This window comes from Nicotiana sylvestris, chromosome 2 (genome assembly GCF_000393655.2).
Source record: "Nicotiana sylvestris chromosome 2, ASM39365v2, whole genome shotgun sequence".
Lineage (NCBI taxonomy): Eukaryota > Viridiplantae > Streptophyta > Magnoliopsida > Solanales > Solanaceae > Nicotiana > Nicotiana sylvestris.
Window position 1 is genome coordinate 10661222 of NC_091058.1, and position 72089 is coordinate 10733310.

Genomic DNA, 72089 nt, shown 5'->3' on the forward strand with positions numbered 1-72089 from the left:
AGTGTCTGGGAGACTCGCAGCATAGATAGTGGATTAGCTGGCACAGGCACTGGCCTCAAAGTCGAGGTGGAGGGAACTGATGCTAAAGTCCCGGAAAAAGGAGGTGGAGGGATGGCAATTGCATTGGTGGAAGGCCCTGCTAGAGTGGAAGGCATGTTTGCTGACTCTGCATCTACCACCAAGGGCTCATCAGATTGGCCTACGGTAGTAGTCAGCTGACCCTTATTCTTCGGGTTCCTCGGGTGCTTCAGAGAATACCAAGTGAAGAGCTTCTTTGCACGAACCATTGTGTCAAAACTCTTCGACTCCACCCTCACATCCTTAAAGTACTCTATGATAGTGTTGGGATACGGGTAGGAGCTGTCACATTTCCTTCCAACCAAAGACTGTCACACCAAATTTTACCTACCCCGAGAGGGTATAAGGGAGTTTTTACCAATTTAAGTTAATAGTTTATGGTGTCCCAAGTCACCGGTTTAAAATCCCGAATCGAGGAAGTTTGACTCTATTTATAGTCTGCGAACACAGAAATCTGGGTAAGGAATTCTGTTAATCCGGGAGAAGGTGTCAGGCATTCCCGAGTTCCGTGGTTCTAGCACGGTCTCTTTGATCATACTTGGCTTATTAAATTGTCTAGTTACTTATTTTAAAACCTATATGCATTTGCCTCTTTTGATTAAAAATTATATTAAAACAGGTCACGCGTACGTGTACCCATTTGTTTGGCACGTCAAAAATCATGTCACGCAAACGTGTCCACAATTAATAATGTTTTAATATTATTAAGAAAGTTTGGCCAAAGTTGTGCGAATGCATACTCCAATTTTGTTTTTATAAACCGGGCTATGTCACGCAAACATGTACATAATCACGATAATAAATTTAATATGCGCCTAAAGCACTCTCTCAATTTACAGTAACACAACTCGTTACTGGCTTTTCCAATATCTCATAAAATAATGGTTTCCCCAGTTTTGAAGAAACGTGACCTACTTACAATTCCTTCCTCAACTTAATTGCTAAAATGCTTACAAGGACAGAGGAGATCAGATGCAACAGTTTAGGCCAAAGGGGAAAACGTGTGTTTTGAAAGATTTTAATTGCTAAAAAAAATTTGCACCAACTATATTGTAACAAATGACTAGGCCATTAGTCATTACTTTTGGCCCAGATAATTCCAACCTCCCATAACCCATACAAGATCAGATATAGTAGCTCAAACACCTACATCCATTTTAAGGCAATACAAATGCTAAAACAAAATATTCACCGCAAATGACTAAGCACAATATGGATTCACACGCAATCAACATAGAACATAAACTTGAATCGAGAGAAAAATTAAACAAAACAACTATTCTAAAGCTCAAATCACCCAAACAAGTTCAAATAAAGAAGAGTGATACGGAAATAAACCTGCTAAGCCAAAATTCTCATAAAAAGTCAATGAAGTAGCAACGAATACACATGCCTCGATGTGGAGCCGAAATTGCAAAATAAAAACCAACAACCGGGTTTGATCCGGAAACTAAAATCGACAAACTCAAAATTGACCACGACGAACCTTGAACCGGCAACCTCGAGCACCAAACTATTTCCCAGATCTGAGCTTGACCGGACAACCTCAAAAGGATGGGGATATGAACAGGACAACGAACAGAACTCAGGACCTCTCCTTTGAGTAGAAGAAACAAAAACGACTCTGTGTATGTGTGTGTCCTTGCGTTTCTGTCCGTGTGAGTTCCGACGAGTGGGTGGTGAAGGCTGTATGTATGTGTGTGTTTTGTGTGTCGTGACTGAAGTAAGGTCACTCGGTTCGAGCGTGCTGCTTTAGGGCGGAGGAAACGAGTGTGGTGTTATCTTATAAAAGGTGAAGAAGATGAAGGTCATGGGTTTTTTTGTGTTCTCGATAGTTGGGTTTTGAAGAAGACGAGCTCGAGGTTCTTTTGTAGCTGAAGCTTTTCTCAAATCAGAAACGGCTGTGTGCCTTAGGTCTTAGGATCTGTCATTTTTTGTTAAAGAAGAAGAAGGGTCTCAGGTTTGAATTTTGTGAAAAACGACTGATGTATCTAGGGTGTATTTGTTTTTATTCTCCCTCAGCTGATTGTAGAGTGAAGGGATATAGGTTTTTGTAGGGTTTTTTAGGTTAAGGGGTATGAGCCTAGGAATTAAAGGCTTGGGAATTATGGGCTAGATCCGAAATTTAGGCCTAAAATGGGTCGTTTAAGCCCAAATTTTATTCTTTCCCCGCGAACGAGACTAAAAATACGATCTCATTTATTAATTAATCCTACTTAAGTAAAAAATAACTATTAAAATAAGACTGAACGTTAAAACAAAACTATTTTTGATATTTTTCAGGATTAAAACTGACTGAAAAACATTAATGAAACTATTTTTTTGTAATTTTCATTTTATTGTAATAAAATAAAGTAAAAGAGTCAAAATTAGTTGAAATAGGAATATTAGGTCTAAAATAAATATTTACATGCTAAAATATAAAAAATCATGGGGAGGGTAAAAAATCACATGTTTATAGCTGCCCATCTTTGACTGGAAACGCGAAGAGTTTTCAGACAAAGAACGACTAGACAGGTTTTTTGACCGACCCTTATTTAAAGAGACCAAAAGCTAAAAGAAAGGAGAATGTAATTGAGCCCTGGTATCTGAGCTGCCTACATATCCTTGGCTATAAAGGAATCAGGACATGCGCAGTTCAGGAGTGAGTGAGATGATGAAGTATACCGAGGTGAAGAGCCGATCGAGGTGCCGTTCTGTCGAAGTTCCAGTCTGCGGTCCTGTTATTACATCAAAAATCATAAAATTAAAAAGACTAGCTAAGCCTGTCAACTATGAGTTACAAGATTCCTATCTATAAGTCTTCTGAATTATTTCATTGCTACTGTATTTTGGATTCACTTCTTCTTTTTTCAACCATGTATGAGCAGTTCACATCTTTTTCTGCTACTGTATTTTGGATTCACTTCTTCTTTTTTTCCCCTCTTTTTTATTCTGGATTGAGACTACTTCTGTTGGTCATCTCGGACTGTTGACCCGCGTTCTTGTTGTGAGCCTCTTTTGTTGCTGACTTGAATTTCATTCTGAAGTGAAATCCCGTATTTTCCAGGTGGGTGCCTGATTGCCAAAATTTGAACTGTCTACCATCGAAACTTGAACTGCCTTCCCTTGTTCTCCAGGTGGGCGCCCGATTGCTGAACTTGAACTGTCTTCCTTTGAAACTTGAACTTTATTCCCTTGCTCTCCAGGTGGGCGCCTGATTTCCAAAACTTGAATTGTATTCCCTTGCTCTCCAGGTGGGCACCTGATTGCCAAAACTTTAATTGTATTCCCTTGCTCTCCAGGTGGGCGCCTGATTGCCAAAACTTTAACTGTATTCCCTTGCTCTCCAGGTGGGCGCTTGACTGCCGAAACTTGAACTGCATTTCCTCGAAACTTGAACTATATTCCCTTGCTCTCCAGGTGGGAGCCTGATTGCCAAAACCTTAACTGTATTCCCTTACTCTCCAGGTGGGCGCCTGATTTCAAAAACTTTAACTGTATTCCCTTGCTCTCCAGGTGGGCATCTGATTGCCAATACTTTAACTATTTTTCCTTGAGACCTGAACTGCTTCTCTTTATTCTCCAGGTGGGTGCCTGATTTCCAACACTTGCACTATTTTTCCTTGTGACTTGAACTACTTCTCCAGGTGGGTGCCTGATTTCCAACACTTGCACTGTTTTTCCCTCGAAACTTGACTTATTTTTCCTTGTTCTCCAGGTGGGCTCCTGATTGCTGAACTTGAACCGCTTTTCCCTGAAACTTGAGCTGCTTCCCCTTGTTCTCCAGGTGGGCTCCTGACTGCTGAAACTCGAACTGCTTTTCCCTGAAACTTGAGTTGTTTTCCCTTATTCTCTAGGTGGATGCCTGATTACCAACATTGACTTGTATTCTTTTCCTCTAAAACTTGAATTGTTTTTCCTTATTTTCCAGGTGGGCGCCTAATTGTAGACACTTGAACCATCTTCTCTTGCTACTTTGCACTGTTTCCCTCGAAACTTGCACCATTTTCCCTTGCTCTCCAGGTGGGCGCCTGATTGCTGAACTCGCTCCGTTCTCCTTTGAAACTTGAGTTGTTGTCCCTTGTTCTCTAGGTGGGTGCCTGATTGTTGAGCTTGACCCGCTTTCCTTTGAACTTGTGTCATCTCCCCTTGTTCTCTAGGTGGGCGCCTGATTGCTGAACCTGAACTGCTTTCTCTTGAGACTGCTTCTCCTTGGAACTGTCTTCCTTTGAACTTGTGTCGTCTTCCCTTGTTCTACAGGTGAGCACCTGATTGCAACAAAACAGACAAAACAAAAGAAATATTTTCTGCCCCATTTTGATATTGGGAATATCTGTGAGTGTTAACCAATTCTTGTTATCAAAATAAGTTCTAAGCTAAATCCCTTATCCTGAAAAATCTCAAAACAAGTCTCATCTCAAAAGTGAAAACCCTAAGTACTAAATTATACTTCCCAAAAGTAAAATGCCTGTCAGACCTTGTCACTTGCAAGGGTCTCTAAACTTAATAAATCCTGTTATCCCGGAGGGTACTAGAAACTCACTATCGAGCCTGTCTGGCATCTGCTTTCCTCACGGAGGGTTTCTCCAGAACAAACAAAGTTTCCTGCCCCTGTTTCAATCAAAGAAAACTTATGAGTTTAAACATGGTGGTTGGTTTGCGACCTTGACTTTGAGGGCGATTGCTCCTTCACTTCCCATGATAATTTCAATTTCAACTCGAAAGACCTTGCCTATTTATTGACTGACCACTTCCTCTGTCACCCTTATCACGGAAAATACCTCTGATCCGTTCAAACCCAATACCATTCATCTATTGCATTGTGCTCATGCATTGATATATACTGAACCTTTGTGTTTCACATGAATCCCAAAGCACGTCAATTGCCACCCACTTAATGCGCATGTTGTTCTTTCCTGACTTAAACCACTGGCCTTGGCCTTGAGGTCTATTGCTCCTTCACTTGCCATGATAACTTTGATTTCCGCTTGGAAGACCTTGCTTGTCATTGGTAAACCACTTTCTCTGTCAACCTTATCATAGAAAATACATTTGATCCGTTTACCCAACATCCTCAAATCTATTACATTGTTCATGAATTGACATATACCAAACCTTTGTATTTCACATGAATCCCAAAGCACGTTGATTGTTGCCAACTTAGTGCGCATGCTGTTCTTTCCTGACTTATGCCACATTAATGTGCTAGCCAGACCCCGTTTTGTGATTGGAAAGCTGGTGGCAAATTTTGAAGTCATTTCTCACTGGTTCTGACCAAACAGACTTAGGAAGCAGAAGTAAACAAGACAAAAGGAACCGAGTAAAGGACAATGGAAAGAGATGATTCCTAACAAGAAAACTACAAAGTAGAAACTTATCAAATGTGGATACCAACTCTAATGACCATGACATGCACATGTAGATTAAGTGGCCTAATCTGTCAAGTAAGTCTGATGTTCAACTCTTGTTATACCCCTAAACCGTGAAACTGGGCTTCAATGCTCCGATTATGCAATCTGATTCACGATCCTTATTCGACATGTAGTCCCGAATGGTTTTCACCATCAAGTCTCTCTCATTTTGCACTTTCTATCAACTCACCATTGCCTTATGGTGCTTGTGAAGGTTTTCATCAATAAGACTCTCTCATTTTGTTCTTTTCTTCTTATTTCCTCTGATTCTGTAGATGACAAGGCATTAACCATGGTAAAAACATCATATACTCTTGGAATGTCTAAACTCAGCACTCTCAAAGATTATCTGGGAGGTCTTTTTTTTTTACTATAATGTGGCTTTTGGACAGGGGTAGAAAAAAAAGATATCATAAAAGCTCAAAATAACTAAGACAATGGGGTTAATTTATTTACAACTTTTGGAATCCATTCTAAAACTTTCCCCCAATTTCTAAAACAAGGGAATTTGATTCTCTTTTTTCTTTTTTTTTGAAATGGAATTTCTAAGAAAGACTGTTCCGCTCTCGACTTCATGGGATTATGAAATATTTTATTTGGTATGACCGAACCATAAGGCTGTCATGTATCTTGTGGTGACAAGAATCAAGTCAAACGTAGTTCACAAGACTACTTTTTGTTACTATTTTCTTTTTTTTTCTTTTTTTTTTCTTTATCCCTTTTTTTTTTTTTTGAATTTTCCTTTTGGAATGAACTTTCTAAAATAAAACTATGGGGGACATGAACTTTTTTTTCCGTATGACTCTAACTTGATTTCAAAAGAGGGGAGGTCAAAGAAATCAGTATAGGCTCAAAAGGGTATCGAATGGTATAAGTGTTTGGGTAGTTGAAAAAAGGGTCTCCCAATCCCTAAAAATGCCAAGTACAACACATGCAACTTGAGGATGAAAAAGGAACATCACACAACATTTCTTTTACAACTTCAACATTGATATCGCTGATATGCTTTCCACTTTTTAGTGCCTTATCAAGTACAGAACTCTCATTGGGTGATTTCTTCTTCACGATGGATACCCTCCGTCAATTCGGAGAAACTTTCTTGACTTTATCTTATAACTTGAGATGCACTTGAACTCAAAGTTACTTGCTTCAAATTGTCCAGGATGCACTCTCCTTTAACGAATTCTTGTCACCTCATTAACTTACCAAATTATCTGCCCCAGTTTCACACAATTCGGGCTTTAAGCGATCTTAGAATCTCTTTACTTACTTCCCTCAAATGTCCCTATCATCTTCAAAATTATTTCATTGCTTCATGATTAGACTAACTTTTAAGACCAGGCCTAGAATTATGTGTGCATGTCATGTCACTAGAGTCAGCAGGAAAAGAACTATAAAAGGAAAGGAGAACTAAACAAATACTGACTAAAAATAACAGAAAATAGGAAATTGCATTAGACAGATGTTGAAAGGGTTTGGACAACAAAATAAGTAAAATAAACTGGGGTTACAATCCTGAAACAAACCTAGACAACACTAAACGAGTTACTATGACTAAATGAACTAGGCAAATTAAAATGATAGAAGGGTTTGAGTCACAAGACAATATTCAAATTACAACCCTGAAATAACCCGGACAACAGAAATGACAACAAAATAAACCACCAGAATTCCTCCCCGGCTAGCCAAGAGATGGAGCATCTTTCCTATTACCAAGCACGACATCTTAGCCACTGAGTTCCGCATCAACATTACTAGGACCTTCACAAGCCTCCATCATATTGACTTTAGCAAATTGTGTTTGGGTCCCTTTTGCCGGCTCGTTCTTAAGATCAACCTCTGATAGCACTGAAAGCTTTGCAGCACGTGGACCTCCGAGGATCTCAGAAGAATTCTCACATTCATTTTCAAAACAAATCATACCCACCATATGCGTCTCATTATGAACATGCGATGGACTTTGGCTAGTGTCTATAGCATCTGGATTTTGCACGGCAGTGTAACCTGCATCAATAAGATTCTGAATTGCTTTTTTCAGATGCCAACACTTTTCTATGTTGTGACCCGGAGCATCAGAGCAATATGCGCACCTTTGAGAATAATCAAAATTCTTTGGAAGAGGGTTCAACATTTTTATCTGAATCGGCTTCAACATGTCTAATTGCCTCAAACTTTGTAACAAACTAGCATATGATTCTCCAATGGGAGTGAAAGTCTTTTCCTTTTGCTTTTGCCTTTTCATCTTGTACTCTGACCTCGGTTGGAACCTTTTGCGGGTAGGTGGTTGATATGCTTGAAGGGGCAGGTAAGACATTTGTGGAAGTGGTGCAGGCCATCGCGGGCCTCGTGGGTGTGGAGCATATGGTGGTGCACTGTGGACGGAGTAATGGGAAGGTGATGTACGACTTTTGGGGTTTTGTGGAGAGAAGTAGCATTGGGGAGGATTATCTGGAGCACATGGATATCCAAGGGGTCGATGTTGAGGCTAAAAGCGTTGAGCAGGAATGTCTGCTAGATCCTGTCGTTGGCACGACTCAACAACATTTTTTTCTATTTCTTTTTCTTCCATCCAAACTTACTGAGATATTCTGAGCGTCTTTTGTAGTGTATTTCAATGCAGAATAACTCATGATTTTGCCTGACTAGATTCTCTCTTCTACATCTCCCCCATTTTTACCACATCATTGAAAGGTTTACCCAATGCCGAGATCAAATGACTGAAGTAGGTGGGCCCCTGGGCTTGTAGGAAAAGCTCAATTATTTCTTCTTCACCAATCAGGGGACTGACCCGAGCAGCTTGTTCCCTCCATCTGAGCTCAAATTCCCTAAAGCTTTCCTCCAGTTTCTTTTCCATATTAGATAGGGAGGAGTGGTCTGGGGTAACGTCTATATTGTATTGAAAGTGTCGAACAAAATCTTGAGCCATGTCATCCCATGCCTGCCACTTATTGGTACATTGATGAGTATACCATTGCAAAGTTGCCCCAATCAAGCTCTCACTGAAATATGCCATCAACAAATCATCTTCTCCGCCAACACTTCTCATTTCACTACAATTACCCCTCAGATGGGCTACTGGATCTCCACGCCCATCATACAAGTTAAACTTTGGCATTTTAAACCCCGCGGGCAGACGAATATCAGGGAACACGTTAATCTGATTTCCCATCCCTTGCATGCTCCTTAAGGACTGTTCTATACTTTTCAGCTTCCTGAATATCTCATCTCGCCCTTATTTTCCTGTGAACTTTTTATTTTTAACATGAGGCTCATTCTGAGGGCTCTGATTGTATGAGTTAGGAACCTTGTGGGCAAACTCTGAGGGGTAATATTGGACATCATGAGCTTTGAGTGGATGTTCATCGTCGGATCTATGAAGGGAAGATTGTTGAGAAGTTGTGATCACGGGGATAGTGGATATGACAGGAGGGCAATTTTGGGGAGATATAGCTGGAGGATGAGTGATGGAGCTACTAGGGTGGTTGGGAAAGCTGTGATAAGTGGGTGGATCTGGAGAGTATGGTGAATCATCTGGCACTATGGCCGGAGTTTGGGTAAGGGTAGCATCTAAGAAGCTAGGTGGTGGCGGGGGTGGTGCCTTCCCAGTTATCCAAGCCTGAAACAGTCCGCAATGTGTTGTCTTAACATTCTTACTTCTTCAACCAACCCATTGCCCTGTTCAACCAATTGCTTTTGGGAACCAGTACCAACCAACTCAATTTCGTTGTCGTCTGCCATTGCCTTTCGACTTTATGTTGTAGAGAAGAGTTACCACTTTAAGAACTACAAACCAACCACCCTTCTGCTATAATGAAGATAACAAAAGGAACAAAATGAAGTCATCACGTTAGAGTTAGGGCACTTAACATAAGATAATCTCACATTATGTGCAATGCACTTAGTCATAGTTATCGACTCTAACATGACTTCGAGGGTATGAAGGTCATATGGCATCATCCCAATTTATTCATTTTAATCCTCTCTTTCTTTTCTAACACTTCTTGGCTTGCTCATTTTGCTTCCTCTTTTTATTCTAATTATCACTCTTTTCTTTCCTCTCATTTCTCACATCCCGTAGTTTCACCTTTTTTTCTTCTCTCTTTTTTTATGCTTTTTTATTTAATGATGATTCGGTCGAACTCTATGTAGGTTGCCTACGTATTATGACGTCACATGAATCAGATCTTTGCGTAGTTCGGGAAGATTCGGAATAAAGTAAACAAACTAACGTTCTCTTTTCTTTCTTTTTTTTACCTTAATGACTACTCTGATGAGAAAGGAGAAATAAAAGAAGCAAATCCTTTTTTTATTTTTCTAGACTTAATGTTCTATAACCTATTCTAAACTCAAGCTTATCGAGCGTATATTATTTCTTTTTTTCTTTTTAAAACAAATACTCTATGGAAAATTATTAAGGAAAAAAACCTACAAGAGAAATATATTTTTTGATTCTTTTTTTAGGAAAGAAATCTAAACAATAAACCAAAGAAAAATATTTTGAATTTTCATTTGATATCCCTGAAGAAAAATTTCGAAACGAGAAATGAACAAGATAAAAAATATTTTTAGATTTTAATTTTTTATTACGTAAGGAAGAAACTTTAAAGAAAAATAAAGTATGTTTTTTCCTTCTATGTACAATATCCTAAAGTTCTAGTGAAAATAAAAGATTATTTTTTATTTTTTCGTTAATTTTCCAAAGAAGAACCTCAAAAGAAAATCTTTTTGGATTTTTGGAGTTAATATCTTAAAAGAAAACTTTTAAAGAGGTACTAAAAGAAAATTTTCTTCTCTTTTTTTTTGAATTTTTAGTCTTAATATACTAAAGGAAATATAAAAGCAATTTTTATTATTTTCCTAAGAAAAACCACAATTTTTTTTAACTTCTAGAGTTAGTATTCTAAAGAAAACATCTAACAGAAATATAAAAACGTAAAATCTCTTCTTCTTTTTTTTTGGATTTTTGACTTATTACACATTTTTTTCAAATACAAAATAGGAAATACCATAACAAAAGACTCAACAAACTTAACTAGCTTATGACAGACTCTAATATCACCTAAAAGACTTGGCATTATTATATAAAACTAGAAGGTAAAATACGACATAAAAATAAAACAGACTCAAAACATAACATAAAAAAAAGTCCTTAAGCAAGCTCCTAAATGAGCGATCTTGACTGGATGGTCCTAAGGCGTCTGTCATGCCCAAACTCCGGTAAGTAGATCCACACCTGTATGAGAAAATTAAGACAAAATAAAGTTAAAGACCTAGAATGCTATGTGAGACAATAACCCTTCTTGTTGGACACATACAAGACATGATTGTGACTATTTTTCTAAAACTAACCTATGTGGCTAAAGGTGGCTAAAAATGCAAGATTGGCTAAGACCCCGCAAAGCCAAGAACCTAAAATTCACTAGGAAGACCGGACCATATGTGGGTTGCCTATGTATCACGCCCCGAAAGACGAGAAATCAAGTATGCGTAGTTCGGGCAGATTGGATACCGGCGAGAATTAAAAAAAATAGCAACTAATTTAGAGAAAAATATATATTTTTTGCCTTTTCTTTTTTTTGAAAAATAATGAAACATATAAACTTTTTTTGGATTTTCTTTTCCCTTTTTTTATTTTTTTATTTTCGAAAAGTGATGAAAAAGTGCAAAATCTTTTTTTAAATTTCATGTTTTTTTTTCTTAACAAAAATGTGACAGAAAATATAATTGGGCCCTACTTGCTTTATTTTCACACTTCACCCTCTCTCTTTTTTTTTTTCTTTTTTCATTTGCCCTCAACTATCATTGGTCTACCAAATGACCCTTTTACCCTTTGAAGAAATGCAACATGTAGCACATAGGATGCATCAAGATGGTCTGTTATTTTGGATACCCCTTTCCTAGACGGACCCAACCCCTGAGTTGAGTCCCCTAAGTCAAATGCACATGATGCAAACACACGTTCCTACTAGGGATCCGGCATGAGGCTGTGTTTTTCTAGGTTTAAATCCTGGGGTTGTGTTCTAGACCTGGCTTACCCGAGCGGACAACTCGAGCCGAAGAGGGGCAAACGTACCGGGAGCACTGAAATCTACCCGGCCTTGTTACTAGCCCAGCCCCGTTCTTATTTGGTATAACTTCTACAGAAAAAGCGGGCCACGCGAAAGTGTGCACTATTTAAGAAGACTCAGAGGGGTGGCGTAAGAAGACAGTTATATTCAATTCAAGTATTATTAAAGCGGTAAATAGATAGCATTTAGCACAAAAGGTTTACAGAATACAGAAATATTAACAATAAATGAAGCCACGTAAAAATCATATTAACAAGCTCGAATTCTTGAACCCTGAACCAGAGATTCTGGGTTCTTTCTCCAACAGAGTCGTCAGAGCTGTCACACCTCCTTTTACCTACCCCCGAGAGGGTATAAGGTAGTTTTTTCCAATTTAAATGATAATCGAAACGGGATTAATTATTAGATTCAGAGTTGCCACTTGGGATAGTTTATGGTGTCCCAAGTAACCGGTTTAAAATCCCTAATCAAGGAAGTTTGACTCTATTTACGGTCTGTGAACACAGAAATCCGGGTAAGAAATTCTGTTAACCCGGGAGAAGGTGTTAGGCATTCCCGAGTTCCGTGGTTCTAGCACGGTCGCTTTGATCTTACTTGGCTTATTAAATTGTCTAATTACTTATTTTAGAGCCTATGTGTATTTGCCTCTTTTGATTAAAAAGTATCTTAAAACAGGTCACGCGTACGAGTACCCATTTGTTTGGCGCGTCAAAAATCATGTCACGTGAACATGACCACAATTAATAACGCTTTATTATTATTAAGAAAGTTTGGCCGAAGTTGCGCGAACGCATACTCCAGTTTTGTTTTTAGAAACCGTGTCTATATCACGCGAATGTGTAAGTAATCACGATAATAAATTCAAAACGTGCCTAAAGCACTCTCTCAGTGAACAGTAACACAACTCGTTGCTGGCTTTTCCAATATCTCATAAAATAATGGTTTCCCCATTTTTTGAAGAAATGTGACCTACTCACAATTCCTTCCTCAACTTAATTGCTAAAATGCTTACAAGGACAGAGGAGATCAGATGCAACAGTTTAGGCCAAAGGGGAAAGCGTGTGTTTTAAAAGATTTTAATTGCTAAAAAAATTTGCACCAGTTATATTGTAATAAATGACTAGGCCATTGGTCATTACTTTTGGCCCAGATAATTCCAACCTCCCATAACCCATATAAGATCAAATACAGTAGCTCAAACACCGCCATCCATTTTAAGGCAATGAAAACACTAAAAGAAAATATTCACCACAAATGACTAAGCACGGTATGGATTCACACGCAATCAACATAGAACACTAATCGAGAGAAAATTAAACAAAACACTATTCTAAAGCTCAAATCACCCAAACAAGTTCAAATAGAGAAGAGTGATACGGAAATAAACCTGCTAAGCCAAAATTCTCTTCAAAAATCAATAAAGTAGCAATGAATACACATGCCTCGATGTGGAGCCGAAATCACAAAACAAAAACCAACAACCGAGTTTGATCCGGAAACTAAAATTGACAAACTCAAAATTGACCACGACGAACCTCGAACCGGCAACCTCGAGCACCATATTGTTTCTCGGATCTGAGCTTGACCGGACAACCTCAAAAGGATTGGGATATGAACAGGACAACAAACAGAACTCAGGACCTCTCCTTCGAGTAGAAGAAACAAAAACGACTTTGTGTATGTGTGTGTCTTTGTGTTTCTGTCCGTGTGAGTTCCGGCGAGTGGGTGGTGAAGAATGTGTGTATGTGTGTGTTTTGTGTGTCGCAACTGAAGTAAGGTCACTGGGTTCGAGCGTGCTGCTTTAGGGTGGAGGAAACGAGTGTGGTGTTAGGTCTTATAAAAGGTGAAAAGATGAAGGTCATGGGGTTTTTGTGTTCTCGATAGTTGGGTTTTGAAGAAGACGAGCTCGAGGTTCTTTTGTAGCTGAATCTTTTCTCAAATCAGAAACGGCTGTGTGCCTTAGGTCTTAGGATCTGTCATTTTTTGTTAAAGAAGTAAAAGGGTCTCAGGTTTCAATTTTGTGAAAAACGGCTGATGTATCTAGGGTGTATTTTTTTTATTCTCCCTCGGATGATTGTAGAGTATAGGGATATAGGTTTTTGTAGGGTTTTTTTAGGTTAAGGGGTATGAGCCTAGGAATTATGGGCTTGGGAATTATGGGCTAGATCTGAAATTAAGGCCTAAAAATGGGTCGTTTAAGCCCAAATTTTATTCTTTCCCCGCGAACAAGACTAAAAATACGATCTCATTTATTAATTAATCCTACTTAAGTAAAATAACTATTAAAATAAGACTGACCGTTAAAACAAAACTATTTTTGGTATTTTTCAGGATTAAAACTGACGGCAAAACATTAATGAAACTATTTTTTTGTAATTTTTATTTTCTTGTAATAAAATAAAGTAAAAGAGTCAAAATTAGTTGAAATAGCAATATTAAGCCTAAATTAAATATTTACATGCTAAAATATAAAAAATCTTGAGGAGGGTCAAAAATTATATGTCTACAAAGACATGTTGGCCGACATTACGACACCCACACTGATTGGGTACCCGTCCATAATAGAAGCGACTAGAACTGCCCAAGAGATTGGGAGATTTGTTTCATTTTGGCATGGGTCTAGTGTGCTACACACAAATGCATGTCATCCTTTTGCCTCAAAATTGAGGGTGTTTCGCTGAATATGAACCCCTGCTCTCAGCAAGCCATGGGCGAGCTGCATCACCCAATGTGAACTTCTTCGGGTATTGCACAGGCTCCACATCCTCAAACCTTAAATATGCGTTTAGGATGCTCTGATCGAACCTCACTTTCAGATTCCTCACTTTCGTCACGTTGGTCTCCTTCTTTATATGCGCCACATTGGCGTAACATTCCTGGACTAGGTGCTCTTTGGCATCCACCTCTCAAGGCCGGAAACTCTGGTATCAACCCCTCAGCCATCATTCGGGATATCATCCTCATCCATTGTAGCAGCTAGTGCGTGGCGGCATGTATAAATTAGGTTCTTGAATCCTGGATGTCACCTTCCAAACCCTCGGGAGTTCTCTCTAAGGTGGAAGGTTCATCTAGGAGTCGAAATCTCCCCTGAAGCTGTTATGGCTATGATTGAACATCAGGTTGCTCTTGCACAAAGTCGCCCTCCGATGCTTCCCTAGATGGGACATATAAACTTGATTCAGCGAGCTCTGCAACTCTACCTCTCCCTACTGTTGCCTTTTTGGATATAGCTCTTTGTAAGGCGAGTGGTAAGGTACTCTTGCCTCGGCCTTGGGAAGGTTCACCCCTCCCCTTTGATGTATCACCACGACCACGTGACCTAACTATTTTCTGCAATAAAGAGCAACAGGAGTCAGTTCTAGTTTAAGTGCAGAATAGCAGACAGTTGCAGAACAGAATATGTTGTAGGGTGAGGAAGTGCGATTTGCATAATTGCAAGTGCGGCTGCAGGTTGGGTTGTGCGAACCGCACAATTTGAAAGTGCGGCCGCAGTGATGAAACTACGGTCTGTACAATTTTGAGTGCGATCCCACATCTGAAGTGCGGTTCGCACATTTTTTAGTGCAGTCGCACAGTGGATACCTTAAAAATGGTAACTCTCTGAAGACAGAGAATGACCTGATCTACGGCCGCACATACTTTTCTACAGCCGTGATTGAATTTTTGTGGACCACATAATTTTAAGTGCGGTCCGCACATTCTTGCCTAACCAAATGCCCTAACCTATAGTTCTGCGGACCGCACAATTCCTTGTGTAGCCGCACATTTCAAAATTTATCGGGCAGAGTTCTTAGGGTTTCAATTTTATACGCAATTTGAAAATGGTAGCAGCAATTAAACATTATAAACAAGATAATTATTCCCCAAATAACAAGTAGGAGATTACCCAACACAGTATACACCCCACATAGATATGAAATTAACAAATGGTCAAAAAATAACTAACAAATTATAAATTAACTTAAGAAAAATGAAGAATTCTAGAAATGATTTGAACATACCAGTGATGAAGTGGTGTTAAGGAATGATCAAAGATGCTAAATTAGTTGGCAGATGAGTGAATCAGTTGTTTTCAAGATTTTTGCCTTTGTATTAATTTCTCATAAATTAGAAAAGTTTCAACAGTAGAATGAGGTTTACTATTTATACTTAGCAGGTTAATGGTTTAAGAGACGAGTGCGGCCGCAGAATCCCTTCTGCGGTTCGCACTCTGTTACCCATTGCTCAAATTCCCTTCGTTGAACTGCGATCAGCAAAATTACCCGTGCGACCACAGATTTTGGTGCAGACCGCAGATTTTGGTGTGGACCGCAGATTTCCTGGTGCAATCGCACTTTGGCCATTTCTCTGACAAGCAAACTTCAGAGTGTGTGCAGTTTTTCATCTCAATTTGTGTAGTCCGCACAAGAATTGTGCGGCCGCAGTTCCCTTCTACTATGGCATTCAAAATTGTATGGTCCGCACTTTTTCCATACTTAGCCAATTTTTGCTGAGCACAGTTCCTGTAAAGCGCACCCATTCCTGCAACACACTTCAAAACCTGTTAGCACAAAATAAGACCTATCTAAAAAAGAAGAAAAAGAAAAAAGAAACATGGGTTGCCTCCTAAAAAGTGACTGATTTAATGTCGTGGCACAACACAGATTACCATCATTTGATATGAATTACTGCCACGATGTGGCCATCACCAATGTTTCCCAGATAATGCTTCACCTAGTGACCATTGACTCTAAATGCCTCATCATTTTTATTCTTCAAGTCCAATGCACCAAAGGGTATCACACCCACAACCTCAAACGGGCCACTCCATTTAGACTTTATCTTTCAGGGAAACGTCTATAACTGAGAATTGAACAACAACACAAGATCACATTCTTTAAACTCTTTGTTCTGAATTTACTTGTCATGGAGGTATTTTATCTTCTCTTTGTATAAGGACGAACTTGTGTATGCATGGTACCAAAACTCACCCAACTCATTCAAATGTGTCACCCTTAAGTTGGCGACGACATCCCACTAAAAATTCAACTTCTTTAAAGCTCACATGGCTTTGTGCTCAAGTTTCACCAAAATATGACAAGCTTTTCCAAACACCAACTAATATGGAGACATTCCGATAGGTGTTTTGTAAGATATCCTATAATCCCATAAAGATTCATCAAGTTTCTTTGACCAATCCGTCCGGTTAGCATTCACTGTTTTGGACAAAATAGTTTTTATCTCCCGATTGGAGACTTACACTTGACTACTTACTTATGGATGATAGGGAGTCGTGACTTTATGAGTGATACTTGGTGAGTAAGGTGTCGAAAGTTTGTTGCAAAAATGCCCCATCACTTATGATAGCCCTTGGAGTGCCAAATCTTGTGAAAATATTCTACTTCAAAAACGCCATCACACTTCTCGCTTCATTGTTGGGTAAAGCAATGGCCTCGACCCATTTGGACACATAATAAACCGCGACCAAGATGTAGGTGTTTCCATAAGAACTCACAAAAGGACCCATAAAGTCAATACCTCACACATCGAAAATATCAATCTCCAAAATGGGGGTGAGGGGAATTTCATTTTTCTTTGAGATTCCACTAGCCCTTTGACATTCATCACAATGCTTGACGAGATCACTTGCATCCTTGTAAAGAGTGGGCCAATAGAAGATGCAACTTAGCACTTTGGTCGCCATTCTTGCTCTACCATGGTGACCACCACATGGCGAAGAATGACAAGCCAATGACTTTCAACTTGTTCCTCCTCCGGTACACATCTTCTAATCACTCCATTCGTACAAATCCGGAAAAGGTATGGTTCATCCCAATAATAGTCTTGGCAATCCCGTTTGAGATTCTTCCTTTGGTTAGAAGAGAACTCATCCAGGATGATACCACTTACAAGAAAATTATCTAGATCCACGAACCATGGCACCTCTTTCATTGAAATAGCCAAGAGTTTCTCATCAGGGAAGGAGTCATTGATTTCAAGGCTATCATGCGACCTCCCCTCCTCCTCCAAACAATACAAGTGGTCCGCCACTTGGTTTTCACTTCCATTTAGATCTTGGATGTCTATATCAAACTCTTGTACTCATCTCATCAACCGGTCTTTGGAATCTTTCTTGCTCATAAGATAACAAAGTGCCGCATGATTCGTATGGACAATTACTTTTGCACCCATCAAGTACTGGCAGAACTTCTCAATAGCAAACACAATGTCAAGGAGCTCTTTATCTGTAACAGTGTAGTTGACTTGGGCTCTATTCGTGGTTATACTTGCATAATAGACCGGATGAAAAAACTTGTCGATGTGTTGCCCCAAAACAGCCCATACCGCTACATCAGTTGCATCGCACATGAGCTCAAAAGGAACACTCCAATTTGGAGCGGTGATGATGGGAGTAGTAGTCAACTTGAGCTTTAGCAATTCAAAGGCTCTTATGCAATCATCATTGAAATGGAACTTAGCAACTTTCTCCAAAAGCTTGCACAACGGGTTCACCACCTTGAAGAAACTTCGCAAGCCTTTCACTGAAATTGGAGGTGAAAGTTTAGAAATCACCTCTATCTTTGCCTTGTCGACTTCAATACCATTCTTTGAGATCTTGTGGCTAAGGATCATGCCTTCCTCAACCATGAAATGACATTTCTACCAATTGAGTACCAAGTTTGTTTCTTCACATCTTGCCAACACTTTGTCCAAGTTTTCGAGACAATCATCAAAAGAATTCTCGACCACCGAGAAGTCATCCATGAAGACTTCAAAGTAATCCCCAATTATGTCCGTGAAGATCGCCATCATACACCTTTGAAAAGTCTCTGATGCACTGCATAACCCAAATTGCATTCGTGAGAAGGCGAAAGTACCACAAGGACATGTAAAAGTAGTTTTCTCTTGATCCTCCGGAGCAATAAGAATTTGATTGTAGCCGGAATACCCATCAAGGAAACAATAGAAAGCATGACCGGCCAATCTATCGAGCATTTGATCTAGGAAGGGAAGTGGAAAATGGTCCTTCCTTATGATTTTGTTAAGCTTACGGTAGTCCATACACGCTCTCCACCAAGTCACTGTTCTTGTAGGAATCAAATCATTCTTATCATTGGTGACCACCGTCATGCTCCCTTTCTTTGGAACACATTGAACCGGAGAAGTCCACGAACTATTGAAAATGGGGTAGATAACCCCGGCATCCAACCAGTTGATGATCTTCTTTTTGACAACTTCTTGCATGGATTCGTTGAGTCTCCTTTGATGTTTAATAGATAGTTTGGCACCCTCTTCCAAGTTAATCTTGTGCATGCAAAATGCGGGGCTTATTCCCCGAATATCCGTCAATGTCCATCCAATAGCCTTCTTCCTCTTTTGTAGCACAGCCAATGTAGAATCTACCTGCACGTTAGTCAAGCAAGAGGAAAGAATTACTGGTAAAGTAGAAGAAAGGCCAAGAAATTCATACCGAAGATGTAGAGGCAACGACTTCAACTCCAAGATAGGAGGCTACTTGATTGAGGGCTTTGTTGGAGGAGTTTTCCTTTTTTTAAGATTCAAGGACAATTTGTGGGGCTCATAAATGTACGACCCCATTCCTTGCAATGAGTTCACACATTCCATGAAGCCATCAATCTCGACATCATCAAAGTTGATCATGATGTCCTCCAATGTATCATCAACATTCATCGCATCACTTGTTTCATTACAATCACACTGGTCACCAAGTCCATGAAAGAACACACCTCTTTGCTATTGGGTTGCCGCATGGACTTACACACATGGAAAACTACTTTTTCATCACCAAGCTGGAAGGTACGTTCTCCGACTTCAACGTCAACTAGAGCCTTTCTCGTAGCAAGGAAAGGTCTACCAAGAATAATCGGCACCTCATAATCAACTTCACAATCAAGAATGACAAAATCCACCGAAAGAATGAATTTATCAACTCGAACCAATACATCCTCAATCACTCCCAATGGTCTCTTCATAGTACGATCGGTCATTTGTAATCTCATAGATAGTCTTGGTTGCCCAATTCCCAAAGTTTTGAAAACCAAATAGGACATCAAGTTGATACTTGCCCCAAGATCACAAAGTGCTTTAGCAACTCGGCACTTCCAATGGTAAAAGGGATTGGGAAAGCACCGGGATCTTCCAATTTGGGAGCCATGGAATGTATAATTTCACTCATTTGATGAGTCATTTTGATAGTTTCACAATTCATCGACCGTTTTTTTGTCACCAAATCTTTCATAAACTTTGCATAATCGGGCATTTGCTCCGAGGATTCAACTAATGGCAAGATGGATAGACTCCTCATCATGTCAATGAACTTTTTGAATTGATTCTCACCATTTTTCTTGGCAAGCCTTTGAGGATATGGAGGAGGAGGCCTATGCATTGGTGCCTTAGCCTTTTGCACTATCGGTTCTGGTATGTCAATAATATGATCCCTAGACGGGTTCACTTCCTCATGAGCTTCCTCCACATTGTCATCAATATTAATTTGCACTTCATCATTTGCTTGAACCACATTGTCCGGTCTCTGATCTTCTTGCAATACTTGCTCATCATCCACAAATTTCCTTTGATTTGAGGTGGGTGCATCCCCACATTTTCCACTCCTTGTAGTAACGGCCATGGCATGTCCCTTGTTGTTCCCACCCCTTGGGTTCACAACCGTGTCACTTAGCAATGCTCCCTTTGGACGAGTGTTTAGAGCTTGTGAGATTTGCCTCATTTGAACTTTCAAGTTGCGAATTGATGTGTTGTGTGAGGCTAGTTAGGCATCAGAGTTGGCATTTTTCTCCATCATTTGTTTGAACATATTCTTAATTCGTCCCAAGTATAAGGACGCGAGTTACTCGGTTGTTGATACATCGGGGGTCTTTGAAAACCCGACCCCCGATTGCCTTGATTATTGTTCCATCTCCCTTGATTGTTATCTCCCCATTATCCTTGATTTTTTCCACTCCAATTGCCTTGATTATTTCCACTACTCCAATTTTCTTGATTGTTGTTATTATTCCAATTACTTTGGTTGTTAGAATTCTAATTACCTTGAGGCCATCATTGTTGTTGATTCGGGCCTTGAGAGTTGTTTCTTTTCCCTTGAAAGTTGTTCACGTATTGCACTTCCTCATCGTAGTCATTTTAAGATTCATCTTGATCAAACCCATTATCTTCTTGCACATAGAACCACACGGTTTTGCACCTGTGGACCCTTGGGCCTCCTTTTCTTCACCATCATGTTAAATCCCTCCATGGCATTGACTTGCTTAGGATTTTGCACTTGTTAAAGTTGAGCTTCAACTCGACAATGGCTTGCCCATGATCATGCAATTCTTTATGTAGGTGAATTATGGTCGGATCACCTTGAGGAACATTTTCTCTACTTTGCAATGCCGATGAAGTATCCGCCATTTCATCCAAAATCTCACGAGCTTCCGCATGCGGTGTTGTCATGAAATTTCCACTGGCAGGTTGGTTGACCACGCATTGATTGGTAGTGTTGATCCCTCGATAGAAAGTTTGTTGAATTATAGCCTCCGTCATGTCATTATTGGGGCATTCTTTGACCATTGTTCGATACCTCTCTCATATTTCATGCAATGACTCATTGGGCTCTTGTTTGAATGCTAGAATCTCGTCTCTAAGAGTAGACATATGCCCAGAAGAAAAGACCTTGGAAATAAATTTCTCCGCCAATTCATCCCATGTATGGATGGAATAGTTTGGCAATATCTCAACCGATCCAATGCTTTCTCCCGTAGAGAGAAAGGAAATAGCATCAACCTTAAAGCATCCTCGGAGACATTTGTTTATTTACTCCCCCAACAAGTATCCACAAACCCCTTTAAGTGTTTGTATGCATTTTGACTCGGAGCCCCGGTGAAGAATCCACGTTGCTCTAGCAATGTGAGCATTACATTTGTGATTTGAAAGTTGCCCGCCCTAATGTGGGGCGGGAAAATGGCACTTGCATACCCTTCATTCGGCAACATTCGGTATGGAGCTGCTCTTGGTCGAGGTGGGGTGAAGGACATTATCTTGAGGCGCCCGGCCTCTTCTACTTGCTTGAGGTTCAAGAGGAACCTCTTCAACTTGGTCATCTTCAATGTCCACTTTCCCCAAAGGCATGTTTCCGAGTTGATCATTGTTGTTTGTCATTATGGTACCTACAATTGATTCACAAAAATCAGTAACAAGGAAGGAAAAGAAGATAATTCACACACAAAACCAAATATATAACTAAATACATTTTTAGCTCCCCGGCAACGGCGCCAAAAATTGTTCTCGTCCAAGTTACACCTCTATTTGAGGTTATAAAATGGTCGATGCAATACTAATACCCAACAAGGAGTCAGGGTCGATTTTCCACAAGGGGATATGAATGAGACTTTGGAGTATATACTTTAATGAATGAGCTTGAATTACTCAAATTTCACTTTCACAAAATTAGATTGTTTCTAAGTCTAAGTTAAACTAAGATTATCAATTAAGAATTTAAACTAGGAATTTTTTTTTTGTTGTTTTTCAAATGACATAAAAGACCTAGGGCTATGACCTTCACCTAGGTGTTTGCCTAACGGATTGTAAATTTTAAAGCTTGTTTTGTTGGTCGAAGTGTATTATACCTATCAACACTCAATACCTCTCGGTAAAAGAGTAATTTTGCCCAATTCGACTTTCTCAAGGCCAAATGGATATTGAACAAAATGGTCGATAAAAAACTCAAGGCCAATTCGGCTTTCTCAAAGCCAAATGAGTATCTTTTGAATTACCCAATTTCTTGTTAGCCAAGTTTTCCTATACTAAGTCTCTCTTTCTCAAGTAGAGACCAAGTCAAATAGGCATGAACTAATATTTACAACAACTAATTCTACAATTAAAAAAAAAAAGAACAAGGCCAAATAATAAACACCCAACCATTAACAAGTAATAAATCAAACATTCATTACACTCTAGGGTTGGGTCACAACCCTAGTGAAAATCTAGCTACTCATGCTTAAAACAGAAGAAATAAAAGAAGAAAGGATAATCAAACTCATATTGATAATTAAAATAAAGAAATCTATGTTCAAAAAGCTTAAAATAGCAAAAACTACTAAAGAGAGTAAAGAAAAACGTCTATTGTGGCTATTGATATTCAAAACTTGGCAATAATTGTGCGGTTCGCACTTCCTTTGAACTTGATATGCAAACTCTCTGAACTTTTGCTCTTGCTTAGCTTCTGTGGCCGCACATTTCATGTGCTGACCGCACTTCTTACAGTCCTCTGATAAATTTGTCTTCACATTCTGCTGCAGCAGATGATATTCTATTGTCCGCATTTTGAGCTTTTGTGCCTGTTTTTGTCCTTGAGTTCAGATCACTCCTTCTTGAGTTGGATTTCATCTTAGCAGCTCATTTTTCAATACTCCTGCAGTTAAGCATATTTCATCAGTTTTTGGGAACACAATTAAACGCTTTTGGACTAAAACGAAAGTTAAAAGGCGCTAATAAGTAGTCAAAATTCCTACTTATCCCCTTCTCACACCGGCCCGGTACGAATACAGGCTTTTCAACCTTAAAATCAGCGGTTATCGAGCACCCACCTGGGATGAACGTGCTCAGAGGGGGTTCTGCCGCTGGTTCCTCGATAGCAGTACGCAACACGGTCTCCTCGACAGCGGGCCGTGATGTAGAAGGAGTTTCTTTTTGGGGAACATTTTTTGAAGTCTTCGCCATTTCTTTTAAAATAGAGGGAAAAATGAGAAAAAGAGGAAGTTATAGCAATACACTTGATGATTTGGGGTGGAAACAAACAAAGTTCTCACAAATGATCTCAAGAAATAAGAATACAAAGTGCCAGAAAATTGGGAAATTTCTAAAGAGCAAGCTTGAATGTAAAGTTTGAATGAAGGAAGAATGAGGTACTTATAGTTTTCAAACTACGGTTCGCATCCAGAAAGTGGCCGACCGACAACTGACAGGTATTTAATGCCACTAAGATTGATTGACGCGATGTTTTGTTTATATTGTCATTCCTGTCGCCTGATATCGAGGTGAGAATCGGGAGTTCATGTCATTTCTCGTCGTCTACTCTCCGAAAAATGAGGGGACTATCTGTATACGGTATAAATCGGACTCGTTTACGACATGGTAGATCGGGCTCGGAACATGAAGAACCAAAGATCGACCCCCGGTTCCACCAGGCCAGAATTCGAGATTGGAAATATCCGTCCTCTAGAATATTGAGTCTGTGATCCCGGAATCAACCCTAACTCCGAACGAGCTCAAGGTAACATTGTCAGTGTAACCAACAGAATACCGAAATAACATAAGGCCGTAATATCCGTAACTGGTTGGATCTTGCGGCAGGAATCTCGGCACATATCAATAAGGAACTGACAAATCAGTAAATCAGGAGATTTTTACCTTTTATAGAATTGTACCTAAAGTAGGACTCCCATGCTATATAAAAGGAGTCTGATAACTTGTAAAGCACATTGTAACATGCATTCCAAAGCAATATATTATTTTTCTCATTAAACTCTAATTTTATATGTGTCCTGATACCGATCGAAGTTCATCCAGTTCAAGGGTGGCTAATTTCCCAAGGCTGTAACTATTCAATTCCTGTGGTTTGAATTTATTTTATCATTATTTATTTCAATTGCAACTCAATTCATCGCTTCGTGTCAAGTTAATCCACGTATCCTTAAAACCACTTATAAAGTTAATTGTTATCTGATTTTGAGGGCAAATACTGAGGTAAATGCACAAAGATCTTTTCTGCTTTTAATCTTGGGTTCACGACTAAATCTTTTCTCCAATTTGCTTTAGATTTTTTTTGTCTTAATCTACGTCTCTTCTAATGCTCATAATTCTTTAAATTCTTTCATAACATGTCTGTCTCCAACACTTTCTGAACTCTTTCTCAAAATTTTAGTTTGTTTCCATTTGGTTCATAAAACTAAAAGATTTGTTTTTTTTCCTTTTGGTTTTGGGAAAACAAACAAAAGAAGCAAAAGCAAATAAGGAGGAGAAAAGAAGAATGATTCCTAGAAGAACAAGTTTGGTAGTGACTTCCTTGGAAAAATAAAGAATGACAACCCTACGGTCTTAAAGCTTGACTTGCATTGTGAAGGTCTTGCCAAGAAACTTAAACCAATTAGCCATTTAGAAGGTAATTAACAAGGCATATAACGTCATAATTTAACAAAATAACATGTTACAATAGGTTACATGATATTTATAGAGTAAAATTTTCTACAGTATCTAAGTAGATACATATAAATTAAATTCAATTTAAATAAAATGAAACATCAGTCATTACTTAACTAATTAACTTCAATACTATTCTGATCTACAACGAGCAAATCATTTACGGAGAATGATTGAATTGTTAGTTCTTTTTATAAGGTAAATTTTGTGAATATTTTGACCGAGTATAAAAAAAAGTATTATCATTTGACTAAAATGAATGTGAGACAATAAGAACTTCTTAGGCCGTTAGTAGGTCAAGTTTGTTTGATAATATGAAGCGGGTAAGATTTTATTTTTGCTATAGCCTTTAAATGGGTTTCTTGAAATTGGAAGTTTTATAATTTTTTTGTTTCCAATATAATTTTACATATTCTCCTTCACCTACCTAATAATATTCTTATAATGTTGAAATTACTATAGATTTTCAGGATACCATTTTACTGAATATTATCACAGTTTCTTGAAATTGGAAGTTTCCATGATCTTTTTCGATTCTAATTTTACAGATTCTACTTCACCTACCCAATAATATTCTTATAATATTGAAATTGCTTAAATTTTCAGGATATCATTTTGCTGAATATTGTCAATTGCTAAACTTGAACAAGACAAGTTAAAGGCCCCAAAACAAAGCTCTCCTTTGACGATAATGACGAGATGAAGAAGGTCAGTACTAGAAAGTTTCTGGTGAAAATTTTCTCACAAAATAATATTTTAATTTTACTTAGCTTCTTTCTATTGATTCATTTGACCATAATAGAATGTGATATTGTTCCTAGATCCTTGTACTTTTTTTATAAATAACTTGCTTCTCAAGCAGCCTAATTACATCTTTAATTATTATGTATGTTCTCTTCTTTTTTTCAAGATTGGTTTTGGCATATTTCTGTCCGTCTGAAAGATACATTGCACAACAACAACAACAACAACAACAACAACCCAGTGTAATCCCACAAGTGGGGTCTGAGGAGGGTAATATGTACGCAGACCTTACCTCTACCCGAGAGGCAGAGAGGCTGTTTCCAGGAGACCCTCGGCTCAAAGAGGCAACAAGAGACACTATATTAGTACTATCAATAGACTCATAATAAAACAACATAAAATACCATGAAATCCATAACATAACATAAATGCCATAAAAAACAAAGTAACAGCAATATAAGAGATATAGGAAATACGAGAAAGATATAAGGTATTAATACACAGCAGATAAAGCCCATCATCAGTAGTTGATCAATAGCATCCTAAGACTAACTCCTAACTGGCTAGTCTCACTCTAGTGCGCTGTAAAAAAGACATCACAATTTCCCCTAACCTACAACCTTAATGCTCGATCTCCACAATTCCCTGTTTAGGGCCATGTCCTCAGTAACCCTAAGTCGCGCCATATCCTGCTTGATCACCTCTCCCCAATACTTCTTAGGTCTCCCTCTACCTCTCCTCGTACCCACCACCGCCAGTCGTTCACACCTTCTCACCGGTGCATCAGTGTTCCTCCTCTGAATGTGCCCGAACCATCTGAGTCTTGCTTCCCGCATCTTGTCCTCCATGGGGGCCACACCCACCTTCTCTCGAATATCTTCATTTCTAATCTTATCCTTCCTTGTATGCCCGCACATCCACCTCAACATCCTCATCTCTGCAACTTTCATCCTCTGGATGTGTGAGATCTTCACCGGCCAACACTCGGTCCCATACAACATAGCAGGCCTAACCACTGCCCTATAAAATTTACCTTTCAGTAACAGTGGCACTTTCTTGTCACACAGGACTCCCGTCGCTAACCTCCATTTCATCCACCCCACCCCTATACGGTGTGTGACATCCTCGTCGATCTCCCCGGACCCCTGAATAAACGACCCCAGGTACTTGAAACTACCCCTCTTAGGGATGACTTGAGAATCAAGCCTCACTTCCACTCCCGCTTCCGTCGGCTCTGCCCCAAATTTGCACTCAAGGTATTCCGTCTTCGTCCTGCTCAACCTGAAACCTTTGGACTCAAGGGTATGTCTCCAAACCTCTAACCTCTCGCTGACGCCGCGTCGTGTCTCGTCGATTAGGACTATGTCATCAGCAAATAGCATGCACCATGGCACCTCCCCTTGAATATGATGCGTTATAGCATCCATCACCAGGGCAAATAGGAAAGGGCTGAACGCAGACCCTTGGTGCAACCCCGTAATAACCGGAAAATAATCGGAATTGCCTCCTACTGTCCTAACCCGAGTCTTAGCTCCATCATACATGTCCTTAATCGCCCTAATGTAGGCAACCGGGACCCCTTTAGCCTCTAAGCATCTCCATAAGACCTCCCTAGGAACCCTGTCGTACGCTTTCTCTAGATCGATAAACACCATGTGGAGATCCTTCTTCTTATCCCTGTATTGTTCCACCATCCTCCTAATAAGGTGGATAGCTTCTGTGGTAGATCGCCCCGGCATGAACCCGAACTGGTTGTCTGAAATAGCTCCAAGAGAATTAAAAAAAAAAAAAACAAATGGTCCTGCTATGCAAATTTGGATTTTACATGGCACTTTGTTAATTATTTTTGATTTTTTGCCCATTTTTTATTAAAACAAAATACAAAATGTATGTGTCGTGCGTAATGTGAACCGTAATCCGATTGTTAAATAGGAGATCACAAAAATACGCATTTCTTTTATCCTGATTTGTTGCTTTGTTTAAGTTTACTTACTTTTAACATTTTATACGCGTTAAATAAATATGTTAAGTGTTAATTAATGGTGTTTAGTTTTATTTAATTAGGTTGTGTATTTAGGAAATTAGAAATAAAAAAAAAGAGGGGAAAATTTGTTTTAAAATGAATTTGGGCCACAAACATTATAAAATCTGAAGCCCAAATGAATGGCCCAATCCACCAGTCCGCACAGCCCACTCCCAGGCCGCAAAACGACGTAGTTTAACACCAAAACTACGTCGTTTCAATGCCAATCCATCCCAACCATTCAAACCAAGCTGATCCAACGGTCCGGATCTCTCACCCATAACCCCATTTGCCCGACCCGTTACCCGAACCAACTTTGACCCCAACACCTGAAACGACACCGTTTCCCTCGAGCTGAAGGATCCTGGCCCTTCATCGTGCCTCATCCAACGGCTGAGATCCATTCACCCACTCCATATATAAGCTTCCCCTCATACCCCACCCCCTCTATCCAAATACCCCTGCCTTTCATCATCCTCACAAAGAACCCCGGAACCCTAGAGCCGCCCCCATCTCCCTTCACCAGAAACCCGGCGGCATGAACGCCGATGACCTCCGCCTGAACACCATAGAACCCCCTCACCGCCCTGAACATTGATCTGTTGGCCGTTTAGTTCGAATCCCTTCCCACCTTCTCGAATCTTCATTTGAAGATTCGAGTCGGAACCCGATTTACACCAATCGACCTCAACTTCACACCAGACAGTCCCCAGACCCCCCTCGTGACCAAACCATGCTTGGTTTGGTCCGAATCTAACCAGGGAAACACGAATCCCAGATCTAATTTTTGAACCCTAGTTTTCTCCGTGCATGTTCCGTGTCTGTTCAAGCCGAAGAGATTAAGGTCTAATGGACCTTAATCGAAGTATTTCTCATTTGAGAAACACTTCGATTAAAGTCCGTTCAGCCTTAAGAAAGGTCTGTCCGAGTCCAAGTTAAGGCTTTTGATTTTTCGAGATTTAAGGTGAGTTTTGCTTTTTCTTTTCTTATTTCTGTTAGTCCATGTGATTGATTAAAGGTCTGTTCATGTTTTGTTTTAATTTGTGTCTTTGAATTTTTATCAACTGTTGTTTGTCCACTTTACCTGAACCTCTGTGTTTGTTTGAATCCCTCTCCTATTCTGATAATGCGTATGTATGTATGTGCTGTGCGAATAATTGAGCTTCAAATTTTGACTGATCAACTGATTCCTCGAGTACCACTTTGTTTAGTCAGTATAATTCAAATCATGTGTCGATACTGTTAAATGTCTGATTTTTGGCTACGATTGTGCATGTTATGATTAATATAGTCGAGTCGACATGTATCGTCAATTAGTTTCAATTGCCTGAACAATAACAAATCGATTTGCTTCTGGACACATTTGTTTGAATCGATTAGGAACTGAGTTTGTTCACTTATAGTTGTTAATTTGAATCAGAAATGTAAAAGGAATGTTTGTTTAACTTCTGAATTGGAGGGCATGTGCACTTTCTGCACAACATGTGCATTTGTGCACCACAGGTGCATTTGTGCACAGCCTGTGCCCTGCATAAGGGCTTTTGAATAAAATAATCGACAGCACATGCTGTCAGATATATTCTGCTGCCCATTACCCTGCTTTAGTTAAGAAGTATTAAACCTCTTTCAAAAGGGTAAGTCTGCCAGGGAATGTGATGGGTTTCTAATACTTAAATAGCTAAGTGGAACTGAAAAGAAGAAAGCACATGGGAGGGGTATCTGGTTAGTCGATCAGGCTGTAAAAGGGGTGATGTTAAGGCTTATAAAAGGGAGGCACATTGAGAGATTTGCAGACACACACAGACAGACAATAAGGAGACAGAGGAAAAAAATTGTTAAGAAAAAAGATAGAGGAGATCAAGAGAGATCTGAGAAGAGAGGTTTGGAGACATACATAGATACACATATATACAGAAATAGAAAGAGAGCAAGAAAGAGATAAAACAGATAGGAAATCAGAAACTTGGTTTTGTTTGTCTGAAGTTCATCTGTTGTCAATTTGTTAGGTAGTGTTGCTTCTTCTAAGTTTCAATCGAGATTACTGTTAGTGTTTTGTTGCATTTGGTGTATCTCGGAATTGGATTGTTTGGAGTTCTGTTTCCACCACACTGTGTGCTGCTTCATTTGGCTACTTTCTCTTCAACTATAGTTCCATCCCTTGCAATAGAATCTGCTCTGCTGTGTTGTTTTGATTGCTGCTGTTACTCTGATTCCTGCTGCTGCTGATCTTCCCTGTTATTCTCTTCTTCCTCTTTGCATTTCAGCATTCCAGGTACACATTTCAAGTCCCATATTGATGTAACTGAAACAGTTTGAAAGCATGAAATGAAAAAGGTTGAAGAAGTTCAAGTATTTGTTGTAATATTCATGGTACATTAACGAGTCTGTAAAAAATTGATTAGTTTATAATTCAATAGTGTGAAAGTATGTACTGATACTCGATTGAGTTTAGCCCTTCATGTTAGTTCGTCAGTTGTTTGTTAGTACGGGGTACGTATACTCCGACCTTATACAATGTTGTTTCTGTTTCCTTTAGTTTTTTAGGGTTCCATTAGGCAGTACATAGGGTCACATTCAAAGTCCCATTGGTAACAATATCTAGTAGCTAAATCCTTTAATCTAGCCTAAATAAGTTTAGTTAAGTTCAACTCAAGAAATGTTCGGATTAAGTGTTATATTTCGTTAGCTCGTATGCGATTTCTTGTCAGATTAAAGCATTTTTCCCATTAAAGTATAACGTTTTCTTAACTTTGTAAATAATTAATCATAAGAATCCGGATCAGGCCAAAGCATATAATTAAATTAGCATGTACCTTTTCTTCTAATTTTAGGGACAAATATATTAGAAATGTAGCCACTTTAGGATATCCTTTCTAAAATAGAGACGAGCCTCGCCAAATAAAAATGCAAAATTGCGGGGGCCCTCGATAAATAATCATGATAAATATTTAGAATTCAGGCTAGGCCGTTTAGTGAATCTCATGGCCTTCTCAAAAAATAATAACGCGTTAGGCTCTTTAGGCGCGACTTAATTAAATCATATTCTTAAATTCGGGTGCACATTGATGTGACCCAAATCCAAATCTCAACGAAGTCAAAATGTGTTGACAATCACGGGCGCATTGATTGTGACGTGGTTCGAGATGCATTTTCACGACGTTGCAATTCTATAAAATAAGTGATAATGATAAAAGCGGTTTAAACTTAATAAAAGCACGTAGGTCATAACATGTATTTAAATCAGATATTTAGCCATTATAACAATTTAAGCGATCGTGCTAGAACCACGGGATTCGAGGGTGCCTAACACCTTCCCTCGGGTCAACAGAATTCCTTACTTAGAATTTCTGGTTCGCAGACTTCATTTGGAAAAGTCGAAAATTTCCTCGATTTGGGATTCAAGATAAACCGGTGACTTGGGACACCAAAAACCAAACCTTTCCCAAGTGGCGACTCTGAATTAAATGAATAATCCCATTTCGAACATTGTCACTTAAACTGGAAAAATTCCCCTCGCGCATTTTAACCCTTCGGGGTCGGGCGCGCAAAAAGGAGGTGTGACAGCATGAACCCGAACTGGTTGTCTGAAATAGACACCGTCCTTCGCACTCTCATTTCTACCACTATCTCCCAAACTTTCATGGTATGACTTAGTAATTTAATACCCCTATAGTTGTTACAGATCTGGATATCGCCTTTGTTCTTATACAACGGGACCATTGTACTCCACCTCCACTCTTCGGACATCCTATTAGTCTTGGATATAACATTAAGCAACTTAGTAAGTCATTCCAAACCTGCTCTACCCACACACCTCCAAAGCTCAACCGGAATTTCATCTGGTCCGGTAGCTCTGCCCTTCTCATCTTACGCATTGCCTCCATGACCTCATCGACCTCAATGTCCCGACAATCACTTAGTTCATGGGGGCTGTCGACGTTCCTCAATTCACCTAGTACAATATCCTGATCCCCTTCCTCATTTAGAAGTTTATGAAAGTAGGTCTACCATCTCCTCTTAATCTGGTCATCCCCCAACAAAACTTTGCCGTCCTCATCTTTTATGCACCTCACTTGGTCCAAATCCCGAGTCATCCTCTCTCTCACCTTAGCGAGTCGAAGTAACTTTTTCTCCCCGCCTTTGTTCCCTAGTTCCTCATACAAACGAGCAAAAACTGTCGTTTTTGCCTCCGTCACTGCCATTTTTGCCTCCTTCCTAGCTACCTTATATCTCGCAATGTTCGCTCTCTTCTCCTCCTCTCCAATGCTCCCCACTAACCGCAGGTAAGCCACCTTCTTCACTTCCACTTTACCTTGTACAACTGCATTCCACCACCAGTCTCCTTTGTGGCCACCGGTGCGGCCTGAAGATACCCCTAACACCTCTCTCGCCGCCTTCCTTATATAGTCCGCCGTCATCGACCACATAGTGTTTGCGTCCCCACTACTTCTCCAGGCTCCCATTTCCGACAACCTTCCTTCCAACTCCTGGGCTTTAACCTTAGTCAAGGCGCCCCACCTAATCCTCGGGCGGCCTCGTACTGACCTATGTTTCCTTCTTATCATAATACTAACGTCCATCACCAAGAGCCTATGTTGCATTGCAAGGGTCTCACCTGGGATAACTTTGCAATCCTCGCACAACCTTCTGTCGCATCTCCTGAGGAGGAGATAGTCAATTTGAGTCTTCGCCACCGAACTTTGGTAAGTAACCAAATGCTCCTCTCGCTTCGGAAAACTCGAGTTTGCAATCACTAGATCGAATGCCTTGGCAAAATCCAGCAGTGAGGTGCCCCCTCCTTTCCGTTCCCCGAAACCAAAGCCGCCATGCACCTCAGTATAACCACCTGTCGACGACCCAATATGACCATTGAAATCCCCTCCTATGAATAACCTCTCGGAAGGCGGAATACTACGAACAATGTCATCCAACCCTTCCCAAAAACACCTTTTAATCTCCTCATCACAACCTACTTGCGGTGCGTACGCGCTAACGACGTTTAAAGTACACTCACCCACCACCAATTTAATAGTCATTAGTCTATCATTCACACGCCTGACCTCTACCACCGACTCCCTAAGATGGCTATCTACTAGGATACCCACTCCATTCTTACCCCTCACGACTCCAGAATACCACAACTTATACTCATCCGCGTTTCTCGCCCTCGATCCGACCCACCTAGTCTCCTGGACATACGCTATATTAATCTTCCTCTTCTGAAGGATCTTCACCAACTCTATAGACTTACTCGTTAGCGAACTTATGTTCCATGACCCAATTCTCAACCTATAGGCTCCCTTGCCCCCTCTACCTCCCCTGCCTCCCGACCCACCCCTGACCTCGGGCCCACTCTTTGCCCCACACTCTCCCCCACCTAAGGACATGCCTTTAATCTATCATCCTAGACTGCCGCCACTACACCTACGACAGATCTACAAAAGACTCGCTAGTGCACAACGGACAACAAATCAAACTAGAAGGAAACAAGTGACTACCTGTACACCTATTGGATGATTTAACTATTGTGATCTAAAGTAACATCAATTTAGCTAACACCAAAAGGAAAACAGTAGAACGGGAGGTACCAATTCCCGAGAACCAAACCTGTGTTGATTTGCAGCCCTCGATATACTTGCAAGCTCACGCACCGCTTCCCACTGCCCTTTGCTGACGCTCGTCCAGGTTGCTCTCCTTTGCTAGTGCTCGTGCGCCCAACTTGTCTCCAACAACTTTGAGAATTTCCCTGAAAACACAGAAAATACCACGACCCAAAGATCAAAAAGGGCTATCACCGCTACCACTGGTGTAGCACCGAAAGTAACTAGCAGCCTAAATGTGAATTCAAAATCAAAATTCACGTAAATTCAATGGGAAAATGTGAAATCAAGCTAATATGATAACAAGATTCGAGGATTCATATAAGATCCAATCAGAAAGCACAAAAAAGTACAAACCAAATTAATCAGCCACTGAGTTCTGAAAATAAACTGGAGATAACCAACACAGTTCTGAAATAGAAGGCAAAATCCAGCAGCAGAAACAGAGACAAACCAGCGACCAAATGAGTTCAACTCGACGGCAGCGGACAACGGTTCAATCCGCCAGATTTCTTAGCTACTGCCTGAATCGGAAGCTCTAAACCCAAATGTCACTTGACATTCCAGAAAAATCGAAGAAAAAACAAAAAGATTTCAACTGTGTTCTGCACACAGACCAGGTTATTTTTTTGCTTTAACTCGTAATGAGTGTTGAAGTAATTTCTGGTAATTTAATGTAAGTTCGTGAAATTTTTTACAACTCTTTCTGTTTGCGCTGCAACAATTTCATGTCAAAGAGTTGGGTTAAAATTTCAATAATTTTCGGGTTAAATACACTAGATGCCAACATGTTGTGATCGACTCATTCAACAACATTTATCCTATTCTTGATCGGTTAAAAATACAACAATTAAAATTAGGGCTCTTCATTTTCTAAAGGTTTTTCTCCCTAATGGTAGCCATGGGTTACATTATCTTTAGAAAAATCTACTGTAAAGTCTTTCGAGACACCAGTCCTTAACTAAATGAAAATTGTATTGTAATATGATACTCTTAATTAAAAGTCAAACGAACAATATTTTGTTATGTTAAAAATCAAGAAATAAGGTAGATTGACTACAATCTATAAGTTCGTTAAAAATAAGACATACAAACAATATCGAGTTGGATTGACACCATTAATTTTGAATTTTCTAAAGAGTACCCGAATTTGAAATCTAAAATCGTATTTTTTTTAGGTTGGAGACTTAGAGATTGTCTTTTTTAGATTAACTCTAAGGAAACATAATTTAGAGGAATTTGTTGTATGATCTAGTAGCTACAAAATGAGATTTATGTAATTTTATTTCAAAACTCTATATTTTTCTGATGCTCTTTCCGAATTTTTCTTAATAAACCCAAATGGTGAATTAACGTATGAATTAGTGTATGATTTAACTCAAATATATGTTGTTATGGATATTTTCTTTCTCGTATAGAAGAGAAATAACATATAAATTCATTATTGAATTCTTGATTATTTTGTACGTTCATCAACTCTTTAATAATCGCGCGAAGCGCAAACATATTCACTAGTAAGTACTGATCTTTGCCTGAAGATTAATGCCAAACTTGGAGGTAGCAATTGGTTCCTTAAAGACTCTCATGTTCATTGAATCATCTCCTGAAGGGATCTGACATGTCCATCATTAGCAGATGTTGTTGCCATTATCAATTGAACCATGGAGGCAAGACAAAGTTAATCGTGATAGTGACCAAGGTCGTGGCCGCTATGAACATGGTCCACAAAGTGAAAGGGGTGGAACTCATATGAAGTTATTCAGCATGATTGACTCAAGGGTAAGACTAGTAAAGTTCTGGTTTAGGTCCACCATAGCTAAAATCCCCCAAAATATTGTTATAACTATATAAAATGGTGCTCTATAAGTTAGACATGTATTATAAATTAGCCATTTGTGTCAATAAACTACCTTAGTGTTTGTTGTCAAAAATTATTAACATATATGAAAATTTAAGTAGCTTAATTGAGAGTGCTGAAATATTAGACAAAGTCGAAAACTTTAAAATTTGAAATAATAGCTCAAAAACTAGAAAATGTAATGTTTTGACAAGGAAACAATGAATTCCTTAAAAATTAATTTTAACTTTTTAGCTCGACCAATTTTATTTTATTTTAATTTTTTAACAAAGATGTTTTCTTGTGGTAAATTTGAATATGCCAAGATAGAGTCCAAGAGGAGAGGAAGAATGCAGGAAACAGGCATGGGGTGTCATTTCATGCAATTCCATTTTCTCTCACCTTTAGTATGCTAATCAAGTTTTTCAGTCTGAGAAATGTAAGAATATCAGGATTTACTTCTGAATGAAAAAATGGAGGGCAAAATGTAGAGAGATTCATTACCAAAGAGGGGGGAAAATGTAAAATTTACTCAAACACAAGTCACTAAACGGTGACATTTTCTTGAGCAGATAATTAACCCCTTTACTCTGATATTAAAGTTCAATCAATCGATGTCGTTGTACAAATCTGGCTTATTGACGAAAAATATGACAAATGAGGATATAGTAATCACAGCCATTATCACTACTCAAGATGATCATGTGGCCTGATTGACAAGAACATTGCAGCATACTTTCGAAGGCGATGATCACTATCCCCATTCTCCGTTACCTGATTCACAGGACGGCTTGTCCTCACCATGTAACGACGCCAAGCTAACTGTATATTCACAGCAGCCCATGTTCTCCAATTGGATGAATAATACCTTGCTGTTCGCTTAAGCCTCTCGTTTGCAAATTTGTATCTGAAGTGATCTGTGATAAATCGTAGATGGTTTGCATCTAAGCCAAATGCTTCTGTGGATTCTATGCAAGTAAAGGTTGCTGAAGAAGCTGGAAGTCTGTCAATGAAGGGACGGCGTAAGCACCAGGAAAGAAGCTCATCTCCAAAGAAGCCTCCAGGCTCAAGTATGCTGGTCGCGACCATCCCTTTACTGAGGTTTTGGCTACTTTTTACTCGCCCACGAACAATGAACACCACCCGGTGCACGGGATCTCCTTCTCTAATGATCTGTTTTGACAGAACAAAAAAGGTAAGCCATTGCCTAAGTTCAAGCTATTATAGTACTACCTCCATTTTCATCTTATAGGAGGCACGGAGTTTGTCAGCACATATCAAAGGTACCTTTAGAACTTATAGTCTTAAACATACCATCAGATTTATATGGCTATAAGAGCATGCCATTAAGGGTAAAATGAGAAGGTTAAGGTTACAGAGTTTCTAAATATAGTAATATGTAATTCTTAACTACGAAGTAGAAGACATAAAAGAATAGGCACCTTCTCATCTTTGGAGAAGACCAATGGCTTAACTCGATCACAGATGTTGTCTAGAATTAGATCATCCAAACTATGGAACAGAGGAACCTGAAATAATGAAATTCAGATCATCATCATCATCATATGGTAATATAACAATGTTCTATGGTTAGAAGGAAATTAAGCATGGACTTTGTCTTGTACCTTTTTAATAAGATCAAGGCAAAGAAAGCGTTTGATATCCCTTCGAAGTCCTTCTGGCAAGTCTTTTACGAGTTCCATCTCATCTTCTCCACCCATCATAGCCCATCTCTGGTGTTCAAAGTGGCGAACTCTTTGTCTCAATTGTGATGGCAATTGTCTCCTCTTCATCCACCATTCCATATCCCTGCACCTCAATTGCATTTTTCTCTTCTTTGCCATCACCGCGTGTAAAAACACCTTGAAAACAGAAATAGATCATAAATATTGCAGCTTGAAGGACTCATATTAATTCCTTAGAAAAACAAGTACTCATAGCTTACCTGGATATTCCCTATCAACAGAGTGAAGAGCATCAATCCACTAAGCACAAGGCATATACTGAAGATAACTTCTAGCCAATGACTCGTCGGTTCTAAGTCATTGCCAAATGTACTGCAATCAAACACAATAAGCTTTAACTGAGGTCCATGTATTTCCAAAGATTAGAGGTAACAGTCATCAGATAGTTCATTTTCCTTAATCATATCTTTTCCTCTGGCCAAACACTTTGAAGGGAATTAAAGATTTTCATGTTTCGCACCATACTAAAAGGGAAGGGGAGCCTTGGAGCAACGGTCAAGTTGTCTCCATGTGACCTATAGGTCACGGGTTCGAGCTGTTGAATCAGCCATTGATGCTTACATCAGGGTAGGCTGCCTACATCACATCTCCTTGGTGTTACACCATACTAAAAGCAAAAAAGATCACTAAGATGTTCAATTTTCAAGTCTTAACTGATATATATAAAGAATCAAGTTACTCAAATATCAAGTATTAGTGCCATATCTAAAGATAAATGATGAAAATGGAATATTTACCTAAGGGTCATCAATCCCCAAAAGATGGGATAAAGAATCTTCACAGTGACAGACCTACTAGAAACAACAGGTAGAGCCCATTTGTATATTCCATATGGAAATGGTCCATTAACATCTAAACACAGTGGCTTCCTCATCACTGTTGTTGAGTTCCCAGCACATGGATTTCCCACAGTTCCTGTTGGCAATAGAAACTGATAACAAACCTCCTCTGAGCATGACAAAGACAGATTACAAGAAGCTTTCTGTTCACACTGCTGCCTTAGACATGAAGCTACTCTTTGTATAGATAGTACATACCAGCAACCCCCAGCAACCTATAAATAACAACTCGTCACTAACATTTTTATGAATATAAGTTTTATGCACTGACAACGTATAAAATATTTACCACCACCAGGTTAAGTTAACTTATAACAGGAAGGGAAACCTTCGCGTAACTGGTAAATCATGTGACCAGGAGGTCATGAGTTCAGCCTCTTGCATAAATGCAGGATAAGGCTGCATACAATACACCCTTGTGGTCCGGCCCTTCTCCGGTCCCCGCACATAGCGGGAGCTTAGTGCATCGGGATGTCCTTTAGGTTAAGTTAACTTATAACAACAGGTAATTCTCTATATCGTCTGATATGATTGTATCGGATAGTGTAAAAAAATTTAAACTGTCAGTAAATATAACTTAAATTCTATTTTTAATTTAGAGAATTGTAAATGCGGGGTAAAAGTGAAGTAGGACTTACATGAGAAGCAATAAAATAAGCAATGAGATTAAGGCCAAATCCCCACCAAATGGTACCAAAAATATATCCAGTAACCTTTTGCATTCTTCTCATTAAGCTTATGCTGTGATATACTTTGGGGAGGAACTGGAACAAGAACATTAGTAGAAGGATTGTCATTATAAGCTTGATCTGCTCTTCTCTTATTAGTTTTGGAACCACCAGCCAAAATACAACCTGACAAGTGGAAATACCAAAAGAAAAACATTAAGAAATGAGTAATCACAATTTCGAAATAAAATTGCAGAGGTAGAAAGCATTGGAACCTCATACAGCATCACATTTTGTTAGCAGTTAGAATTATTTGGCAAGGTATGTATTATTATTATAATCGAGATTCGAATCAACCCCTACAAACCATTATAACATTTTGAGCGTGCGAGTTGAGTTCAGATACAAAACAATAGTCTTAAGTCAAGTATAGTGAAAAAAGGGCAGCCCGAGCGGAGTCCATGGAAGGGTCGAACCACAACCGTCTGTTGTACGCAACCTTATCCTACATTTCTACAAAAGGTTATTTTCACGGTTTGAACCTGTGGCCTCTATTGGAAGCATGTTCTGCTGCATCGGTTCTAATTTGGTTATTCACTTTTACACAATTATGATTTTTCTGATGTATATATAATCAAACCCCTTTATAACAGTCTCCTATGCTCCAAATATTTTTGGATGTCATAGCGAATTGCTATTATACAAAACATATATTATAACAGAACATACCATTTGGTTCCGGAAAAACTTGGCTTTTATAGTGAAGTATTGTTATATAAGAACGTTGTTATAAAGAGGTCTGACTGTATCAATAAATTCGTGGAACCATATTTTAGAAGACATAAAGTTGTATTGAAAAAAATGTTGATCATTGGAGCCTCTCTTTTTTCTTTATTTATAATGTAATTAAGAATCTCATTTTAAGAAAAACAGATAGTAACATTTTTATAGAACTCAAAAAGAAGGGAAGACAAACATTTTGGGTTAAAAAGTGTACCTTTTTCACTTTTTGTTTATTTAGGGAAAATAGACAAATTTTGGATGAAACTATGAAAGCAGTAGCAATTCATGTGGAGATCAGATTGCACCAAGTACATCATAGTGCAAATCCGTGACCTTCAACTTCTATAACCTCTTTTAACTTAATCTAAGAGAAATTAATAAAAGACCACATACTCATAGTATCACTACCAAAAAAAAAAAAAAAAACTTTTTAGAGCATTACCTATCATTGTACTAACTTTCCTATATTATTATCCTAGAATTTGCCCGCGCTTCACGCGTTAATGAATTACGTCATTTAGTCTCACTCCTTTCACTATATTGCGACTTTTAACTTCTCTAATATTAACCATATCCTTTTTTCTGCTTTAAACCAGCTGCCTCTTCATCTACAAAAGATTAACTTATATATATTAACATCGATAATTTTATTTACATCATATGTGTATTTTAACTAGATATAGCATGTTAGTACATTACTATGAGTAGTTAGCTGTTTTTGTAGAATGATATGATGTAAGCTTATAAAGAGTCAGTGTACATATGTTAAACTAATAAAAAAAATCTCCTCCTAACTTTTTGGTTGATTTATTTTAAAAAATATTGAGGTTACAAAATCTTAGTTCTCGGAGACAAAAGCAACGTAACAAATATCAAGTGGTCCGTCTACCCTACCACTTAAAATTAAAAATAGTCATATAATATATACGTAATTTATGTATATAATTAGAAAAAATAAATAATTAATATAATCAGCTATTCGTGTAAAAATTCCTTATAAATTTTGCTAACCTGAGGGACGGGTAGGACGACAAAAGTATCGAACCAGAATCCTTTAACGGACCGAACATAGTGAGCAGCAATCGCACGCGCGTCCCACACGAGTTTCCCACACCCAACAACTAGCGACTCTCTCGACACGTACGCCAACCGAAACTGCAACCACAAGTGGAAGAGGTGTACGGCGTCGAGGCAAGTCCGTATCACCGTGACGATAGCCGCAAGTCCGCCGTCCATGTACAAGCACGGCGATCCACCACGGCCGATGGATAAGGCGTAAAAGAAGAGAGGATCAACGGCTAAGGCCATGCCACGTGCCAACAAAATGAATCGATTCCATCTCTGCACGCGCTTGCTTCGAGGGTCTAACACACTTCCGAATGGACCCGACGGATGCCGGTTGTGACTGGACCGGGATTTTCCGGTTCTGGAATTATTAGTCCGGTTCTGAATTGGAACTAGCGAGGAACCGGCTGAAGCTTCCCACTCCGGTGGGTTAGCTTGGTCGCAACTAGTGGAGTGGAAAACTGGGACGCCAACTTGAGTGCATGCATAACATTCAATGGAGTTTGAGATTGGGTTGCTGTCATCTTCGTTGTCGTCGCTGTTGTCAGGTTGAACTGATCTTCGTCGGAATATGCCGAACCACCTGATATCCCCATTTCAAAATTTCAATTTATTAGCACAACTCATGAGTCATGATATAATGAATATAACAACAAAAATGACAAATAAAATAAAACCAGTGCACTGCAATAAAAAATGTAACATAAGAAATAAGAAAAAAGAAGTTCATTTTTCTAACAGGTACTTAGCACGCGAGGAGCTAGTGAACATTAACGCTTCATGAATTGAATCCCGTTAATCGAAAAATTACACACTGGTAAAATAATATTGGAAAAGCTAATTTTTAAATATATATAAATTATTGAATCCTTTAAACATAAGAGAAAATTATTGTGACGAGGGTGATTCAAAATTTACTTTAGTTCACAAGTTCAAATTCGAATTCTTGCACTTTTTTTAGTTCCTTATTAGAATTTCCGGCTCCGCTATTTATGTACTGACCTTGAGAGGAAGAAGCGGAGGTCTTGGCGAGAAGACATCTTGAGAGGAGCGGAACCATGGGAAAGAAAGAAAGGACTATAGTCTCTAAATTTGACAATACTCAATCTAAGAGGGAGATAGAGATCAAAGAAGCCAGAGAATTACATATATCTAGTAGAAGAAGAAGAAGCCAACATTATGAGAAATATGCATGCGGGGAGAAGGTGATAAGTGTAAGAGAGAAGAGGGAAAGAAGAGAATTGGTTATGTGGAGAGGAGGGGATGAAGTGGGCAAAATGCATACATACAACAATAATTAGGGAAGGGTACGTCTGTGGAATGAGCACATGAAGAGGTTGGCCTTTTCCTGTAAGGACGAACAACCTCTTACGGAAACGTCACGGTTGTGGGGTTCATTGCAGGGCGGCTTGGGTCCCTTTAGTTTCTATGATGATTCAATATCTCTTGGAATTTTTACTTTCCATGTAAATATAAGAGAGCAAATGAAGAAAGAATCAACCAACTCTTTACTTTGTACATATTGTCATAAAATGTTCACTTGGCTAACGGGTCTAATTAGCTTAAATAAGATATATGATGTACACATCCAAGTGCAGGCTAGGTAATCCATAATTTTAGATTTATCAGAGAATGAGGAATACTAATCTTGCAGTAGAAATAATTAAGCTTCTAAAGTAAGTAGTGGTTCTCCATTTTTAAAAGGAAATTAAGTTGGAATATCCCCAAAAATTGGGACTCGTCTTGAACATCGTCCTGAGGTAGTCGTGCTCTCCTAAAGATAAACTTGGAGGCAACCAAGTGTGATTAAGAAAAAAAAAGAGAAAAAAAGAAATACTTCCGACACGTACTAAGAGTATCCTTAGAACTTGTGGCTATAAGAGTATGATATTATTAAGGATAAAATACAAATTTGAAGCTAAAGAGTTTTTACATATGAAAACGTTGTGATCAATAGGAAAGAGTGTCGTATAAATAGAACGGAGAAAGTATTAGTTACTATAATAAAACAGAGAAACAGTTTAGTCCACTGTGTTGAATTCAGTGATAAAAGCAAATTCAGTGTGTGCCCAATCGATTGAGCAATTAGAGTAGAGAATTGAATGCAAAGGAAATGATCGAGTTGTAATAGAATTGGGAGAAAATGATCTCTCTTACTTTGTACAGTATGAGCTACAAGTATTTATACACATTTGACTAACTATGGTCTACTTAACTAACAAGCAGCTATCTAGGTTAATTTTTCAACTAACTATGGTTAAGTGAGCTAACTAACTGACAGATGGAGTAACAGACTAAGTTCCATGTGTACAACTAGCACTATCTTCTACACCTCTCCTCCTCAAGCTAGCGGAAATGAAGATGTTCTTCATCTCTAGCTTGGAAAGCAAATGATGATGTTGCAAATGAGGAAGACCCTTAGTGAGCACATCGGCAGGTTGTTCAGCTGAAGTTAGATAGACAGTCTTGACCAAACCATGCCGAATCTTCTCGTGAATGAAATGACAATCGATATTAATATGCTTGGTCCGCTCGCGGAAAATAGGTTTGGAAGCAATCTGGATAGCAGATTTTCTATCACAATGAAGAGGCATAGAAAGATGAAGCTCAACATTGAGCTCTTTGAATAAGCCAATGAGTCAAGCAATCTTAGTGACAGTCGAGGCCATACTCCTATACTCTGCTTTAATAGAGCGTCTTGAAATGGTGGACTATTTTTTCAACTTCCAGGATATGAGAGAATCACCATACATGATAAGGTACCTTGTGATGGATCTCTTAGGGGTCGTTTGGTAGGGTGTATAAGAATAGTGCGGAATAATGTATATTAGTAATGCATGTATTAGTAATGCATGTATTAGTAATGCAAGCATTAGTTATGAAAATATTATTTCTTATCTATTGTTTGGTGTGGTGTATTAAAATTATAATGCATTGCATAATTTTTAAAAAAAAATAGTCGCTTACAAAAATGTCCTCCATATTCTCTAGCTTTAAGGGACTTTAAGGACAATTTTGACTTTAACCATGCTAATGCATGCATTAAAGCCTTGGTATTACTAATGCCATGGTTTTCTATGCATTACTTATGTATAGGATAATGCCAAGTATGTTGTATAACTAATACAAGTATTAGTTATACACAAGTGGAAAAAAAGGTACCAAACAAGGTATTAGTAATACATAGAACTAATGCTTGCGTTATTTTTTCTAATACCTCCTACCAAACGACCCCTTAGTGTTAAGGCAGGAGGCCCAGTCTGCGTCAGAGAAGGCATGTAGCTAGGCTGCACTAGAAGCAGAAAAGAGGATACCCAAGCCAGGAGCATGTTTGATGTATCTAACCACGCGACTAGCAGCCTCCATGTAAGAGACTTTGGGAGCACGCATAAATTGTCTAAGAGTTTGGACTGCAAAAGAAATATCAGGTCGACTGATGGTCAAATATAGTAAACGACCAATCAGCCATTGATAAACACTAGGGTCGATAAGCAACTTATCACAATTTTCCCCAACATGCTGATAAAAAACAACTGAAGTGAGCTTCAAATTAGGTTCCAATGGAGTAGCTAAAGGCTTAGAACCAGTCAATCCCAAATTAGAGAGGAGCTCTAGAGCATATTTTTGTTGATGCATCAAGATGCCTTCCTCCTTTCTAGCAAATTCCAGCCCAGGAAAATATCTTAGATCTCCAAGATCTTTAATTTTGAAAATGTGTTGTAGAATGTCTTTGGTTTCTTGGATGAGTTGAGAGTCATTGATCGCGATCAAGAGATCATCTACATAGAGCAAGACTATAACCATTTTATCTAACACCTTTTTAGTAAGTAAGAAGTAATCTAGGTGACTCTATGTAAAACCAGAAGACACTAAAGCTATGGTCAATTTGATATTCCAATGACAAGAGGCCTGGTTAGGTCCATAAAGAGACTTGAGTAGCCCACAAACATGTTGCTCCCCATGCAACTGTGTGAATCCAGGAGGTAACTGCGGATAAACTTCCTCAGTTAAATCACCCTGCAGGAATGCATTAAACACATCCATCTGATGAATCTGCTACTTGTAGGCTGCCACTAAAGATAAAACTGCTCTGACTGTCACCATTTTCACCACATGCGGAAAGGTTTCCTGATAATCAATTCCCTCATTTTGACTATAACTCTTGGTGACAAACCTTGCTTTGAACCTTTAAATATCACCTGAAGCTTTATATTTTATCTTGTACACCCATTTACATGCAATGGCTTTATTCCTAGGACGAAGAGGTATGATAGTCCAAGTATGGTTGTCTTCTAGTGCTTGTATCTATGGTCCTTTGCAGCTTCATAGTAAGTTCTTAGTACATCTTCCGTAGAGAGCTTAGCAACAAGGCTATGGTAAGTAGGTGCAAGAGCATTATAGTTCAATATAGAAGTGAGAGGATATAGGCAAGTATTGGCAATCCTCTTTCCTTTAGCTGGTTCAACATAATCTTGAAGCCAAATTGAAGTTTTACTAGGTTTGCCCGACCTTCTTAATGATTCTGAAGCAAGTATTTGAGTTTGAGAAGAAGAAGTGACTTCTGATGCAGCAGGAATTTTTGATACAATAGGAGAAGTTGATGTAGATATTGTAGGAGCAATAGGAATTTCTGATACAATAGGATCAGTTGGTGCATACACTGTAGGAGTAAGAGGCTCAGGTGGGATATGTTGTCTCAGTTCTTCATATGAAGGAAATCTAGAAGAAGGCTGAGGGAAAGTTGGAGTCACAGTTTCCACTTGTTGTTGGAAAGGAAAGACTCCTTCATTGAAGACCACATCTCTGCTTACAAAAATGGACTTATTGTCCATGTCATATAACTTATATCCCTTCTGAGTAGAAGCATAGTCTAGCAATACTGATTTGATAGCTCTAGGCCCAAACTTGTCTCTCCCAACTAAGTTAGTGGCATGGCATAGACTGTCAATAACCCTCATATGTGACAAAATAGGAGGTCTGTACAACAACTCAAAAGGTCATTTATTACCTAGTACTGATGATGAAATTCAGTTGATCACATAGATTGTTGATTCTATATAGTCTCCCCAGAATCTGAGAGGCAAATGCCCCTAAAATCTGATAGCCCTAGCAGTTTCTAGAATGTGTCTATCACTCTTTTCTATCACCCTATTTTGCTGTGGGGTATATGGATAAGAACTCTGATGTAGGATACCATATTGTTTGAACAATGCATTGCAGTGGCTGTTAATGAACTCTGAGCTATTGTTCTGACCTGAAGATCTTTATCTTTTGTTAAACTGTTTCATAACCATTACTATAAAATCTCTCAACATAGTAATTACATTATATTTATGTGTAACATAAAAATTCAAGTCCATCTAGAAAAGTCATCAACCAATGTATCTTATTCCATTATAAGTGGGCACCTTGTATGGCCCCCAAACATCCATATGAACTAAATGAAAAGGATCATTTGTCTTACTACAACTTAATGGAAAAGGAACTCTTGTTTGTCTAGCTAAGGGACAAATGTCACAAAGACTTATTATAAAACTAGAATTATCTCTAAAAACACTAATTTTCTTAAGCATTGCCATAGGCACATGCCCTAACCTCTTGTGCCAAATAGCTGCATTCAGCTCTCCAGAAACTGCCACTAATTTTGGGCCTTCAGTAAGTGGTTTCCTTTTCTTTGAATTTAGGACATATAAGCCATCTTCTTCCTTACCAATCTCCTTCACCCTCCCAGTAAAGAGATCCTGAAAGACAAAACAATTGGGGGGAAAAATGGCACAATAGTTCAAAGCCTTTGTTAGCTTAGACACAGAGAGAAGATTAAACTTAAAATCTAGTACACAAAGCACATTCTCAATCAAGTCACTTCCTCCTAAGTGACAATCTCCCACTTGAGTGATATTTGTTGATTCCTCATAAAGCAACTGAACCTTCCCTGAATTTCCTACTAATACACCATTTTTCAAGACAGATCCATTACTAATCATGTGATTTGTTACCCCTGTATCTACTATCCACTTCAGTACATTCAAATTATCAGATAAAATTTTACCTGCCATGTTAGCACTAGCCTCAGATACTTAAGATTTGTTCAGCACTGATAATATTTGGTCATACTGTTCTAGAGTAAAAAATGGAGCTAAGACTTGTCCATTTCCTTACTGTTGTCCAGTGTTAGTCACATTTTGAGCATGTGCAACGTTTTGTTGTTGTTGATTGAGAACAAAATTAGATGCATGATTACCTCCTATGACTTCATTGTCTTTCTTCTTCCCTTTGAAATTAGCTGGATAACCTATTATCTTATATTATTTTTCTTTGAGATGGCCTTTCATTTTACAAGACTCACAATACATGAGCTTGTAACAATTCTCCCTGGTATGTCCTTTCATGTTGCAATAATCACAGAACATAAGAAAATTCCTCATACGTTTTTGTGTTCCTTTTTGTGAAGAGTGTTGTGGGATCATTGTGTTCACCTAACCTATAACCACCACCAGACACTAGTTTTTGACTCTCATCCTGAGTAATCATGGCAGATGCTTGGTTTACTAATGGTGTTGGTGACATCATTAGAATTTGGCTGCAAGCTTGATTATAGCCATCATTTAAACCTATTAGAAACTGTAACAACCTGTGATTTTTCAAGTGAGTAACAAAGTCTTTGGACTTATCACAGCAGGAAGGCATAGGTACAGTGGAATCAGTTTCATCCTAAAGATCTTTCAATTTCGAGTAATAAATAGAGATAGGGGAAACACCTTGAGTCAATGTAGCAATTTTCTTATGAAGATGATAAACTCTAGTGAGATTAACCCTGTCAAATTTCTCCTTTAAATCATTCCAAACAAAATAAGCATCAGGACGGGAGAGTATACCGCTAAGGAACTCCTTGCTTACATTGCTCGTAATCCATGATTTCACCAAAGCATTGCAGCGATCCCAAATCCTTGCCAACATTAGCTCGACGAACTGTGCCATCAATAAATCTGAGCTTGTTTTTGCATTCCAATGCCAGCAACATGGCGTGACTCCAATGCTATAATTCTCCATTCCGATGAGTAATATTCCAGTTTGTACCACTCCCGGCGAATCCAACGGCTATAGATAAAGCGGATGGTTGTGATCCATTGTGCTGGAACTAGATTCATTACTAGAATTCACCATAATTGCAAAATTAGGTTTTTTCAGCAGACTTCGAAGGTGAAGAATTTCTCGATTTCCTTACAAAATTGACGAAGAAAATCCCTAGATTCTTTCAATTAGAAACTCTGATACCATGCTGAATTCAATGATGGAAGCAAATTCAGTGTGTGCCCAATCGATTGAGTAAGTGGAAAAGAGAATTGAATGCAAAGAAAATGATCGAGTTGTAACAGAATTGGGAGAAATGACCTCTCTTACTTTGTACAGTATGAGATACAAGTATTTATACACATTTGATTAATTATGGTCTACTTAACTAACAAGTAACTATCTGGGTTAAATTATCAACTAACTATGAGTAAGTGAGCTAACTAATTAATAGATGGAGTAACAGACAAAGTTACATGTGTAAAACTAGCACTATCTTCTACACATTGCAGTGACTCTCAAACTTCTTGAAATATCAGTTCACTCTCAGTAATCCATTGACACATAGGTAATCTTCCAAAGAAAATTTAAAAATTGCAATTATTAAGGAAGTAATAGAAGATAATCTGGTAATCTTAGCGGGGTGTAAAGCCCACACGGTAACCAAAAATAAGCTCCAAAACTGACAACCTATATTTGAACTTACCTTTGGAATAAAACCGAATTACATATATGTACGTACGTTGACGCAGAAGGCGATAGGAAAGACGTGTATGGAAGAAAGAAGAGCTTCTTCTACTATTAAAGGAAATAAGTGAGTGAAAGGAAAAATCATGACGTTGAAATTTTGGCACTGGGATACGCCGTGATGCCTTTGGCCATTCGAATAAATTTGCACATACAAAAGGAAAATTTGTGTATGATTTGGGCCCCAAGTCCTATTTTCCTTCTTTTTTTCCCATCAACAATTTATTTAGTATATTTCTTTCATTCACAAAATTAGTCATTTTGACAAACTAAATTTGTTTGAAAATGCTTGACGTTTTAGAAAAAATAGGTCATTTAGTAGTATTTTTCTCAATTATGCTCTTACTGTTCTAATTAGTGATTGTTAATTAAGTGTGACAGTTTAATAGAGATAAAAAATAGTATAGACAAATTTGAGTATAATTAAGTCCATAAAACATATTTTTAAGGAGTGTACAAAAACAAAAAAGACTGATAATATGGACAACTGCAGAAGGTGGCAATACACAAGAAAGGATCGAATGTGTCTCCAATTGTCCCGCTAGTTTCGTATAAACTTTTAGCATCTTAATCAGCGTAATTATGAACTTTCCCAAGGAAGAAAACAATTTAGATAAGTATATATATTTAGCTGCTTTCGTTGACTGAAACATAAGTACTGCAAGTACCTTACATATTTCATAGTTGCTTTAATGTAAGAATATCACTTTGTTAGTTGACTCATATTACTTTAAAATGTAAATGAGACATGGTCTGACTTTCCGAAAAATGTTCAAAAATAAATGCATTAGAGTAAAGGAAAAAAGTGCAACACGCGTACGGAAAACCAGGCAAGTATTGTGCTACTCATTCTTAAAATTTTCCTAGTAATCAGGATTAAATAACAATTACGTCATTCATCTTCCAAACATTTTACTGCCATGATATCTAAATAAGGTATTCTTTTTTAAGCATAAATCTCTATGACCTTAAAAGATATTGCATTTGATACGACGGAAGTCATTTTCATGAAAATTTTCAAAAGAAACTATTGCCATGTGTTTGATTGGTAAATAGACAATATCTCCATTCTTGATATTAAATATAAAAGATAACATTAGGAAATCAGAATGTTTTGATGAAACTTTTCAGTACTAAAATCCTTAGTAATAATAGTGAATCTATCTATATTATATTAAAAGGAGAGTAGTGAAGCATGTGATTAAGTCAAGTGGCAAGCTAAAATGAAGCCACTTGGCAATTTTAAGACAACATTAATTATTAAAAATTATAAATAAAAATATAATTAATGGAAGTAGTTTAATGAATCTTATACATAATCTAAATAGATCTTAGACAAATCTAATCTATACATGTATATTTGTATCTATATGTATATCTATATTTATATCTATATATTGATCCATTCATAGCTTTTTTCTATATTAGCTAGAAATATGGAAGTGAAAAATTAATTAAACATTAAAAAACTATAATAGAAAAAAATAAAAAAATACAGAAATACGTAAATTGAGATAATCTATGACTATTTATATTTTGGAGTATGTTAAAATATAAAATAAAATTAAAATTTATTTATGATATTAAAAATTTATTGAGTATAAAAATTAAATAAAGTCAAGCAGCAAAATAAGATCTTACTCAATCTATCTATATTATATTAAAAGGAGAGTAATGAAGCATGAAGTTAAGCCAAGTGGCGTATTGAAAAAAAGCCACTTGGCACTTTTATGGAATCTATTTGTTGGATTCTATTTGTATAACATTGAAAAAAATATTATTCGATATTCTTTTGTATCTAATTATTAATTGGATAAAAAATCTGTTGGGAAAGAAAGATGAAATCGAGCTATCCGTGAACATATATTACCATATCTAGATTATATTATATATAAGTTCATGGTTTCCGTCAAAAAATTATTATTTGATGTTCTTTTGTATCTAATTAATAATTAATTTTTTTTGGTGGGAATGAAATATGAAATAGAGTTGTCCGTGAATATATATAACCATATTTGGAGTAATATTACATATGACAAATATTCTGTTGAAATATAAAATTAATACTTTGAGTTAATATGGGTAAGAGAAAAAGGTATGAAATATTCTGCTGACATAAAAATGGAAAGAAAAAACTCTTTCCAAAAACGTGTTATGGACCAAAGTCCAAAAATAAGTAAAAGAAAAAGATCATTGTGACATGACAATATATGATTACTCACACTTGCCATACAAAATTACAGGATCATCGATTTCTAATACTATTAAGGATTTCTTTTATGGTAGGCATCCTTTTTCGAGAAAGAATCAACTATAATTTTATTTTGGATCTTACACATTAATTTTAAGTTGAAATAATAAATCTATATTTAGTACAAGCTTTGTATCTGACCTTATTTGCGAACAATATATATTAATATAGGTATCATATACATTACTATAAGTATCTTTAATTAAATTTTGTGTATAATTCAAATATGGTACGTATTCTTTTTCAAGAAAGAATTAATTAAATAAATATTTTGTCTTACGTCTATATTATGCTAAAAATAGACTGAAAAATTTAAGAAAGAATTAATTAAACTAAAATGTTCTCTTTTTAATGACCAAAGTAGAATCTTTTGGTCGTACACACAAAAAAAAGACACAATTTTCATTAAGCAGACCAATATACTATGATTATAGGTATCTTTAATTAAATTTTGTGTATAATTCAGTTATGGTAGGTATCCTTTTTTTTAGAAAGAATCAATTAAAATTTCGTTTTGTATCTTACACATTAATTTTAAGTTGAAATAATAATTCTATATTTAGTACAAGCTTTGTATCTGACCTTATTTACGAACAATATACATTATTATAGATATTTTTAATTAAATTTTGTGTATAATTCAGTTATTGTAGGTATTCTTTTTTAAGAGAGAAATAATTAAATAAACATTTTGTATCTTACATCTATATTTTATTAAAGGAAATAATATTGAAAAATGAACAAGAGGACAAAGGAAAAAGACAAGAAAAATTAAGGCTTGGTGGTTAACAAATTTTAATTAACCACAAAAAAAATGTTGAAAATTAAAATAAGCCAAAAGCTAAAAAATGAAGATCCATATCATTTTTTGCGCACTCACTCATACAAATTGATTTACACATACCTTTTTAAAAATTAGGATTTCATATACTTAAAAATTGATTTACTAGATTGTCTTTCCTTAGGAATCTTTATTTAAACAACTTTTGCTTATGTTTGGCTTCTCTACATTACTTAGGGTTTAGCTTCCACACAAACTTCTGCAAAGTATAGCTCCAAACTATAACTATATCAGCGAAATATTAATGTCCAAAATGAGTTGGAATTTAAAGGGTCGTGTTGTTAGATTATGACACATTCCAAATCGCGAGAAACTAGAAAATTCTAATTTAATTGAATTAATTATTCAAGATGAAAAGGTACATACTCTTTTACATGTTATTTTTTTCGAGTTGTGATATATTTTCTTCAACTTATGCGCCTTACTAACTTAAATTTCTTTTCAAATTTTTTATTTTAGGGAGATCGAATTCATGCAACTATTGGGATTTTCGTACTTTCAATACAAGCATTAGGAAATGTAAGGTATCTTACGCATAATTAGGTTTTCAATTTTCCAAAATGTTAGTGACAGGGGTTTACCAGAAATTCTTGAGTTTTTACTCATATTTTTTTTGTAGTGATAAACCTCAATACTGAGGACAACTTCTGAAAAATGCACTGCAATATGTAATGAGCATTTGCTACAAAAATGTTCTCTTAGGCACGTGCTACATATCAAGCAAATTGTATAGCATCATTATTTTTTATGGAACATTCATATCAAACAAATTGTATAGTATCATTATTTTTTATGGAACATTTATTAGGAGATGGAATGAAAGTTTTACTGGAGTCTTAAAATGTTTTAATACTTGGTTGTAAAGATGGTATTAACACTAACATATTAAACTTTATGGTGTAGATCGTTCTTTTTAATTATCCGCGCACCGCGCGGGTACTAATACTAGTAATATATTAAAAGGAGAGTAGTATGCATTGTGGTTAAGCCAAGTGGCAAGCTAAAATGAAGTCACTTGACAATTTTAGGACAACATTAATTATTAAAAATTATAAATGGAAACATAATTAAGGGAAGTAGTTTAATAAATCTTATACATAATCTAAATATATCTTAGACAAATCTAATTTCTCTCTCTCACTCTCACTATATATATATATATATATATATATATATATATATATATATATATATATATATATATATATATATATATTGTGTGTGTGTGTATTTGTATCTATATCTATATTTGTATTTATATCTATATCTGTATCTATATCTGTATTTATATCTATATATTGATCCACTCATAGATTTTCTTCTAAATTAGTTAGAAATATGGAGGTAAAAAATTAATTAAAAAACTATAATAGAAAAAAGTAAAAAATATAGAAAGACGTAAATTGAGATAACCTATGACTATTTATACTTTGGAGTGTATATATATATATATATATATATATATATATATATATATATATATATATATATATATATATATTATCCACTCATAGATTTTCTTCTAAATTAGTTAGAAATATGGAGTAAAAAATTAATTAAATAGAAAAAAATAAAAAATATAGAAAGACATAAATTGAGATAACCTATGACTATTTATACTTTGGAGTAAGTTAAAATATGAAATAAAATTAAAATTTACTTAAGGTATTAAAGATTTATTGATTTCAAAAATTAAAAAAAAATTCAGGCGGTAAAATAAGATCTTACATAAAATATACAATTATTTATAAGATAAAAAAAAATTAAATATCTATATATTGTATCTATATTATATTATATTATATTAAAAGGAGGGTAGTGAAGCATGATATTAAGCCAAGTGGCGTATTGAGAAAATATCACTTAGCATTTTTAAGACCTAATCTAAATAGATTTTTTAATTTAATAAGGATTAAAACAATTTAGATTTGCTCAAATCTAATTTATGGTAGAAATCAATTAAAATTGACACACATTCTTATAGTAAATAAATTTTGATAGCTTTACAAATATAATTATTCACTAACCACTTGATCTGTTTTCTTCATTTCATAATTTTATTATTTTTAAAAATAGTACATAAAGAAATAAAATGATAGTGAAAATATTATCATTAAATATAATGTGTTCCAATAGATAAGAAATTAATTTTTAGATTAATATCTAAATTGAGTGCAGTTATTGAAAGCATAAGATAATTTTTAAAAATGCAGTCCAATTAAAAATTAGAAGGATATAACTTTTTTGAAGATAAAATTCCTCTTCAAATATATAAAGAAAAATATTAAGAATAAATTAGAAATAGTGTGAGGATATTTATGCTAAGAATTAATTTATAAAATAAAATAAAGTGAAATAAAATACTTAAAATACTATTGATAAATTTAAATAACTCAAGAATTCAAGCAATTTTTTAAAATAAAATAGATACTTATTTTAAGATTAAAAAAATTCTAGATTTATCTATATTATATCAAAGGATAGTAATGGATAATTATATTAAATAAAGTCGCAACTTAATTAAAAGCCATATGAAACTGTGATAATACCATATATGTGACAACATAATCGCAAAAGTAAAAAAAATTATTAAAAATTTAATATTAGAAATGAAAGGAAAAGACTATTTTACTTAATATTAGAAAGTTCTTAACATTATGATGAGAATGCTCAAACTATGGATAGGACCACCAAAAATTAAAGTCTTACTAGATATAGAATTAAATTTTAAAAAATATAAAATAAATATCTAATATAAGTAATTTTTTAACGAAAACAAAAAATCAAATTTAATCTTGAAACTAAAAGGAAAGAAATTTTATTGCATGTAATACAAAAAAAAATATAAGAAAAACTCAATAGATTTGGAATATAATAATCAATGAACTTGTATATTACTATTTTAGACTAATCAAGGTTATAATTTAAAGTAAAATATGATATTATTTTGATTACAGGTAAAATATTAATACGAAAAATTAATTAAAAGTTTCTTAGTAGGGAATAGACTGTATAAAGAAAATAATAGAGATAGTATGAGGATATTTATACTCTAAATTATTTTAAAATAAAAAAGTAAATAATTGAATAATATTCAAAAATAATACTGATAGATTTAAATAGTAAAATATTTTCGAGTAAGAGGATAAAAGAGTAAAATATATTAAATTTCAAGAATAATAAAATAATGTTTATCTATAATTGTTAAAAGGATAATAAGTAAGATATTAAGTCAATTAGTAACTCGAAAAAAATCATATGAAAGTATAAGAATATTAAATAATAAATAATATAATAATTATAAGCAAAGAACAAAAAAAATGTGTAAATTTTAAAAGAATAAGACTTATTGGAGCTTGAGATAAAAAATAAAATGATACTAAGAATTTTATTAAAATAATATGATCTAATATATTCAAACGAGACAAATCGCCACATGACATATTTAGTATTTTTTTTAAATATTGATAACCAAACGAAATTCAAGTACTAAAATTAACCGGTTGGATTATATAAATATAGAAAAAGAAAACAGATTATCAACTAAGAGATTTGCAAAATGGTTTCATGTCTTACTTCTTAATTAGTATCTAATGATTACCTATAAATTTTATCTGGAAGGTTTATATTTTAAAGTTATTTATACATAATTCAAATAATTCACATCACAATCCGATATAGGCTGTGTTCGCGCATCGCGCGAATAATAATACTAGTAAGTATTAGTTAGAACAAGTAATCTGAGGTTCATAGTTATGATAATTGTAAGTATAACACTTCCTGCCCATAAGTGGGTAGTCATTTTTTTTCTTCTTCTTCATTCCAAACATCAGAAAATAATTTCCTCATTACAAACTCTTTTTTTCATAATGACTCACGTGATACCAAGCGCACCTCAAGTGAATGAGCTAACTCGAATAATTTCTTTGGGAAAGGATCAAATATATCCATGTACTACGAGAAAAGGTTTAAATATATCTATCATTAAATTTTGGGTCTAAATATAGTTTTGTCGTAATACTATTGGTTCAAATATACCCCTCTTCTGTTAAGTTTTTTCAAGGTGGACATCCAATCTTACGTGGCACTGACATTTGATGAGGTGGATACCACATGACATGTCATTTCACTATCCCTAATTCATATATAAAAGACTAAAATTTGAAATACAATATTTTTCATATATGGTAGCGGTAATGGTGACAATAATGGTGTAGAGAAAGAAAGTTTTAGTGGAAGAAAAAAAATAGAAGGGAGGGAAAATTTAAGAAAGTACTTCCCTTGGTATTAAATGGGTTGGAAAGAAGGTAAGCCTCGCACCCTCGTCGTCACTCGCTCGGCTTCGGCTTCAGCTTCGGATTGGGATTCGACCTAGGTCAAAGATCGATTGATTGATTAATTTTTTGGACAAATTTTCTTTCAATTATTTAACTAATTTAATTAATTATCAAAAAGTCAACCCAAAATAACCCAGAACCAGCGCACGCGATACCACATGTTCTAAAGTTTCTGAAAGGTTGCAAATTTTCAAAAACAGTGCCAAAAAATACTTACACTTACCCCTATCGAATAAACTGTTGGGATTGGAGGTAGAAATGTGAAGGGAAAGTGAGTTGTTCCCTTATACTTTGGAAAGAGCAATTGTCCCTCATTGGTAGTGGAAAGAAAAGGAAATGTACTTATATTAAGAAAGCACTTCCCTTGGTGTTAAATGGGTTGGAAAGAAGGTAAGTCTCACGTTGTCGTCGTCGCTCGGTTCGACTTCATCTTCAGCTTCGGATTTGGATTTGGATTTGGTTCCAGCTTACCGCAGAGTTTGTGGGGGAAATCTATCCTTACAACTAACCAAATACTTAATAGAGTACCCCACAAAAAACGTGGGGGTGTTACCTTTACCCAAAATGGTAAAAATTGGACCAAAAACTGTGAATTGTATTTTTATTGGATATGCAACACACAGTAAAGCATGTTGGTTTTTGCTTCATAAATTTGATAATCCATAAATTCATGTTAATATGGTAATTGAATCAGATAATGCTGAATTCTTTGAAAATATTTATCCGTATAAAAGTGAATGCAAGTCTTCAAATGAAAGTTCTAAATGACCACGAGAAGAACCAAAGGAAAATACTCCTAGTGAAGAGGATCCAAGGTGTAGCAAACGTCAAAGAACATCTGCTTCCTTTGTACCAGATTTTGTGGCATTCTTGCTTGAAAATGAGCCTCAAACTTTCAAAGCAGCTGTGTCATCTTCTAATTCAGCATTTTGGAAAGAGACAATCAATAGTGAGATTCAATAAATTTTGGATAACTATACATGGGAATTGGTTGATATTCCTCCAGGACTTTAGGTTCGAAATGGATCTTTAAGAAGAAAATGAAAACTGATGGTACTATTGACAAATATAAGACAACAAGATTATAGACAAAAGGAAGGCCTTGATTACTTTGACACTTACTCGCTAGTAATGAGGATAATATCTATTAGGGTGTTAGTGGCACTAGCGGCCGTGTATGGTCTTGAAATCCATCAAATAGATGTTAAAATAATTTTCTTAAATGGAGAGTTGGAGGAAGAAATTTACATGGAACAACTTGAGGATTTTGTGGTTCCTAGTAAAAAAAAAATAAAGTGTGCAAACTTGTTAAGTCGTTTTACGGACTTAAACAAGTACCTAAACAATGGCATGCTAAATTTGACCAAACAATATTGACAAATAGTTTTAAAATCAATAAGTGTGACAAATGTGTTTACATTAAAAACACTCCAGGTCATGAAGTCGTTGTTTGTTTATATGTTGATGACATGTTGATAATGATCAAAATATGGCAGATATAAATGCTACTAAGCGCATGCTGGCTAATAAATTTGACATGAAAGACTTAAGAGTTGCTGATATAATCTTACGAATCAGAATTCACAAGACTCCACAAGGTCTAGCATTATCACAGTCACACTATATTGAAATATACTTGACAAGTCAAGTATTTGAATTTCAAGATTGCCAAGACTTCAATTGACGTGAGTTATGCACTTAAAAAGAATAAAGGTGAAAATGACTCACAACTGGACTATGTGAGAGTATTGGAAAGTTTGATGTATATTATGAATTGTATGAGACTAGATATAGCATGTGCTATTAGCAAACTGAGTCGGTTTACAAGTAATACCAATCAAATACATTGGATGGCAATGAAATGAGTTTTGGTGTATCTGAAATATACCCAAGACTATGCTTTGATTGAGGGATATAGTGATGCAAAATAGATCATCGGATCATCTGAAGTTAAATTCATGAGTGGATATGTTTTCACAATTGGGGGTGGAGCAGTGTCTTGAAAATCATCCAAACACACGTGCATCGCCCGTCTAAGATAGAATCTGAATTCATAGCTTTAGACAAGGCCGGTAAAGAAGCTGAATGACTCCGAAATTTCTTGGAAGATATTCCATTTTGGCCCAAACCTTTGATACATATATGTATAAATTGTGATAGTCAAGCAACAATAGGTAGGGCAGAGAGTGTTATATATAACAAAAAATCTCGTCACATACAACGGAGACACAATATTGTTAGACAACTACTCTCTAGTGGTGTTATCACGATTGACTACGTGAAGTCAAGAGTAACGTATCGGATCCACTTATAAGAGGCCTATCTAGAGAGGTAGTTGAAAGATAGTCGAAGGGAATGGGGTTAAGGTCTAGGACAAGTCATCATGGAGGTAACTCTATCTAGCAGACCGGAGATCGCAAGAGCTAGGTTCAAAGAGATCACACAAAGTTATGAATGATAGTTCAACATTGTCAAATAATTCAACCCATTCTCGTGATGAAGACAATATTCAGAAATCAAAATAAAGTATTAAGGCTTTCTGATAAGTCAATAAAGCTTAAAGCTTCTTAATGATTTGCTAAGTCTAGCAGGAAATGATTAGATAATGTGTCTATAGGACTACACGTTTAGAAATCACTTATGTGGGTGTGAAGTATAAGCTGCTTTAAGGGGAATGAAAATAAAGGCCCATTCTCTAAGCACTCATGAAACCAGGCGGTGTTCATGGCTGAAAAGAAAACAACCGTGAGAACCATAGAAGGTTAAGGGTTGATTGTGTGACTTATGTTGTCTAGGTATACAACAAAGCTCGACGGTTCAAAGATATCAAATCTACCGATTAACCGAATATATCCGATATAAGTTCACTATAGAAAGTTTAAAGGCAAACTTACTTATCCGGATACAATTAATCATTGCTTGTAAATCACACACTCGTTAGCATTCCTGTGTCTTATAGCCATTCCTCATTCATATAGGGGATTGTTGGTTGGTCAATGAGAAATGGAGGGAAGAAATGTGAAGGAAAAGTGAATTGTTCTCTTATGCTTTAGAAAGAGCAATTGTCCCTCATTGATAGTGGAAAGAAAAGGAAATGTGCTTATATTAAGAAAGTATTTCCCTTGGTGTTAAATAGGTTGGAAAGAAGGTAAGTCTCGCGCCGTTGTTGTCGTCGTCGTCGCTCGCGCGGCTTCGGGTTCGGGTTCGGACAACGATTGATTGATTAATATTTTGGAAAATTTTCTTTCAATAATTTAATTAATTAAATTAATTATAAAAAAGTCAACCCGGAATTCCAAACAGCCATGGCTATTTCTGAAAGGTTGCAAATTTTCAGAAACAGTACCATAAAATGGATATAGATTTGCTTTGATCCCAGAATTTTTCCATACGAAATTTTTTGAACTACTTCTTCTTCTTCTTCTTCTTCTTCTCCTTCTTCTTCTGCACAATTAAAATCCAATATGATTTACAACCATCGAGTGGTTCGCAGTTCACCAGCATATTAGGTACCGATACTCTGGTGAGTCAAATCGTTCTATTCTGGGAGGATAATATTCCAACAACTCGAGTACTTGAGGGGAATAATTTCCTTTAGGACACACTGTGAATTCAGTAGGCTCGATTTCATTCCGAAATTTTTTTCCAGATTCTGTTCTGCTTTACTTTTGTTTTTCTTGTTTCTGTTTTTATTACAAGAAATTTACTATTTAATAACATTATAATTAATACAGATTAATAATATAAATACCTACAAACAGATCTGGTAGATAGTTCATCTATATAGGATTCGATATTTAAGTGTTTAGAAATATATGTCGCTGGAGAGAGGTTTCGAACTGAAGTGAGACGAGCAGATTCGGAGTCGTGGTCGGCGGTCGTAACTCGTATGGAGGAGAAGAGCCAAGCGCAAAAGCTTCGGCCTTCAAGAGAGAGGGACTGCTGCCGAGATTAGGAGAAATTTTAATTAGGGATTTAGGTGATAGAGAAGAGAATAGAGACAACTACTGCGGGCTGCTACCGCTAGTACTGAATTGAGAAATTAGGGATATGGGGTTTCAAGTAGTACTTTATATGCATAGAAGTAAAAGTATAAATGAAAATTCTTAAGGGTTAAATGTTTATCCAATAAAGAAATTGAGTAATTCGTCCCCAAACCATTAAGCCGTTAATTATAAAATCTTAATTCGTTCACCAATCATTATCCCGATAACACAAGACCAATAAGCCAATAAGTTATTTATGTCATTCGGTTAACGGTTACGGTTCAGTTTTCAACCGGCTAATTAAGAAGATAAAACGAGGAAACTCTATCCAATTACTGCCCACGGGTGAGGAGTGGCGTTTGGTGCATTTTAATGTCTTCAATTCAGTAGCAGGGGCGGATTTATTCCTGTCGAAGCGGTGTCATGCGACACCGTTTCGTCCGAAAATTTTACTAAATATATATATTAATACTATACGAAAACGGATAAGTAGGAAAAATGACACCACTTGACATAAATTATGTCTTGGTGTGTTGGTAATGTGCTTGATTCTTCTCTAAAAGGTGAAAGGTTCAAACCTCAACTAGGATATTTTTCTTTTACAAATATTTGAGAGGGTCTTTGTAGTAAAAATTGTGATAAAGTAGAATTGAACACCTTTTCTTACTTAAGACTTAACAAAATCAATAGACTAAGGTTATTTTTTGTCTAAAAGTATGATAATCAAAATTATACTCCAGTTCTTTTATACATTTCGACACCGCTTACAAAAATCCTGCGTATGCCCCTGTTCAGTAGGATCCTCTCTTTCTAAGAAAGAGGGAAAATGAAGACCAAACCTAAGAGTGGATTAATTGAAATTTTTGAGAAGTGGTTAGTTTGTACTTAGTCTCATTATCTCATATAAGATGACTAGCCTTTGGAAAGATCACACAAATGGAATCTTCGTACGTATGACGTATCTGTGTACGAACGATAAACATATCATCTTAAACATTTACATTAAAAGGAAAAGATTATCATGTACTCTGTACTATTTTTTTTCAGTTGAATATAATTCTTCCATAAACATATTCGGCGTATATAAATCTTCTGTGAAGCATAATAGCTTTTAAGAAATAGATATTGGCCTAACTCCATCCAAAAAAAAATTAATGTATAAGATGAGGATTGTTCAAGAGGAGATCATTATCCCACCCTAAAGACTGTGCATCAACCTAAAGACTAACGATTTCAATAAAAGAGACAAGCTATATATAGGTTTAGATAATTTTAATTTAGGGGAACAATACTGGTGAGATTGAACAAGTTGAATAATATAATTTTTCATCTATTTTTCGTAGAAAGAATATTCTGTCAAAATTCAGTCTCTGGGATATTCATGGTCCTTAATAAACCCTAGGGATCAGTGACAAGGTTTCTTTCTAGGGTTTCGTATATCAATGATCATTTCGTCGTTCCTATAACTAACTCAAAACAGCCAGCCCGGTGCACTAAGCTCTTGCTATGCGCGGGATTTGGAGAAGGGCCGGACCATAAAGGTCTATCATACGTAGTCTTACCCTACATTTCTGCAAAAAACTATTTCCGCGACTCGAACTCATGACCTCTTGGCCACATGACAGCAATTTCACCAATTAGCCAAGGTTCCCTCCCGGCAACTATAACTAACTCAAAGAAATTAATTTATCTGTTTTCAACGTGAACTTTCTGTTCCCCAATATAATTGTAGGTAAAACATCAAGAATAGGGATTCAAAACAAATTCAGACTAAGAAAAGAAAAGGAAGAGGATTGAAACCTGGAGTTTGAGAGAAATTGAGCCATTGACGACCGAGAATGATACAACTTTTCTCTAACTCATGCAGATGAATTTTGATGGTGCTTTAAGTCTGAAAGAAGAGCACAAAATTAATGAAAAGAGAAGAGAGGAAGTTGTGTCGTGTGGGGGAGAGCTAAGGAAGGAGAGAGTACAAAGGTCCGTTCGTACGTTTACAGTTGAGGGAGTGATAGGCCAGAGTGATGGATAGAGACGGATCCAGAATTTAAAATTTATAAGTTTAACTTTTAAGATTCTAAATATTGAACGTCGTAACCCATGGAATTCATATCTACTACTAGTATTTGTTGCAATATTAGTAGATCTTTTGCATAAAAAATATTATGTTTTATATCAAAAGTACTTGAATCAGATTAACCCAATGTTGGATCCGCCCCTAGATGAAGGTGTGGTTATCAGAACTAGTTTGAACATCACTAATGATTAATCATCATGATAATATATATTATATCATGAACAACAACAACGTTAGTTTCCCATTGTTGTTTGGTGTGGTTGTGAGGAGTGTGGAAGCTTCCTCCTCTAGCATCAGTCACCCTCACATTCCAAATACAAAACAAAATTATATTACACACATGAAGAAAGAAGAACCTCACACGTTGTGACTATATTATTAATTATTCCATGTCAATGTATAAGTTGGTCAATGTGTGATAATGGGTGGAGATAATTATTATACATGCGCAACGTAATATTTCTACACTATTAATTGTAGCTGATAATTAATTTGTCTTATTTTTCGGGTTACAAAATTTAATATTTTAAACTCGATAATAAATAAACAAGTTACTTATAATAACAATTTATTTATCAATTTTCTTGCATGTGATGCTTCCCATATACTATACTCATATAGCTTCTTGTCTAATGACCTTAATAATTAGTTCGATATATATAGGACCAGTTAAATTAAGAAATGATATCCACATGCATCAGGAAAAACTCAAAAGTGCTTTGTTTTATTCACCAGTATTATTCATGAGTATCACGTTCACGAGATAACCATTTAAATTTTTGAGAATAAGTTTACAAGAATTGTATTGATAAGGCAAACAAATATAGTTTTAAGCAACATATATTAATAGAACATTCATCACCATTGTCTTTTTCACTTGATATTCCCTTCACGTGCCGGTTCCTTTTATGATTTTATTATCCTTTTACTTGATTTGTTTCCCTCTGATTTTACAGCAAGTGATTAGATTAGCATGATAGTATCTATCAAAAATCATATATTATATATAATTAGCTTGTATCATATATCTCCATTTTTTATAATTAGATATTACTAAATGTATTGGGAAAAATTAAGTTTGTATATGGAATTTATTATAAGATGACATGACACATGGACCAGTCAAAGGAGGATAGGTGATGAAAAATAATCAAAGAGGCACAAGCTTCAACAGGCACGGCTAGATATTCAAAAAAAAAAGTAAGAGAGATAGACGCTCGAACCTCTTTATGATGGAAGGGAATGAATCTGATAGTAAATAAGGTATAGATATGTACTACTGCATTAAATACGGAAAACGTTAAGGAATCTGTATTAAATCAAATATGATTACTGATACGTTACAATAAATGCCATTAATTATCAATAATGTCACTATTATGGTAAAAACAAAACGTATTACCTAGAAATAACTATAAAAGGAGAAGATTGATCATTTGTAAGGACACGAAATACTATTGGAATACATTAATTTACTTTGCGTTCAGCTATTATTTCTCAATTCTTCTTATTTCTATTTGATTATCAGTAACCCGAGTTCTTCTAACATAAGCTTTGACCGAAATCCCTATTTTTGGTTAAACAAATTGGTTCCATTACCGGGAATCTGATAATCGTTTACTTTCTTAATCAATTCTTTCATCAAAAAACTTACCATGTCGAATAACAACAACAACAACAACAACCAACAAGATCCTCAACATCAGGAGAATGATGCGGGTAACAGGACCCCACTTCCCTCACCACGTGATTCACAACGTTAGTCACGAGAAGGAACTCTAGATGGCTCTGAAACAAATAACGGGATTGCGAACCAAAACGGATTTGAGGCAAATCAAAATACTGGAGTTGCGAACGAGCAAGCATTCGATGATGCTCTGAAGAATCTAATTGCTCAACAAGTTAGTAATGCTCTCCGGGCTTTTACCAGCCAGTTGCCAATTGCGCCACCAATGCCAACTCCGAATTAGAATACTTTGGAAAACCCACGTTCTGGGCTCATTCATTCAGGAACTGGTGGAACTCCAAGCGAGTCGCGTGATGGCGAACCAGGTAACATAGTTAACTCTTATTTACAAAGTTTAGTTCTAACCCTACAGAAGCAGCTTAACGAACAAAGCGATCGCATAGAATAAATACCTGGAGTACCACCTGTAATCAAAGGAATAGACATGGATAAATACTCATAACAACCATGGAAGCCTAGTGCTGTTCCGGTGTCAATACCGAAGAAGTTTAAGATGCCCGATATTCGAAAGTATAATGGCACAACTAATCCACGAGACCACGTGACTGCATTCACAACTAGTGTGAAAGGCAATATTGCACCAAACAAGAAATCGAATGAGTGTTGGTCAAGAAATTTGGTGAAACACTCACCAAGGGAGCATTGACATGGTATTCTCTCTTACCCGAAAATTCTATAAATTCTTTTACTGAGCTTGCAGATTCATTTATCAAAGCGCATTCGGGAGCTCAAAAAGTCAAAAAAAAAGAATGGAAGATAATTTCAAAATCAATCAAAGAGATTCAGAGTTGCTTAGAGAGTTCGTGGATAGGTTCCAGCGTGAAAGAATGACGCTACCATGCCTACCTGATAGCTGGGCAGCTATATATGGCTTTTGAATGAGAAAAGCTCAGAAGCCACGAGATGAATCAAGGAAAGTCTACATGAATTTCCAGCAACAACCTGGGAACAATAGATACAGTATGAAGCTAAGGATAGAATAAGACACTATCTCCCGGTCTCAAAAAGAGGAGAAGGTGAGTTCAAGACATGCAGAAATCGAAAAAAAGGTCTAGTATAAATAGATACGAACCATATATGGGCCCAGCAGGGAAAGACTCACGATCAAAGCAGGACAATTCAAGGTATGATCATAGATCAAGGAATAGAGAGTCATACTCATCATCGAGGTTTGGAAACGATCGAAACACGCGAGAGACGTGAGATGATGATAGAAACTTGAAGGCAAGATTTGGAGGTTACAATTTTAATGTCAGTATTTCAGAGTAGTAGCCGTATTAAGAAGCATTGGTGATAAGGTTCGGTGGCCAAAAGAAATGGGATCAAATCTAAATAGACGTAATCCTGACCACTGGTGCGAATTTCACAACAATCATGGTCATAAAACAGCAGATTGTAGTTTGCTACAAGGAGAAGTCGACCATCTACTGAAACAAGGGTATCTTACTGAATTATTTAGTGAAAAAGGTAAGCAAGCATACATGAAGAAGAGGCAGGAGCCCCCTAAACCTCGTTCTCCGAAAAGGACCGTTAATGTTATAAGCGAGGGCGAGGAAATCAATGGCGTAACATATACGGCGGCCAATAAAGTTTCTAAGGTTACAATTACCTACAGGAAATAGGTCCGACATGTTCTGGAGGAAGAAAGTATTATATTTGATAATGCAGATGCGGACGGCGTGTTAACTCCACAAAACGATGCACTGGTAATCTCTCTACTTGTACATGAAACTAATGTGAAACGAGTTTTGATTGATCCAGCTAGTTCTGTGAATATTATTTTGCTAAGAGTACTAAGCGAGATGCAAGCTAAAGATAAGCTAGTACCTAAGGCACATACTTTGTCTGGCTTCGACAATTCAAGCGTTATAACAAAAGGGGAGGTAACACTTACAACATTCGCAGAAGGGGTGGTCAAAGATACGAAATTCCAAGTGGTAGAGATGGAAATGGCTTACAATATGATTCTCGGGAGACCGTGGATCCACGAGATGGATGTTGTTCCATCTACCTTACATCAAGTTATTAAATTCCCATCACTATGGGGAATACGTGAAATCCGTGGGGATCAACAGACTTCCAGAAGCATCAATTCTGTAGTAGATTCAAGTATGAAAAATGAAGAAAAGTAGCAATTACAGAATCCGGTTGAGGATAACACGACACAAGCCTCAACTGAACAAGGATGGACAGATATGGACTCAAGGCTCGATTCCATTCAAGAACCAGAAGAAAATGAAAATATCAAAACAACAATTGAAGAACTGGAGGTTGTAGAGTTATTTGCACTATGGCTTGAAAGGAAAGTCTACATTGGGGCCAACTTAATCCACGACATGAAAGGTAAGTTGAATGAATTTTTAAAAACTAACGTGGATTGTTTCTCCTGGTCCCATTCTGATATGACAGGAATACCCCCAGAAGTAATGACTCACAAGTTAAATGAAGATCCATCGTATCTGCCAGTCAAGCAAAAGAAGGGAAAGCAGGGGACTTACAAAAATCAGGTGATTCAAGATGGGGTTTAAAAACTATTAAAAATCGGGTATATACGCGAGGTAAACTATCCTAATTGGTTAGCCAATACTGTGGTAGTATCGAAAAAGAATGGCAAATGGCGAGTTTGTGTAGATTACACCGACCTTAACAAAGCATGTCCTAAAGATTTTTTTCCATTATCATATATAGATCAAATGATTGATGCTACTGCAGGACATGAATTGTTAAGATTTTTAGATGCGTATTCAGGGTACAATCAGATCAAAATGGATCCTATAGATGAAGAAAAAACTTCATTTATAACAGACAGGGGAACTTACTGTTATAAAGTAATGCCCTTTGGTCTCAAAAATGCTGGTGCCACATATCAAAGATTGGTGACCAAAATGTTCCAATAACATTTAGGAAAAACTATGGAAGTATACATAGATGATATGCTTGTCAAATCTCAACAATCAGGAGATCATATATCGCATTTGACTGATACAATTCAGATCTTACGAAAATTCAATATGAAGCTAAATCTCGAGAAATATGCATTCGGCATTTCATCAGGTAAGTTTTTGGGTTTCCTTGTTTCTAACCATGGTATTGAAGTAAATCCCGCACATATTAAAACCATTGAAGAAATTCTTGACATGCTTACAAATAAGAAAGAGGTGCAGAGACTAACAGGAAGAATTGCAGCCTTGGGAAGATTTATTTCCAAGTCATCAGAAAAATGTTTTAAATTCTTTTCGGCTCTTAAAAAGTAAGACAAGTTCGAATGGTCAGAAGAGTGTCAACAAGCGCTCAAAAATCTGAAAGCATACCTGCCAAACCCACCGTTGCTTGCAAAATCGAAGGTCGGAGAAATTTTACTTATTTATTTAGCTGTTTCAGAAGTAGCGGTGAGTGTTGTTTTAGTTCGTGAAGACCAAGGTAAACAATATCCAATTTATTATGTTAGCAAATCATTATTAGATGCAGAGACGTGGTATCCCCAATTAGAAAAGCTTGCACTTGCATTGATCATGGCATCTAGAAAACTAAGGACTTATTTTCAATGCCACCCTATTCCCATAGTAACTGCTTATCCATTGCGCAATATATTACATAAATATGAGTTATCAGGTAAGTTAGCCAAGTGGGCCATAGAATTGAGTGAATACGATATCACATATCAACCTAGAACCGCTATAAAATCTCAGGTGTTAGCGGATTATTTGGCTGATTTTAGCCATGGGATACAATTAGAAGCTGAAAAGGAACTACAGGTGTTTAATGGGTCTAATCCGGGAATTTGGACCTTATTTACTGATGGCTCGTCTCATGTGAAAGGGCAGGTTTAGGAATTGTTTTGGTACCACCTACGGGTGAAACATTCGATAAGCCATAAAATGTCATCCTATAACTAACAATGAGGCAGAGTATGAAGCTGTGATTGCAGGTTTAGAACTGGCACGTGAATTTGGTATTAATCAGATTGTAATCAAAAGCGATTCGCAACTCGTAGTTAATCAAATGCTGGGGACTTATACATCCAGGGAAGCACGAATGCAGCAGTACTTAGAGAAGGTACGAGATCTGATTAGGTAATTCCAAACCTGGAAAGTTACGGAGATACCAAGAGATGAAAATGTTGAGGCAGACGCCCTAGCCAATCTCACATTCACGGCGGACGTGATGAGCAATGAAACTGCTTGCGTAATCCATGTGTTTCATTCAGTTCTCGATCCTGACAAAAATGAGGTAAATTTCAATAACTTAACCTGGGATTGGAGGAACGAGATTGTCACTTTTTTGTAGTATGGAACCGTCCCTGAAGACAAGAAAAAGGCTCTCGCGCTTCGTAAAAAGGCTGCTCGGTACTGTTTAAAGCAAGGAAATCTTTATCGAAAAATGTTCGGTAGTCCCTTAGCAAGATGCCTCGGGCCTTCTCAAACGGAATATGTAATGAGAGAGATACATGAGGGGCATTGTGGAAATCACGCAGGAAGAATATCACTGGTAAGAACCATGATTAGAGCAGGCTATTATTGGCCGAAAATGGAAGAAGAGGCGGAAAATTTCGTTGCTAAATGTGATAAGTGTCAAAGATATGGTAATAACATGCATAGACCTGCGGAGTTTCTACATCCGGTCATTGCACCATGACCTTTTATGAAATGGGGAATGGATATCGTGGGTCTACTACCACATGCAAAAGGCAAGGTAAAACTCTTGTAAGCACGTGATTTTTGCCCTATGAAAGAATTACTCCCAAAAATTCAAAATAAAATAATTTTCCTTTGTGTGCAATTTTTGTTATTTTTGAGGTATTTTTGTATAATTATTTGTATTTTTATGAGTGCATGTTTATTTGTTTTAATTAATAAAAATATAAAATATATCACATTTTTCATTTAGTATCTAATTAAGTTTGTTTTACAAAAAAATGAAAGTCACAAAAATAGGAATATTTTGCATTGTTAGCATTTAATGTCAAATTATGCAATTTTATTTTAATTGGTGTTTAATTGTGTATGATAATTTTTGTTAGGAGTTTAATTAGTATTTTTGGAGTTAATTTAGTTTGTAGCTCAATTTAGAATTTAAGTTTTATCAAAAATAAAAAGAAAAAGAAAGAAAAAAGAGGGCTACAAACGTTAATATTTGAATTGAGTCTAATATAGCTATTTTGACTATTTTACCTTATTTTGTTGCAAAAGAAAAATTACAACTTAGCTTATGTATTTCTCATAAACTTGAAAAAATACAAAAATAATACCTTATTTTTTATGCTTTATATAATTTCGAAAATTATAAAAAATGTAGTTTTATTAATGTTTTGTAGTCATTTTAAACTTAAAAAATATAGAAATAGTACTTTATATTTTTATCGTTGTATAATTTCGAAAATTATAAAAAAAAGAGTTATTAACGTTTTGTAGCCATTTTAATCTTGAAAAATACAAAAAATAGTACTTTATATTTTATCTTTATATAAAAACGAAAATGACAAAAATAGTTTTATTTATGCTTTGTAGCTATTTTAATCTTGAAAAAATACTAAAAAAAAAAGAAGAAAGAAATAGTTTTGTTTTAAAAGTTAGTCTTATTTTTGTAGTTATTTTTGCTTGCATAGGATTAATTGAACAACATCGTGTTTTATTCTCGGGTCCGGGCAAAAGAATAATATTTGGGTTCAAACTACCCGTTTTTAGGCCTAATTTTCGGACTTAGTCCATAATAATTCGAGCCCACCACACGTGGGGGACACGCGTGGGGAACACGGACGGAACACCACACACGGGGAACCCCACCGCGCATGGGGGACACATGTCTTGAACCCCTACACACGTGGGGTCCATGTCCTTTGAACAAGGACAAAACACATGGGGGATGGGAAATGAAAAAAGGCTGAAAATTTGGAAAAGGTGGGGAGAACGTGAAAAGGGGATTGAAAAGATTTTAAAAGCAAAAAAAAAATTTGAAAAGGGAGGGGGACAGAACGTGAAAAATGGAGTGGAGGGAAAAAAAAGCTACTGTTCATCTTCTTCTTCATTTTTTAAGAAGAAGAAAACTGAAGGAAAACTCAACCCCTGGCTTCTTCTATTCGACAATAACAGCCATACACGAGCCCCCTCATCGCGTAACGACCTCACCCAACGACCCCTCACTCTGTCAACCAGCCCAGCGAGCAGCGCTACTGCTGCTGCATCGCGTCGCGTCGCCAACGACCCCTCACTCTATCAACCAGCCCAGCGAGCAGCGCTACTGCTGCTGCTGCGTCGCGTCGCCAACGACCCCTCATTCCCCGTCAAGCAGCAACAACTGAGCTGCGTCGTCCAAATCCTCACGTCAAACGACTCCGCCACACAACACCCACCAGCCCGTCGTCTGCTTCACGTCGACCAAACCCCACTACCCAACACCCACCAGCCCGCCACCTGCTTCATGTCGACCAAACCCCACTGTCGGTCGTCGCCTCACCACCAAAACCCCGCTGCCCAGGTGCTCCTCACGTCGACCATGGCAGCAACGAACCCAGCTGCTGCCGCTGCTGCTCCTCGATGCCTCACGACCACCCTCGTCCCTCCATGCTAATCCACCACAGTCCGTTCGACCTCCAATAGTTCAAATCCGAGTTTCGACTTGGGTTCGTTCAAGTTTCAGATATTTTTTTAAAGATTATTTAGTTCATTTGATCTACTTTTCTGTTATGGTTTTTGGTTCTAAGTGTTGTTTGTAATCTTGTTTTGTTCATTCTATTTTTTTGGATTGTTGATTCTTTGTTTAAAGTGTTATTTTGTAATCTTGTCATGTTCATTAACTCTCCTTCTTCTTCAAGACCTTTTTATTTGGTCAAGGTTTTCTTCTGTTTGTTTGAGTGTGCGTTATAAGCTACATTCGATTTGAACAACTTCGTCGAAAAGTTAGTTTATGACTGCTTTGTTTGGACGAATACAACCTGAATCACTTATTTGGTTTGTTTTGATACTTGAATCATTTGTGTGAATTTGATTTAAGGATTGGTTGTAGCTGTGTAGTGATTTGGTGTAGTTGTAAATCGGAGAGGTTTAAATACAGATTGTTAAGAGTGAGGGCAAGGCAATAATAGTAGGGGGTTTTCAGGGGTATTTTTGGGTGTTAAAAGATTTAAAATGCTTAGTGTTAGTAGTCTGCCAGTTGAATATTCAGTGTAAAATTAAATTAATGAATTATTTAATGAAAAGGAAATTAGTAGTGCAGAATACACCCTGTCTGGTATCTTTAAGGGTGGGAAATCAGAAAATAAGCATGGGTTTAATGATAAAAGTGTATAGATGCACATGGGAGGGAATATACAGGCTGAAAGTGAAAAGCTTTGAATAAATAATGTTTAGTTCTAGCCTATAAATAGGAGGAGTTGATATAGAGATAGGGCACTGGAAAATTTAGAGAAGAAAATTTTTTCAGAACTTCAAAGTGAGAAATAGGCTAATTTTTCAGAATTAAAAGTCAGTCTTTGAGAGCTAAAAATTGAAAGTGAGGTCCTTTTCTTTACTACTGAAATCAGAACTTTGTTACTGCTTCTGTGGATTGCGTTTAGTGCTACTGAATTTTCAGTCAGGCTTTCCGGGGTTTTTCAGTTTGGTTCTGACCATTGTTACACTGGTTATTGCTGGTTTTTGTTGCTGTTATTTGCTGTGGGATTCTATTGTTGTGCTACTGCTGTACATTGTTGCTCCTGACCTCTTTTCTCTATTTGTAATTCGAATTCCAGGTACACATTCGAATCTTGTAGTGATAGAGCTTTAAAGTTGAAATGCAGCAATAAAATCCAACCGCTTCAATAAAGTAGATAGTAGACAATCTGGTCTATTCAGTTGTTTTCTTTGTGAACTGTTTTAATATTTTTTTTTGTATAATTGGACTGAAAAGAGAAGGAATCGTATAAATGGTCATGCGCTGATATAACATGAACCTTTCAATTTTGTCAGATTAATGGGGTAAATAATGATAAGTAGCATATCTCTAGTTAGTTGTTTGTTTCCATGCATATATTCAAGTAGTCCATAAACGAGATAAGAGTACTTAGTCAAAACTCGATTAGTATTTCGTTTAGATGGTTAAAACTAATTTCCCTTAGTCCTCTTAAGTGATTATACTCTCATCAGTATTGGCATTAATTCATATTACAAATAATCTCACATAGATAGATTGTGGACTTGATAAAAATGTAAATATAAGGTGGTTGGGTAGTGTCAAAATTATAGCTCCAATAATAATAATAAAAGTAAATAAATAAATAAATAAAGGTCGTAGTCGATAATTTTATGTATTAATAATTAAGTATACTTACACTAATGTAGAGTAGTTTCAATAAGCATTTAGTATAGTTAAATTGCGAATCCATTAGGGTTAATGAATTAGTCTATAGCTTTGATCATTTAGTTAACCTCACCACAGTTAAAAATGGCTAATTGTAGTAACGTTAGTCAATCTTGTACGTTTTTTTATATATACATAATTCCATTTTAGTAATATTAGCTTATGGAATAAGGCACGAAATAATTTTCCATTTTTACAAGTTTAAGTATAATTTTCGTTAGCATCTGTTGTAATTTATTAATTAAATAAGTTACGGTTATTTTTTAGTATGTAATTAACCAGGATTTTTCTTTATTTAGAAACAAATAAAAATATAATTGTAGTTACTTTCCTTTTAAAAATAAATAAATAAATAAATAAATAAATGAGACGAGCTTCGTCAAATAAAAAACAAAAATAATAATAAAAAAAATTGCAGGACCCTCAGTTAAAGGTTTAAGAAATTTTTTAGAAGTCGGGAAGGGCCATTTAGCGAATTTCACGGCCCTCCCAAAAGATAATAACGCGCTAGAATCTTTAGGCGCGGCTTTAGTAAATTACATTCCTAAATATGGGTGGGCATTTTATGCGGCCCGAATCCAAATCCTAAGACGTTGAATAGAGTGTGCCTAAGATTGCGGGTTCATTTGATGCGGCGCAATCCGAAAACATACTTTAAACGGCG

General features: G+C 36.6%; 5 protein-coding genes and 1 long non-coding RNA gene across 8 annotated transcripts; 2 read left to right on the top strand and 4 right to left on the bottom strand.

The window, feature by feature from the left end:
* Window positions 1–19589: 19589 nt before the first annotated feature.
* LOC138882373 (uncharacterized) lies at window positions 19590–20264 on the bottom strand. The gene has a single exon (XM_070163074.1). It carries the CDS (start codon window positions 20262–20264, stop codon window positions 19590–19592), a length of 675 nt encoding a protein of 224 aa, XP_070019175.1.
* A 13014-nt stretch (window positions 20265–33278) lies between these two features.
* LOC104235040 (uncharacterized) lies at window positions 33279–35417 on the top strand. 3 transcript variants are annotated; one of them, XR_011405233.1, is made up of 3 exons: window positions 33279–33720; window positions 34736–34879; window positions 35268–35417. It is a non-coding gene; the product is annotated as an uncharacterized lncRNA (long non-coding RNA). The 3 variants fall into 3 exon arrangements; XR_011405230.1 differs by lacking the exon at window positions 35268–35417 and having other exon boundaries at window positions 34736–34988; XR_011405232.1 differs by lacking the exon at window positions 35268–35417 and having other exon boundaries at window positions 33631–33720; window positions 34639–34988.
* Window positions 35418–35510: 93 nt separating this feature from the next.
* On the bottom strand, window positions 35511–41335 carry LOC104235039 (cyclic nucleotide-gated ion channel 2). The gene is made up of 8 exons (XM_009788709.2): window positions 41040–41335; window positions 39984–40620; window positions 38160–38375; window positions 37420–37736; window positions 36883–36994; window positions 36563–36799; window positions 36380–36466; window positions 35511–36110 (listed from the first exon to the last, which is right to left on the bottom strand). Exons 1-8 carry the CDS (start codon window positions 41075–41077, stop codon window positions 35625–35627), a joined length of 2130 nt encoding a protein of 709 aa, XP_009787011.1. The 5' UTR covers window positions 41078–41335; the 3' UTR covers window positions 35511–35624.
* A 2551-nt stretch (window positions 41336–43886) lies between these two features.
* Window positions 43887–44995, bottom strand: LOC138882377 (uncharacterized). The gene is made up of 2 exons (XM_070163082.1): window positions 44381–44995; window positions 43887–44054 (listed from the first exon to the last, which is right to left on the bottom strand). The coding sequence occupies exons 1-2, from the start codon at window positions 44993–44995 to the stop codon at window positions 43887–43889; spliced, it is 783 nt and encodes a 260-aa protein (XP_070019183.1).
* A 1441-nt stretch (window positions 44996–46436) lies between these two features.
* Window positions 46437–47087, bottom strand: LOC104235042 (uncharacterized). Its single transcript, XM_009788710.1, has 2 exons — window positions 46851–47087; window positions 46437–46748 (listed from the first exon to the last, which is right to left on the bottom strand). The coding sequence occupies exons 1-2, from the start codon at window positions 47085–47087 to the stop codon at window positions 46437–46439; spliced, it is 549 nt and encodes a 182-aa protein (XP_009787012.1).
* A 17320-nt stretch (window positions 47088–64407) lies between these two features.
* On the top strand, window positions 64408–65223 carry LOC138882380 (uncharacterized). The gene is made up of 2 exons (XM_070163090.1): window positions 64408–64558; window positions 64760–65223. Exons 1-2 carry the CDS (start codon window positions 64408–64410, stop codon window positions 65221–65223), a joined length of 615 nt encoding a protein of 204 aa, XP_070019191.1.
* The last annotated feature ends 6866 nt before the right edge of the window (window positions 65224–72089 follow it).

What these genes read in the sequence shown, in the direction of transcription:
- LOC138882380 (XM_070163090.1), top strand. Translation starts at nt 64,408, where the DNA reads ATGGGATCAAATCTAAATAGACGTAATCCTGACCACTGGTGCGAATTT. An exon ending in TGAATTATTTAGTGAAAAAG is followed by an intron (nt 64,559 to 64,759) that starts GTAAGCAAGCAT and finishes TTGATAATGCAG; the next exon opens with ATGCGGACGGCGTGTTAACT.
- LOC138882373 (XM_070163074.1), bottom strand. Translation starts at nt 20,264, where the DNA reads ATGAGGCAAATCTCACAAGCTCTAAACACTCGTCCAAAGGGAGCATTG.
- LOC104235039 (XM_009788709.2), bottom strand. Translation starts at nt 41,077, where the DNA reads ATGTCTTCTCGCCAAGACCTCCGCTTCTTCCTCTCAAG. An exon ending in CTCCGCTTCTTCCTCTCAAG is followed by an intron (nt 40,621 to 41,039) that starts GTCAGTACATAA and finishes TGGGGATATCAG; the next exon opens with GTGGTTCGGCATATTCCGAC. An exon ending in TCGTCCTACCCGTCCCTCAG is followed by an intron (nt 38,376 to 39,983) that starts GTTAGCAAAATT and finishes TCCACTTGTCAG; the next exon opens with GTTGTATTTTGGCTGGTGGT.
- LOC104235042 (XM_009788710.1), bottom strand. Translation starts at nt 47,087, where the DNA reads ATGGAGAATTATAGCATTGGAGTCACGCCATGTTGCTGGCATTGGAAT. An exon ending in TAAAGGAGAAATTTGACAGG is followed by an intron (nt 46,749 to 46,850) that starts GTTAATCTCACT and finishes AAAGATCTTTAG; the next exon opens with GATGAAACTGATTCCACTGT.
- LOC138882377 (XM_070163082.1), bottom strand. Translation starts at nt 44,995, where the DNA reads ATGAGGGTTATTGACAGTCTATGCCATGCCACTAACTTAGTTGGGAGA. An exon ending in CTAAGCTCTCTACGGAAGAT is followed by an intron (nt 44,055 to 44,380) that starts GTACTAAGAACT and finishes GCATTCCTGCAG; the next exon opens with GGTGATTTAACTGAGGAAGT.